Source organism: Podarcis muralis, chromosome 3, assembly GCF_964188315.1.
Source record: "Podarcis muralis chromosome 3, rPodMur119.hap1.1, whole genome shotgun sequence".
Classification (NCBI taxonomy): Eukaryota; Metazoa; Chordata; class Lepidosauria; order Squamata; family Lacertidae; genus Podarcis; species Podarcis muralis.
In genome coordinates this window covers 114,516,403-114,587,811 of record NC_135657.1, presented here as the reverse complement: position 1 = coordinate 114,587,811, position 71,409 = coordinate 114,516,403, and the positions used below count along the sequence as shown (strand labels likewise).

At 46.0% G+C, this 71,409-nt stretch overlaps 2 protein-coding genes and 1 long non-coding RNA gene across 3 annotated transcripts; all 3 read right to left on the bottom strand.

Moving 5' to 3' along the window:
* Positions 1–22,186: 22,186 nt before the first annotated feature.
* C1D (C1D nuclear receptor corepressor) lies at positions 22,187–41,615 on the bottom strand. Its single transcript, XM_028722047.2, has 6 exons — positions 41,456–41,615; positions 38,508–38,690; positions 32,500–32,674; positions 29,838–29,904; positions 29,341–29,396; positions 22,187–22,488 (listed from the first exon to the last, which is right to left on the bottom strand). Exons 3-6 carry the CDS (start codon positions 32,638–32,640, stop codon positions 22,312–22,314), a joined length of 441 nt encoding a protein of 146 aa, XP_028577880.2. The 5' UTR covers positions 32,641–32,674; positions 38,508–38,690; positions 41,456–41,615; the 3' UTR covers positions 22,187–22,311.
* Positions 41,616–45,390: 3,775 nt separating this feature from the next.
* Positions 45,391–49,438, bottom strand: LOC144327329 (uncharacterized). The gene is made up of 2 exons (XR_013392407.1): positions 49,120–49,438; positions 45,391–46,946 (listed from the first exon to the last, which is right to left on the bottom strand). It is a non-coding gene; the product is annotated as an uncharacterized LOC144327329 (long non-coding RNA).
* A 1,716-nt stretch (positions 49,439–51,154) lies between these two features.
* On the bottom strand, positions 51,155–70,136 carry DNAAF10 (dynein axonemal assembly factor 10). The gene is made up of 8 exons (XM_028722049.2): positions 69,839–70,136; positions 63,856–63,956; positions 61,683–61,813; positions 58,577–58,678; positions 57,619–57,734; positions 54,222–54,356; positions 53,147–53,244; positions 51,155–51,848 (listed from the first exon to the last, which is right to left on the bottom strand). The coding sequence occupies exons 1-8, from the start codon at positions 70,031–70,033 to the stop codon at positions 51,641–51,643; spliced, it is 1,086 nt and encodes a 361-aa protein (XP_028577882.1). The 5' UTR covers positions 70,034–70,136; the 3' UTR covers positions 51,155–51,640.
* Positions 70,137–71,409: the final 1,273 nt, after the last annotated feature.

The window sequence follows — 71,409 nt, the reverse complement described above, 5'->3', positions numbered from 1 at the left end:
AGCATCATTAGCAAACTTTATGCAACTCACTTACGTGAAAAGTTTGCGGACTGGCTGGAACAGGAGCACATCCTAAAGGAAGCCCAGGCTGGTTTCAGGGCACATAGATCAACTCTAGACCAAGGACTGGTATTGCAACATCTAGTGGAGAAATACACCTCAAAGAAAGGAGGCTCTCTCTATGTAGCCTTTATAGATTTCAAATCAGCTTTCGATTTGATACCCCGGCACAGACTTTGGGAAAAATTAAATGCCACAAACATCGATAGACGTCTTTTGCTTCTTATCCGTAGACTACATGAAAATACTCGGATCCGTGTTAGATGCGACCGTTATGGGAACCTATCAAAGGAAATCCAAAGTTTCCATGGTGTCAAGCAAGGCTGTGTTCTTGCCCCTATTCTATTTAACTTCTATATAAACTCCTTAGTCGGAAAGATGGAGGAAGCAAGTACTCATTCCCCAAACCTAAATAATATACCAATCCCAGTCCTTTTGTACGCAGATGATGCGGCACTTATTTCCTTCTCTTGTGTGGGTCTAAGAAAACTTTTACGAGCTCTTACAGAGTATTGCGAAGCTGAACACCTAATAATAAATTACACTAAATCAAAAATTATGGTGTTCTCCAAGAGAAAACTCCGACATAAATGGAAAATTAATAACCAACCTATTGAGCAAGTAACATCTTTTAGATATCTTGGAATAATTTTTGATGAGAAGGGATCTTGGTGCCATCAGATTAAGAATTCCATTGTAAATGCGCAAAGATCTTTCAGAGCTATCATAAGATTCTTTTACAGAAAAGGAGGTCAATATGTTCCTGCTGCCTCCCAGGTCTTTGTTGCAAAAATACTTCCACAATTGATGTATGGCACCCAGATATTTAATTGTCAAAAACTCAAGTCCCTGGAATCTATACAAACTAAATTTTACCGCTCCCTACTAGGGTTACCTACCTGTGTCTCCAACACTGCCATTAGGCTGGAGGTAGGTCAACTCCCTATTAATGCCAGGATATGGATCCTGAAGATTCACTTCTGGCTAAAACTCATATTTTTCCCAGTGGGAGTGGCTCCATTGACTCTACTAGACCCGTTCCAGTCTAAATGGAGATTGTCGCTTTATGAAAAATTGAAGGGCCTGGGGCTTTCCCCACAAGAACTTATAGCCTCAGGTTTTGAAAAGGCTAAAATGATGGTGAGCCAGCGAATAGGAGATGTAGAGCTTCAGGACCATATGAGCAAGATAGATAAATATCCAGCTATCCAAGATTATGGAAAAGGGTTTAATCTAACCCCATATTTGCTGGATCTACAAATTGCAAAATATAGGCGGGCGTTTACCCTTACCAGATTTGATGTACTGCCATCTGCCTTACTAAAGGGCAGATACGAGGGCACACCCTATGCTGAACGAGTTTGCCCATGTGGTCTGAAGGAGGTGGAAACGGCTTCACATGTGTTGTTACACTGCGACCTTTACGGGGATATCAGGTCACTGTTTATCTCCCCTATCGTTCAGAAATTTCCAGGTCGATCTGAATCTCAGCGGCTGAAAATCCTACTAGGAGATAAAAACCCAGAAGTAACACTGAAAGTGGCCAAGTTTTCTGCGGCCGCGATCAAGCGGAGGGCATTAGTTGTAAAAAAGTAAAAGATCTGACCCCTGGACAAGCCCCCCCCCCCTTTTTTTTTTTAAGTCTATACATATACTGTAGTGCATATATGAGTATATATGTGTGTGTGTGTGGGTGTGTGTGCATATGTGTATTGTTTTTATGTATAATTTAACAACTTTTAATTGACACCATCATTCCCTCGTAAACTACTGTTGCCTTTTATGTTTTTTTTTTTTTTTTCTTTTCTTCTGGTCTATGACCGTAATAAATTTATTCATTCATTCGACATTGAGGAAGCAGCCTTTGAGTGCTTTAACTGCTGGATTTCCTCTTCTTCCATTGCAGCTTTTTAAGGCTAGGCTTCCAGTAGTGATGTATGGAAGTGAGAGCTGGACCATCAAGAAGGCTGATCGCCGAAGAATTGATGCTTTTGAATTATGGTGCTGGAGGAGACTCCTGAGAGTCCCATGGACTGCAAGAAGATCAAACCTCTCCATTCTGAAGGAAATCAGCCCTGAGTGCTCACTGGAAGGACAGATCCTGAAGCTGAGGCTCCAATACTTTGGCCACCTCATGAGAAGAGGAGACTCCCTGGAAAAGACCCTGATGTTGGGAAAGATGGAGGGCACAAGGAGAAGGCGACGGCAGAGGACGAGATGGTTGGACAGTGATCTCGAAGCTACCAGCATGAGTTTGACCAAACTGCGGGAGGCAGTGGAAGACAGGAGTGCCTGGCGTGCTCTGGTCCAGGGGGTCACGAAGAGGCGGACACGACTAAACAACAAAGGCTAGGCTTGCCCATCAAAACCCCAGCACCTGAATTTCTCCTGTACCTCTAACAATCGTAAGGTTTATTTCTGACCTTATTTATCTTAATCAATTAGTCACTCAATAGGCATAAGATAAGTTGCATTCGAATTCTCACTCTTCTGAGCGGTGCATGGTTTCTGGTGAGAATATTTCTTCCTTTCCTGGCCCTCCTCTTGGGTTTCTTGTTTTCAGTTTCAAGCTGTGGGCATAGCCTCCTCAAAAGGTAAAATAAGTTAAGGGGAGGGGGGAGAACCTTTGGTTTACCTTGTACAGTGGTGCCCCGCAAGACGAATGCCTCGCAAGACGGAAAACCCGCTAGACGAAAGGGTTTTCCGTCGCGGAGGCGCTTCGCAAGACGAAGTTCCCTATGGGCTTGCTTCGCAAGACGAAAACATCTTGCGAGTCTCGCCTTTTTTTTTTCGCTTCCCCCCCCCCCCTTTTCAAAGCGGCTAAGCTGTTAATAGCCTTTTAACAGCTTAGCCGCTAAGCCCGCTAAGCCACTAATAGCGCTAAATCGCTAATAGCGCTAATCCGCTTAGCCGGCAATGGGGTTGCTTCACAAGACGGAAAAACCGCTAGAAGAAAAGAATCGCGGAACAGATTATTTTCGTCTTGCGAGGCACCACTGTATTAAGTCCTTCCCCCAGGAAGGGGGCTGGGAATTCAAGGGCAACACACTGACACAAAAGATGGGAGAAGTGAAAAGCCCCCGTCAGTAGTGGGCACGAAGAGGGTGGTGTAGGTGACACCAGCCATTCTGTCCCCCCACCCCAATCTCAGTGTCTTCTGAGGTGATTGTCATCCAGGTGATCTGTCTGTTGTGCCTCTCGCCACACTGAGTCAGAGGAATCTGGGGCGATTTTTTCAGGGGCGCATCTGTGCTTGTGCTTCTGGTGGGGGCCAGTTTCACCAACCCCTAGGTTCACCCCTGTTCCCAGTAAGCCAACCATCACCATGGGTTGAAACCAGTCTTGATTTCTGTGACCTCCCTAACAAAGGACGTCTTTTGGTTGTTATGGGTGACTACAGCTGTTACCCAGAGGATGAAATAGTCATCACTACTTCAGCAAAGGACAGATCCTGAAGCTGAGGCTCTAATACTTTGGCCACCTCATGAGAAGAGAAGACTCCCTGGAAAAGACCCTGATGCTGGGAAAGATGGAGGGCACAAGGAGAAGGGAACAGAGGATGAGATGGTTGGACAGTGTTCTCGAAGCTACAAACATGAGTTTGACCAAACTGCGGAAGGTAGTGGAAGACAGGAGTACTTGACGTGCTGTGGTCCATGGAGTCATGAACAACAACAACAACACTTCAGCAAATGCTGTTGTCAGGGGCTCAGGAGCAGAGGCACAGGGGAGAGAGGAAATGGAGAGCGAAGGGGAAGAATCTGAGGGCAGCGGAGGGCAGAATGACAGTGACCCGAGAGATTCCATGAGCCTCTCCAGTGAATCAGAAGATTCCCAGAAGGGGGCGCCGATGGCCAGGGCAAGGGGGGTCCCAGGGGGGACACACCAGAAGCAGGGGGCCAGCGGAGACTCCCAAAGCAGTAGCTGGAAATCAGGACCAGCTTCCCCACCAGAGCGTAGTGGGGGGGAAGAGCCCCATAGGTCAGAGTCAGCGTCTCCTCCGGCAAGCAGGGAGGAGGAGTCAGACCCAGCTAGCATCCCCGAAGAGGGAAGCAGCGACAGGAGCAGTATAACGGTCAGGAGGAAGGTGGCAGGCTGGGCGCGCGCGCCAAGTTCAAATGTACAGGCGCGCGGGAGAGCAGAAAACCCGGATTGGGAACCAGGTCCTAAAGCCCGCCGGAGGGAGGGGGAAGACTCAGGGGACTCAGCGTCAGAAGAGTCTAGGAAGGGCAAGACCTCGGCGGACAAGCGGACCCAGAGGAGGAGGGAGCAGAGGAAGAGGTGGAGCAAGGCTAGGGTCTTAAACTGGTGTCTGGGGGGAGGAGACTCAGACGGAGCTTCGGCGGTCTAGAGTTTAAGACGTAGAGCTGCGCGCCGTGGCTGTAAATGAGAAACTGATCTTCAATAAAGACTATTTTATATAACAACGGACTGGCGTTGGTCCTCTGTGAGCTGGGACCTGAGGCAGCTCTGACAGCTGTCATCCCAAGATTGGAGAAGATTCCCCCCCCCCCCAATCTTACGGAATACCTGCTATTGTGAAAAGTGACAATGGGCCACCTTTTGGGGGTGTGCAATTTGCCCAGTTTTCAGACTAAAAGAACATTGAAAAATCACATTTCATTGGCCACAAGCAAATGGAAAAATGGAAAGATTTATGAGGGCACTCAAGAAAGCCTTATAAATTGCTACAGCGGAGGGAGCCGATATAAAACAAGAACTGTTTTGATTTCTCCACAGTTACTGAACCCCTTTTCCTACTGGCATGGCACCAGCTACAATAATGTTTGGCAGACAGGGACAGACAAAATTACCTCAAATGGACTTCCTGCTCAAGGTTGCACCACTGTGGTAACACAAAAATAAGACAAAGCTTACAATGAAAAAGAAAAGAAGTTTTGTTAGACCCCTTTCTTTCCCCAGGGCTACAACAGTTTAACAAGAAGGTACAGCAACTCGGGCTATCAATGGAACTTTTGCGATCAATGTCCCTACGATCAATGAACGCCAAGAACTAACAGTAGCAGCAGAGAAAACATGTTCCCCTCTTTATTTTCAACTTTCTTGGGCACATGAAACTAATCTGTATCCAGGGCAGCTGTTTACCAGCTCCATCTGGTACGTAGGCTGAGACCCTATCTGCCCGCAGACTGTCTCGCCAGAGTGGTACATGCTCTGGTTATCTCCCGCTTGGACTACTGCAATGCGCTCTACGTGGGGCTACCTTTGAAGGTGACCCGGAAACTACAACTAATCCAGAATGCGGCAGCTAGACTGGTGACTGGGAGCGGCCGCCGAGACCATATAACACCGGTCTTGAAAGACCTACATTGGCTCCCAGTACGTTTCCGAGCACAATTCAAAGTGTTGGTGCTGACCTTGAAAGCCCTAAACGGCCTCAGTCCAGTATATCTGAAGGAGCGTCTCCTCCCCCATCATTCTGCCCGGACACTGAGGTCCAGCTCCGAGGGCCTTCTGGCGGTTCCCTCACTGCGAGAGGCCAAGTTACAGGGAACAAGGCAGAGGGCCTTCTCGGTAGTGGCGCCCGCCATGTGGAACGCCCTCCCATCAGATGTCAAAGCGATAAACATCTACCTGACATTCAGAAGACATCTGAAGGCAGCCCTGTTCAGGGAAGTTTTTAATATGTGAAATTTTAGTGTATCTTTCATCTTTGTTGGAAGCCGCCAAGAGTGGCTGGGGAAGCCCAGCCAGATGGGCGGGGTACAAATAATAAATTATTATTATTATTATTATAACCACAATTACCTTGAATTTCTGTGTAACCCTCAAGAAAGAAGGGCATTTTCGCTGGCCAAGTTTAATTCAAATCCATCCAACCTCCTTTGGGGAAGGTTCTCAGGCAGGGAGGAAGGAGAAAGAACTTGCCCATGTGAAGACCACCTGGTGGAAACCCTTACACAAATGGTTTTCAATTGAATTGTAAACTATATGCTGATCTCCGCCAGCAATTTCTAGATCAACTCTGTATCCCCAAATGAAAACCAGAGTTGGAGGTCACACATTTTCTATTACTGGGGAATGATCAGGAGCTCACCAAGTTAGTGACTAAATATCTCTATTTGGTTTTTTGTCATCAAAATACATTGCAGACGTCTCCCTGGAGACCAAGAGATGTGACGATAGACTGCTCTGCCTCCTTTCTTTTAGCAAATGTTTTGTGGCACTGGGGAAGTGGTAATTCTGTATCGATTTGTTTTGGATGTTTGGATGTGATGCCAATAAAAGGTTTGATGATGATGAAAAAGATCTACATCGTGGGATGTTGCATGTGAACATCCCTTCTGTGTCTCTGTCAGAGACTTGTTTTCACAACCACTATATAAGCTCACAGGGACGCGGGTGGTGCTGTGGGTAAAAGCCTCAGCACCTAGGGCTTGCCGATCGAAAGGTCGGCGGTTCAAATCCCCGCGGCGGGGTGCGCTCCAGTTGCTCGGTCCCAGCGCCTGCCAACCTAGCAGTTCGAAAGCACCCCCGGGTGCAAGTAGATAAATAGGGACCGCTTACCAGCGGGAAGGTAAACGGCGTTTCCGTGTGCGGCTCTGGCTCGCCAGAGCAGCGATGTCATGCTGGCCACGTGACCCGGAAGTGTCTCCGGACAGCGCTGGCCCCCGGCCTCTTGAGTGAGATGGGCGCACAACCCTAGAGTCTGTCAAGACTGGCCCGTACGGGCAGGGGTACCTTTACCTTTTACCTTTATATAAGCTCACGGCAGCAGCCATAGTTTTTAATCCTTACTGCCAAAGACAGTAGGGTTGCCATATTTCAAAAGTAAAAATCTGGACACAAAAGTTGTTGTGCTTTTTTGGGGGGGTGTTGTCTTAGCCACCCTTCACCATTAGGCCCTGTAGTAGATTACTCCACTTTATATATTGTTATAAGTTGTTGAGCCATCAGGGCATTCAGTGGGGTCCCTCCCCCAGAAGTGTTAATGGGACCAAAAGGCTTTAGGATTTCAGTTTGGGGATGATGAATGCCAGGGAGAAACCCTCAGCCTGTTAGCAACAACAAGGAAGATGGAGGCAAAGAGTGAGTTGACTGTGACAGGGAGCATGGCAGGTTTCTCTGTTCTGAGACCCAAGCCTGCTGTGCCTGTGGGAGAAGCAAGGAACCCCCTTGGAATGTGAATGGTCTAGGGAGTGATATAAATAGAAAGGAATGTAAGCTCTTTTTATATGCAATAACAGCAGCAAGAATATTATTGGCCCAAAAATGGAAGCAAGAAGAGTTACCGTCGATTGAAGAATGGAGGATGAAGTTAATGGACTATGCAGAATTAGATAAACTAACAGGAAGGATTCGAAACCGGCAAGACCAGAAATTCACGGAAGACTGGAGTAAATTTACGGACTATTTGAAAAGTAATTGTGAAGAACAGACGACGTTTGTAGGGTTGCAAGAAGTTTTGTGATGAGTATTACTAGAAGTATTGTAAAAATGGACAAGGGGGAGGATGATTTGTTAAGAGATGTAAAGGCAATATAAAGTTAAGAAATGCATAAGAAGTGGTTAAAACTGTGGATCATCAGAGGTGCTGATGGAAGTCCAAAAAGATTGTATAAGTGATAAGTTTTGTGGTACATTTTATAATTTATATGTTAAAATTAATAAAAAATATTATAAAAAAGGAATGTGAATGATCTAAACTTTATCTATCTAGACTCAGGTTGTATATTTGCGTAAATAAACCATGTATCATAAAGACTGTCTCTGTTGTGCCTCATTTCCAAAGGAAACATGGACCCTGGGTAAGGCATGCCTAACTCTAAGCCAGGGGTCAGCAGGGGGCCGGTCCACTGTCCCTCAGACCTTGTGGGGGGCTGGACTATACTTTGGGGGGGGTGAACAAATTCCTATGCCCCACAAATAACCCAGAGATGCATTTTAAATAAAAGGACACATTCTACTCATGTAAAAAAAAAGCTGATTCCTGGACCACCCGCAGGCCGGATTTAGAAGACGATTGGGCCGGATCCGGCCCCCAAGGCCTTAGTTTGCCTACCCATGCTCTAAACCCTGGAATCTCACGCTGCTGTGGAAATTCAGGCGACATGTAGTGATATATCAGGCAGTAAAGAGCCTTCAGCATGCAACAGAAAGTGTAATGAAGATACTGGAGTCCAGCTGTGGGGAGGGAATTGCACAACCTGGGGGGGTGCCCCAAATAATGCACTTTCCTAGGCCACACACCAAACTTCTGATGAAACGGAACCAGCAAGAGGGTCCCCTGTTGAGGGGCTGCAGGAAAGGTGGTGATATTTGGGGCCTATGTCATGACTGATGCCACCTGCCGTGCATCGGTTCGGCCCAGATTGGCTTGACAAGTCCCACTAGATTTCCATGGCTCAAAGTGATGTGAAGAGCCAACTGAGGTACAGCTGGTCAGCGTGGGGCAGGCAGACGGTAGATGGCAGCAGTTGTACAGCAGGCTAATTCTGAAGCAGGTTAAGAAATGCTGACTAGAACAGTGTGCCTGTCAGGGAGTCAAACGATGGTGCGATTTAGCCCTGGTATGTTGAGAAGAAGGTGTGGCGTTGGAAACTTGCAGCTTGAGTTTTTGGAGATGCGTGCTTGGGGAGTTGACACAAAGGAGGCCTGTTCAGCCTAACCTGAGAATGCTTGGATATCCTTGCGTATCTCTAGCCGCAGGAACAAGTCTCAGCTGAGTTAAGTTTTCCATTGTAGACATCTAGGGAAAACCTACTGACAGTAAACTTTGGCAGGCTTCAACAAGCCACTGCCGTTCCATTGCTGAAAACTCATGAGCTGTGACCAAGGCTAATGTTTACTGAGCTGCGTTTGGCGTTATGCCTCAAACAATTTCCATCGTACGAGAGAAAGAGCAGAAATGCCACCTAAAGCAAGTTCCACAGCAGCCACGCCCTTGCCATCCGCTCATTGACCCAACCCCATTGTTGCATCCCTGATGCCCCACGTGCATTTTGGGGGTGCGGAAAGATCCGAAGCTGAGTGTCTACTCTACCCATCTGGGCACCCCAGACAATGTAGAGCCCTGCCCAACCAGCGGTCAAAGTCAGGTGGGGGTGACATCACAATGAGAATGAAATTCCGCTGTTCCTCCGACCTCTTTCCCCAGTGGTGGCACCAAATTGGGTCAGAAGGCTGGTGGGTGAGGGCTTGGTGGGCAGCATCAGGCCTGCAGGATGCAAGTTTGCTAGCCCTAGGCTATGGAAAGTGACTCATCTGCCTACAAAACGTGCTTGTTTTAATGAAGTTTATTTGGTATCCCTGTGGCCCAGCACAGGACCTAATTAGAGGGATAAAGAGCTGAGATTCCATGCACAGCATCTGGCTCCCCTAATTTATCTGGTCCCGGTGACCCCACCAAGTTTGACGGTGCCGTTACTGGTTTTGCCCCCAAGTTTCATTTGTGGGGGGGGAATGATAGATTTCAACAGTTGTATGTACAAATGAGAGGGACGCGGGTGGTGCTGTGGGTTAAACCACAGAGCCTAGGACTTGCCGATCAGAAGGTCAGCGGTTCGGATCCCCGCGACGGGGTGAGCTCCCGTTGCTTGGTCCCTGCTCCTGCCAACCTAGCAGTTTGAAAGCACATCAAAGTGCAAGTAGATAAATAGGTACCGCTCCGGCGGGAAGGTAAACGGTGTTTCTGTGCACTGCTCTGGTTCGCCAGAAGCGGCTTCGTCATGCTGGCCACATGACCCGGAAGCTGTACGCCGGCTCCCTCGGCCAGTAAAGCGAGATGAGCGCCGCAACCCCAGAATCGGTCACGACTGGACCTAATGGTCAGGGGTCCCTTTACCTTTACCCTATGTACAAAAGAGAGTCAATTTCTGTTGCCTATTTCTTTTGGTTTAATGAAGGAAGACACAGGCATGAATTTGGAACCAGAAAGCAGCAATTTGTCTTTATGAAGACTGTCCTTTTCCAAGAAGGATGATCTTCCCCAGATCCAAGGGTCTTTGTGTGCTCCCTAAAGAAAGCATGTATTCTGGAATATACAGTGGTACCTCGGGTTAAGAACTTAATTCTTTCTGAAGGTCTGTTCTTAACCTGAAACTGTTCTTAACCTGAAGCACCACTTTAGCTAATGGGGCTTCCTGCTGTCGCTGCGCCTCCAGAGCGCGAGTTCTGTTCTCATCCTGAAGCAAAGTTCTTAACCTGAGGTACTATTTCTGGGTTAGCAGAGTCTGTAACCTGAAGCGTATGTAACCTGAAGCGTCTGTAGCCCAAGGTACCACCGTACTTGGAAAGAGTGTTCTTGCATATACCTGTTTTGGAATCTACAACCCCCTGACTAGAGCAGGAATGCAAACTCTGATTCGCCAGATGTTTTTGGACCACAATGCCCAGAACCTCTGACCACGCTGGCTGGAGCTGATAGGGTTTGTGTCCAACATCTGGACCATCTCAGGGCCCCCACTCTAGGTCTAAAAAATAGCTTGACCCCCAGAAGGTACAGAAGCTGGCAGTTATGTGGGAATGTTTGAAGTAAGGAGAATACCATCTCAGAAGAGGAAAAACAAGCGAGACGCTTGAAATGATCTAAGGCTCTTGCTGAGATTCAGAAAACTGGCTGGGATAAGTGGAGCATTTTAAACAAATGTAAAACAGACCCTATAATGGAAACAAAGCTATAGATGATAGATAGATTTTTACATCAGCCACCACCATTACAAAGTACAAATATATATAAAGACAGCAAAGCAGATAAAATTGCCTTCAAAGTTAAAATTGAGGGTGGTGTCCCAGCTAAATAACTGTGTGAGCACAAGGGTTACTGCTAGCATAAGGCGGCTCCCCCACCCTGCCTCTCCCCCGCTGCCAACACACCCCAAAATCTGCTCCAGAGTTGGGAGAAAACCCAGAAAATATTTAGGAGGTGCACCAAGGGGAGAACATTCTGTTGGGCGAGTGGCTTAGTGCTGCATGGAATGCAATCCTAAAAACTATACAGATTAAAACTCAGGTTGTGTACTGACCTTTTCGTAACACAAAAATGTAGGCTTTGATGATCCCCAACGCACTGCTCTCAGTCTAGATTGATTTTGGACCCTGCTGTCCACAAAGGTGGTTGTGCTTACTGGATACACATTTGAACCCCTCCCTCTTGATTAGAATATCCATGCCTTTTCCTCCTCGCACGTGCCCCAAATGAATGAAGAAATGGCCATTAGGATCTTGGCACATGCCCACCCACAGTGGCACTGGCCAGGTATAGATACAAGTCACCCCCTCCCTCCACAATGCCAGGACTAACATCCGGTTTTCAAATGGACACACCACAGGGCAACGCAGAATCATTCCGCAATGAACTTTTATTTTCCAGAATGAAACCAGTTTCTCAAGAAGCCCTTTTGAGGGGCTAAAAATAGGCAGCTGGACTAGATTGTGTGTGGACTGCATAGAAGAAGCCTTCATGGATTCTAATATTTTTAGAAGGTTGTGTGGATACATCTTCAGAGGGCCTCATTGTGGCCCTTATCTTAATGGCAGTCATTAGGAGTTTTGGGGTCTTTTAATATTGATTCATAAGGAGAAAAGTCACATTATAATCAGTTGGCCTCTCTGCATGAGATTATTATTAGTAGTATTATTTATTAGTAAATACTTATTTATTTATTAATTATTAACTATTAGTAATTATGGTGGTGGTGGTTAATAATAGGGTGATATCCTTAGTGGATGCGGGTGGCGCTGTGGGTTAAACCACAGAGCCTAGGGCTTGCCGATCAGAAGGTCAGCGGTTCGAATCCCCGCGACAGGGTGAGCTCCCGTTGATTGGTCCCTGCTCCTGCCAACCTAGCAGTTTGAAAGCATGTCAAGTGCAAGTAGATAAATAGGTACCGCTCTGGCAGGAAGGTAAACGGCATTTCCGTGTGCTGCTCTGGTTCGCCAGAAGCGGCTTAGTCATGCTGGCCACATGGCCTGGAAGCTGTCTGCGGACAAACGCCGGCTCCCTCGGCCAATAAAGCGAGATGAGCGCCACAACCCCAGAGTCGGCCATGATTGGACCTAGTGGTCAGGGGTCCTTTTACCTTTTTATCCTTAGTGGGGAATGTTAAATTGTCATAACAACCTCACGCGACAAAGTTATTCCCTGCCTCCTCCTGTAAAACTAAATGAAGTAATTTTAACACAAAGTAGTAAAAATAAATCAGGCCTTGAATACAGACAGGGTATAAGAACCCCTCAAAGTAGGTCATAAATACAAACACAATGTTCAGCCCACAGTGAAGGAGTTCACTGTGAGAGCCAAACAGACTGGGATGTTAAGATGCTTGATGAAAACAACTCTCCATGGAAACACCACATGTTCGTTCCTTCTCTCTTGGGGAGGAGATTTCATCAGCCCAAGGCAACAAATTAAAAAGACTGTTTATATCCTACCTGACAACGTTCACCAGCAAGGCGCCTGCGTCTTGCAGCTTATAAAAAGAGATAACCATGTGATTTTGAACAATGGCCAATTCTTTCTCAATGAAACAAAACTTATTAGCGAGTAACGAAGTCGTATTTTCAGGTGGGATGGGAAAGTGGTGAGCAGCAGAGTAAGGGCAAGTTCCACAAGGGTCACCCAGGTTCTTTATCCTCTCTGGATTAAATTCAAACTAAAACTGAGCAGTCGGCATGCATGAACATTACATGAGGAGCCAACTTCTGTAACTAGAGTTCCATGCTCATTATAATCTAAGCTTAAGTCCTCGTGAGTCTAATAAAGAAACAGGAGAACTTGTAAACAGTGACTTAACTGCTAAAGACAAAACAACTCTGTGTTCTGCTCCACAAATGCTGATACCATCCTCACTCTTACAATCTCCCCCTCCCCTTCTACTGCACCTACATTTGCTCTCCTTTCCAGAGCCCTAACCGGGGGCTCATTCTCTGCTATTACAAAAAATAAGGCCCTTTTTTTTTACAACAGGCAATTAAGTGTTAAGATACGGGTGTGATAGGACTACATATTTGCTCAAATTGTTCAAGAGACCTCTGCAGTAATTTGGAAAATCCTTGATTAATCAGTCCGTGGTATTTGTAATATACAATATATCTGATTGGCAATGCGTCACTTGAGATTTATATTTTGGCTTTAATGTCCAATTCAAAATTAAGCTGAATAGAAAGTATACCAGTTAAGCTGCTATTTAATGCAAGATTCCGTTCTTGAAACCCAGGGCGGAAAGGGGGGCGGCTCTTTTAAAAAGATGAACCATTTTGAATTCAACAGCCGTTCCATGAAGTAGCCAAAGCCGTTCTTCTTCCTATTATACAGACATGGAACAGAGCCTACGCAGATCTGCATGCTGGCGTTTCCAAATAGCATTATGCCTTATATTTTTCAATTCATAAAAAGGTAAAATAACATGCAGTAGTACATTGAGATGTTCTGCATTTGTAAACAATACATTTCTCCCTCTCTTTACAGTTTTTTGTAATACCAACCATAAAGCAACTGCGGTGATAGGCTTAAGATCCTGGTTTTGGATTCTACAGTTTTGCTCCGATCCATCAAGGGAGGTAAGCACCTTCTTGTGACTGGGGTTCCTGTGCTGGTTTGAGAACTCTTTGCAGTTATTGGATCCAGGTGTGCACTTTCACTGTGATGCGAGTCCTCTGCTTGCAGTTGCACTACACAGCATGGCTGGGGGTGTACATTTCCATCTATACTGCAACACGAACGGCAATGCCTTTGCCTAGGTGCATATCGCCATCTGCAGCTGTGTCTGGTTCAGGGCACTTACAATTTGTATTTTAATATAATAAAAACATACGAAGCAAGTAGGACCTTGCCACTGCCCCCCACCCCCAATATTTCACCTTATTTTTTGCTCTATAAGACGCACTTTTCCCCTCGTAAAAAGTAAGGGGAAATGTGTGTGCATCTTATGGAGCGAATGCAGGCGGGAGGCTCTGCTCAGCGCTCCCTTTAAAGAGCCGAGTGGAGTGTGTGTGTGGCTCTTGGGGGCTTTTCCCAGAGGAGGGAGAAGGGCTGCCCTTCTCCCTCCTAGGGGAAAAGCCCCCAAGAGCCGCACACACGCTCCGCAAGCTCTTTAAAGGGAGCGCGGCTCTTGGGGGAGCCTTCCTCCCGCTGGCTTCTGGCTTAGCCACACGCAGCCTCTCCCGGGCAGTGGGAGCCTTCATTCCTGTGCTGGTCCCCTGTGCGGCGTGGTCCAAGTCCAGTCCAAGGTCAAGGGTGTGGTATAGAGGCTGTCCATCAAGGCTGAAGCAGGGTCCAAGACAGGTTACCAACAATGTTGCTCCTGCAACCTGGGACTGGGCTGGCTGGCTTTTATGTGCCCCGAGACACAGGGCGGCCCCGGTCCACAGGTGACTTGCCTCTCCCGGCCTGGAGGTGAGCACTGCTCCTGCAGGAACTTAGTTCCCTCCGCCTCTCTGTCCTGAGCCTCTGCAGCACAGGAGAGGCTGGAGGATTACCGGACCCAGAGGCAATCTCCTCTTCCCCTGACGGGGCTGAGAGTGGAGCACCTGCAGGCAATGGGTCCTCCATCACCTCAGGAGCCAGAGCAGACGCAGCTGATGTCTGCTCCTGAGGATCCAGCACAGGTGAGGACCCTTCAGGTTCAAGCCCCAGCCCTGGCTCAGCTGCTCCTGGAGGCAGGGACTCCTGTGCAGGCTGGGATTCCTCAGGTTCAGCCTCTGAATCCGATTCCCAGGCCATCACAATTCCGCTACCCGGGAGAGGCTGCGCGCGGCTATCCCATAAGCCAGGACAGCAAGAGGCTATCCCAGAAGCCAGATCCCTCTTGCTGTTCTGGTTTCTGGGATTCAGAATATTTTTTTTCTTGTTTTCCTCCTCCAAAAACTAGATGCGTCTTATGGTCTGGAAAAATACGGTATTCATTCAGAGGTCTTGAATGATTCCAGCCAAGAGCTACTTATTTCATCTGCTTGGATGGGACCCAGGGAAGTTGTAGTGCAGTTGAGTCATGTGGTTGGCCACCTCTCAAATGTCTTTCGAACAGCAACAGCAGCAGAAACTAGATCGAGGCTGCCTGCATTCATGCTGGGTATTAGCGCAAGAATTTGTGGATCACATCTTTAGGAAATAAGGAGGGCCTGCCCTCCCCTTAATGAAATTTTGAACACTGTCCAAAACACTGGAGGCCTTTTGGTGAAGCCAAAAGATGGTGAATGCATTGAAGTGTTCAAAAGAACAAAGCAGAAAGGCATTTGATCCAGGCAACGAAAAGGCCTGGGGAACTGCTTAATCTTTTGTTAACCAAAGGCCATCACTTGACAACCTTGGCAAGGAGGCTGGAAGGCTGGTACGATATGACAGAGGCAGAGGTTAAGTTTGCAAACTTTGCTGGCATCTCTGTATCAGCAACAGCCATTCCCTTTAATTGTTGTTGTTGTTGTTGTTGTTGTTGTTGTTGTTGTTGTTGTTGTTGTTGTTTAGTCATGTCCGACTCTTCATGACCCCCTGGACCAGAGCATGCCAGGCACTCCTGACTTCCACTGCCTCCCGCAGTTTGGTCAAACTCATGCTGGTAGCTTCGAGAACACTGTCCAACCATCTCATCCTCTGTCGTCCCCTTCTCCTTGTGCCCTCCATCTTTCCCAACATCAGGGTCTTTTCCAGGGAGTCTTCTCTTCTCGTGAGGTGGCCAAAGTATTGGAGCCTCAGCTTCACGACCTGTCCTTCCGGTGAGCACTGAGGGCTGATTTCCTTAAGAATGGATAGGTTTGATCTTCTTGCAGTCCATGGGACTCTCAAGAGTCTCCTCCAGCACCATAATTCAAAAGCATCAATTCTTCGATGATCCAGCTCTCACTTCCATACATCACTACTGGGAAAACCATGGCTTTAATTATATGGACCTTTGTTGGCAAGGTGATGTCTTTGCTTTTTAAGATGCTGTCTAGGTTTGCCATTGTTTTTCTCCCAGGAAGCAGACGTCTTTTAATTTCATGACTGCTGTCACCATCTGATCCCCTTTAATAGCCTTTCTCAAAACCCACGTCTAGAAAGACTTGGCTATTATCATTCAAGTTTTCCCGGTTGTATCCTGCCCTTCCTCAAAGAGCTCAAGGCTCCTGGGGCCTTCCCATTTTTAAACAAGCACACAAGGTCAGGTTAAGAGATAGCAATTGGCCCTACAAGACTCGGACAACAATTTCAATTGTTTCTGCTACCTGCAACCCTCCCCAGCTGTTAGATGCCATTTCAAACAAGGGATTTCCAGTGCATCTTCCTGTCACTTTCCTTATTACAAGAAATGTGATCTTTTGGGGAAGCGTGTTTGTTTCACAGGAGCTCCACATCAGCTTTAATTGCATAGCGTGCATTTGCCAGGATGTGACCAAATCCCACGTGGAAACAGCAACAGACGAGAAATGCCGTTATCATTTGCCCTGCGCCTTGAGCCTTCTTTCTTTTCCACCAAACACATCCATCTACATTCATGTTTAACTTAGCAATCACATGAATTAGTCATTCCCTAGCCATCTCATGAGGGGCGCAGGTGGCGCTGTGGGTTAAACCACAGAGCCTAGGACTTGCCGATCGGAAGGTCGGCGGTTCGAATCCCAGTGACGGGGTGAGCTCCCTGCTCCTGCCAACCTAGCAGTTCAAAAGCACCTCAAAGTGCAAGTAGATAAATAGGTCCCGCTCCGGTGGGAAGGTGAACGGCGTTTCCGTGCGCTGCTCTGGTTCGCCAGAAGCAGCTTAGTCATGCTGGCCACATGACCCGGAAGCTGTACGCCGGCTCCCTCAGGCAATAAAGCGAGATGAGCGCCGCAACCCCAGAGTCGGCCACGACTGGGCCTAACAGTCAGGGGTCCCTTTACCTTTAGCCATCTCTCAGTTCCAGGTTTAAGAGACTTCCAGAATATCTGCCCAACGGCCAATGACAATATTCTTCAGTCAGTAATTAACCATCAATGAAAATAAAATCATGGTTTTTTCTCTCTCATAAGAAGAACCTCAAGGAAATAGGACTGTCTCCAAACTTATTTTTCAGCACATATCTCTCCCACAATCTCTCCCACAATCATCCCAGTTTGGGGGTAGGGGGTGATTTGCGCAGCTACATAGTGTGCTGTAATTATTTCTGCATCCAAACACAATGCTATTTGAGTTCCCTTGGTTGGCTGGCTGAACCAAGCCAACGAGGCGGTTTACTGAAGCAAAATCCACCTCGGCAGCCTGCTACCTTTGCAACACTTGGCAGTTCAAAACTCCTTGGCTGATTCCTGTCTAAACAGCTATCCGTGTGCTCAGTGTACCTAAATAATGTTTTGATTAAATGTCTGTGACGACTCACTGAAAATCAAAAGCAGTCCCAATCAACAGCGTTCAAAGATAGATCGTGCTGCTGTACTTGTACTTAGCTGCAACTGTGTACAGATAGCACTTTCTATCTGTGAAGAGAGGGGTGGTTGAAAGGAAGGCCGTATGTTGACAGTTTTCAAATATTTTAAAAGGAGAGGCTGACTGGCGGGTTCTGAAGCTGCAAGACATTTATGCAGGTGTTACTCCTCCAGCTAGGGAAGAGGAACTGCATGAGTGCTACAGATGAGGCCTAATCCTGCCTCATGTTTACTTTTAAAAAAAAAAAAATTATTGATACAGCAAGAAAAAAGAAAAAAACACAAATACCAAATTACACACAGGAATAACCATAGACACATAATTTTCTTAGCAAACAATAAAACATATATTGGTCTTAACACTGAAGACCCAACCTCCTGTCTATTCCATATTTCAATTTCATATTACTTATTGCCAATACACACTTTTATCATAATTAAACTTTCTCTTAATATATCTAATTTCTTATATCTACCTTGCAACTATTACTGAAGTTCCTCGACTGCTGCAACAGAATTTAAACTACTATATTTATTTTTCAGATATTCTTTGAAAACCTCCCATTTTGAAAAAAAATTCCTGTTTTGATTTTATTCTTTATTTTTTCTGATAGACCATTTAATTTGGCATATTGTGTCAGCTTTTGGATCCAATCTTGTATAGAGGGGATTTCATTACTCTTCCATTTTGCCGCGATCAGAATTCCAGAACTCTTGCCGCTGTCGCATATAAAAAGATACCCTTCCTCTTTTGCGGAATATCCAAATCTGTTATCCCCAGGAGGTAGGCCTCATGTTTACTTGAAAGTACCACACGGGGGCCTAAATTTTAGCCAACATGATTGAAAACTCCTTTAATCTGTTTGCTGCTTTACATTGATGCCGCAGCTAAGGAGTAACCTTTTGGACAGGTTTCTTTATTCGCACCTTCAGAAGACTTCAAGTTATAAGAAGAGACCTTAAGTCGATTGCTGCGATCCCACAGGAACTAACAAATATCAGCACAGTTCCCAAAATATGATCCTTGTATACCTCTAATCTCTTTTTAAAAATTCCTTATTATTTCATGTGTAAACACAGAATTTGAGTCATTACCAAATAAATCATTCCCTCTCCCCACCAAAAAAATATGACTAAACTATATTCTATGATTAAAGGTAAAGGTACCCCTGCCCATACGGGCCAGTCTTGACAGACTCTAGGGTTGTGCGTCCATCTCACTCAAGAGGCCGGGGGCCAGCGCTGTCCGCAGACACTTCCGGGTCACGTGGCCAGCGTGACAAAGCTGCATCTGGTGAGCCAGCGCAGCACACGGAAACGCCGTTTACCTTCCCGCTAGTAAGCGGTCCCTATTTATCTACTTGCACCCGGGGGTGCTTTAGAACTGCTAGGTTGGCAGGCGCTGGGACTGAACGACGGGAGCGCACCCCGCCGCGGGGATTCGAACCGCCGACCTGACGATCGGCAAGTCCTAGGCGCTGAGGCTTTTACCCACAGCGCCACCCGTGTCCCATTCTATGATTAGGGTATTCTATATTCCATTTGATTCTGTGATTAGGAAAATGCTTTTGCAAACCGATGAGGGTTAAAGAAACAGCTTAGCAGAAACAAGCAGTGGGGACAGCATCTCAAACTAATCAAACAGCTTAGACGAAATGTAGTCACATTATGAAGTAAATATGGAGAACAGCGATGAGAATGATGGCTCTCGACCAAGTGGAACGGAGGAAATCTAACATGTCCCAATTTTAAATCAACATTCAGAGAGAATTGTGCTTAAAACAAGAGTCCCAGAGTAAATTGAGTGTGAACTGAATGTTCACTGCAATAGCAAACAGACACCTTAATTCAAATCTGCTAGGCCAGAGCTTTCTAAACTGTGTGTCGTGACATGTTAAGTGTGTTGGCTGCAGTGTGTAGGTGTGTTGAATGTACACTCCCCGTGCGCCTCCCAGGGCTGGAAAGGGTTTCGTTTAACCTCCAGTTTGCTAGTAAAACCAAATTTAAAGGTAAAGGGACCGCTGACCATTAGGTACAGTAGTGACCGACTCTGGGGTTGCAGCACTCATCTTGCTTTATTGGCCAAGGGAGCCAGCGTACAGCTTCCAGATCATGTGGCCAGCATGACTAAGCCGCTGCTGGCGAACCAGAGCAGCGCACGGAAACGCCGTTTACCTTCCCACCAGAGCGGTATCTATTTATCTACTTGCACTTTGACGTGCTTTCAAACTGCTAGATTGGCAGGAGCAGGGAAAGAGCAACGGGAGCTCACCCTGTTGCGGGAATTCGAACCGCCGACCTTCTGATCAGCAAGTCCTAGGCTCTGTGGTTTAACCCACAGCACCACAAATTCATGCATGTCTAAAAAGTGTCACCAACATGAAGTGTTTGGAAAGCACTGTGCTGGGCCCTTGGTGGTTCCACTTTCACTGGGTATAGGATGCAAGTTAGTACAAATGGGCTTTTCCCTTTTTGACTAACAGACTTCTCCGCAGAGTCAGTCCGCAACCAACAGGGCAAATGCTTGAGGGGGCTCATTTGTTTGTTTGAAAGTTTCTAACCCCTATGACTACTTGAAAATTTTCAAACCCAGCCTGGTGAAATTTCATGAGTAGGAGAGAGGATGGAGCACAGAATCACAGAACTGTAGGGGGTAGAAGGGATTCCAAGGGACATCTAGTCCAACCCCAAGAGTCTCTGATCACGGCTTCTATTAACCAGGGTTTCCATAGTGCTAGTCATTTCCACTGTTTGCAGTAAGGATATGTATGCATATTTGCTTATTTTACATTGTAAATTTGACCTTAAAGGTAAAGGTACCCCTGACCATTAGGTCCAGTCATGGCCGACTCTGGGGTTGCGGCGCTCATCTCGCTTTATTGGCCAAGGGAGCCGGCGTACAGCTTCCGGGTCATGTGGCCAGCATGACTAAGCTGCTTCTGGCAAACCAGAGCAGCGCACGGAAACGCCGTTTACCTTCCCACCGGAGTGGTACCTATTTATCTACTTGCACTCTGACGTGCTTTCGAACTGCTAGGTTGGCAGGAGCTGGGACTGAGCAACGGGAGCTCACCCCGTTGCAGGGATTCGAACCACCGACCTTCTGATCGGCATGTCCTAGGCTCTGTGGTTTAACCCACAGCGCCACCCGCGTCCCATAAATTTGACCTTAGGTTACTGCGATTTATAATGCTGATTTTTGTAATACAAAATATACATTGCTGCCTGTAGATACTGAAAGTAGTTATGGGGAGCTTAACTGACATGAAGAGAAATTCACAAGTGGCGCCCACCAAGAAGTCTCCCTTTCCCCTTTCACATCCTAAAATGCATTCAGACTATGGAATTAGCAGGTGAAGTTCACATTCTAAGGAACTGTCAAGGATAACCTGGTTTGTTCTGATTGTGGGTGGTTTAGCTGACACATATATTAATGGATGCCTTGTAGGACATCTTTGGGAGATGAAAAGGCTTAGGAGTTAACAAATGTGGAGTGAAGTCCCCAAGATGGTTGGATAGTGTCTTATACGCCTCCTTCTGGCAACTCCTGCAGCCAAGCTGGTACCAACCGTATTCCTCTGTTTTCCTTTGGACCACATCATTCTGAGCAGGGAGGTCTTGTCTTCTGGGCAGCCCTGGACCTCCATATACACTTTGCTCAGGTCTGTGCCCAGGAGAGGTCATTTCAGTGTTGCTAATGCATCATAAAACAACATGGAAGGCAGCAGTAAGGAGTTATAGTCTCTGCAGCCACAGCAGGCGCTGTGATTCTCCAGCGGTCTGATTGCGACTCCAGAAGAGCACTCCATTGTCTCTTGAGAAAGATAGATGCCAACAGCAACATGAATGGAACTGAAGGGTGGGTGGGGGAGGCACGCCAGCAAGAACACCAACTAAAACATTAACCAGTTGAGCTAGAGCAGGGATGAAGAACCTGCGTCCCTTCAGATCATGTTGGTCTACCAACTTCCATACACTAAAGCCAGTACGGCCATTGGGCAGAGATGCTGGTGAGAGCTGTACAGTGGTGCCTCGCAAGACGAAATTAATTCGTTCCGCGAGTTTTTTCGTCTTGCGATTTTTTCGTCTTGTGAAGCACGGTTTCGGGAAAGTTTTGGAAAAGCTTCAAAAATCACCAAAGTCTTCAAAAACCTCAAAAAAGGCTACCACACCGCGTGCTATGAGTTGCTCCTCGAAGTCAAGTCGCAACTGTATTAACGGTGTTAAGAAAAAGGAAACAAACTTGCAAGACGTTTCCGTCTTGCGAAGCAAGCCCATAGGGAAAATCGTCTTGCGAAGCATCTCGAAAAACGGAAAACCCTTTCGTCTTGCGAGTTTCCCGTCTTGCGAGGCATTCGTCTTGCGAGGTACCACTGTACAGAAGTGCAGCCACTGCTGGAGGCTCCGTCATTCCTGAACTAGAGCACCAGCAGAACTAGAACGGAAGGAAATAATTCTTATTAACAGCAGATTTATTCAAGAGGATACTTGATAAACCGTGGCGGCGGCAGCAGCTAAGCTGGTTTAGCATGAAAGAACTGCACACAAGTGTCAGATGCAGACAAGCAGATACATTTGAACACGGACGGTGCAATCTGCAAACTATCTGTTCTGCAGTAGTTGCTCTTAAGCTGCCTAGCATATGGATACCTTGTCCTGTTTCCCAGATCAAAAGACAAATCAGCTATAAGTTCTACTTTGTAAAAAGTAGGTGGGTTGGAAGAACCTAATTAGTTAATTTCAGCTTCTCTATCAAAAGTCAAAATAAACAACAGGATCTGAGGCAGGGTTACAAATCTCAAATGGTTTTTTGTTATAAATTTATTTCACCAAAACGTATTTTTACTGCATATGAAACATGACACATTCAATTAAAATATTCATTCCGCCTATACCAATGAAAACAGGGAAATCCTAGTGTGTTTTCTTCTTTTTGGCTGGAACGGGAGTTCTCTTTGCAGACTTGTTCTGAGGTTTGGGTTCATAGAGGGCACTCCGCAGAAATCTCGAAGCAGCTCCTTTATCAAGCCTGGCAGCTTTTTTCTTGTCCGTTATCTCTTTGACTCTGTTCATGTAGGTTCTTATTCTCTCCTGGAAGACATGGAAAGATCACACTTCCTATCAAAAAGGTGTAGGGGTTGTTAAGTAAAATGGTAAACAAAAGACCCACCCCACACTATTATTTCCTTGCCCATTCCAGAATTCAACTTCGCCGAAAACTAACTCCTCCAAGACGAAAATCTAATTCTCAAGGGCTAAATGCAAAATTCATGTCTGAGATCCTTTTGTTAGTGTTGCTAGCTTAGCTCAGGGATGGAGAAGCTGCTCCTTCCAGACTCCTCAAGGACTCCAGCTCCCATCAGCCCCAACCAGCAGGACCAATGATCAAGGATGATGGGGCTTGTAATTCAGCAATATCTGGGGGGCCACAGCTAAGGCAGCCCTGCACTGAAAAGGGCCATGGAGCAACGGCTAAGCAAGGGAGCGCATAAACCTGGACCAATTGCCCTGACAACAAGACATGCACCCCTCAGCCTCACTGATGTGGTCCAAAGGAAAGCAGAGCGATAAGTTTGGCACTGATGTGCATTAAGAATGCATAATTGTCCATTATTTACAGTAGTGGGGAAGGCAAGACAGGATTGTGGGTTGCCTCAATTGCATCTCAAAAAGCCAGCCAGCAGAGCTATTCCAAGTGGTGCAAAGTTTATTTATATCGAAGTGAACAAAGTACTGGAGCCCTCGAAAGCCTGCTGGGACATGTCTCTAGGGACCTAGTGGATAAAATACTTTGCCACCATGACAAGTTGGGACACCGTGGTTGTAACAGGTCCAGAAGGAACCACCTAGTCCTTTTTGATGGGATCCATTGAAGCTCTGGAGGCCTGAAATTGTCTGGCTGACCATGACCATCAGTCGCCATGGGCAAGGGTCTTGAGCCAACTGCGTGCTGTGGGTCGGTGTGGTCTGACTGGGTAGCTGAGTAGAGGGATGTACCATAAGCACATGACACCACTTCTAGAAGAATTGCACTGGCTATCTGACTTTATACTATGCTACTGACCTACAAAGCCCTGAACACTGTTTTTAAACATAACTCTTAGAGGGAAAGGGGGACCTATTATCTTCTTTTCATTCCCCATTACGGAACTGAAATAGCCTCTCCCAAAAAACCCACGCCCCATAAGCACCTTTAACTTGCTTGCAGATTATCCAGCCTATTTAAACCTGCAGTTCTACTTGCACAACTCTTAGTAGAACACACTATCAGATTCTTCTGAATCACCTGGAAGGGTAGTTGTGTAAATTCCAAAGCATCCACTCAGCACAGTTGTTTCATTTAGATAAAATGTCATTTCAGATAGCAGTGGTTCGAAATCATAGAATTGTGAAGTTGGAAGGGACCCTGAGGATCATCTAGTCCAACCCCCTGCAATGCAGGAAGGAATATGCAGCTGTCCCATATGGGGATCGAACCTGCAACCTTTCCATTATCAGCACCATGCTCTGAGCTACCCAGGTTCAAGGAAGAAAAGGATTCTACGTAGATGGGGTGTATAATATAAATTATGTGGCCTCTTCACCTCATGGTGTCACCATAGAAAAGGCAGGAACTGGTGCCAATGATCCAGAAAATGCTGGCCCTGGTAGGGGTTCTGATGGTGTGGCTGCCATTTTGTCTCTGCTTCAGGCAGCATAATGTCCTGGGCTGGCACCGACCTTTTGATTAAGATTTCCAAAATTACGACTATACGGAGTTCCCTTTAATCCCATTACAAGAAACGTTTGATTAGATAGTGACCTTGTTTTCTCAAGACCATCGTAACATGTTGTGTGATGGCCTCAGGAGCGCTCCAACAAGCCATAAGAATAAATGGCAAGCCTATATGTCAACGTAGGTGTCAGGGAACTGCCATCGGATCTAGAGGCGGAGGGAAGGCTCCAGAGGGATGCTGGAGAGGGTCCTAGTAGGGAGAGAGGCAGCCCATCTACGGGGGAAGAAAATCAGCGTAACACCAGTGGAGAAGGGGGGCATATGGGGGAATCAGAGGGGAGGCTCCAGGACTCCTCACCGGAGACCAGCGGAGAGAGTACGGGTACTCCGCTGCCCACACCCTCCCTGCGCAGGAGACATCCGCGCAGGGAGAGTAGGAGGAGACTTGGCGTCAAACAGCTTTTATGCTGGAAAAGGTTCAAGAAACGCCCACTGACAGATTCTGCCAGCGACTGAGACAGCCACGAAACTTGAGGCTGTCCAGACAGAAAGGGTTCAACCAGGTAACCTAGCCAGGAGTGGCGGCAACTTACGCACAAGCAACCCCTAGAACCATTACAGTAGGTAAAAGGAGCTGATGAAGAGATTTACATTCAATGACACACGTAATGGATTCTCACAACCTGATTGAAAAGTTCCACTGAACCGATCATGTATGTTCCCTTTGGTCCTAAGTACTAGACACACGGCAAGAGAGCAGTGACTAGAAGAGGAAGAAGAAGAGTTTGGATTTGATATCCCGCTTTATCACTACCCTAAGGAGTCTCAAAGCGGCTAACATTCTCCTTTCCCTTCCTCCCTCACAACAAACACTCTGTGAGGTGAGTGGGGCTGAGAGACATCAGAGAGAAGTGTGACTGGCCCAAGGTCACCCAGCAGCTGCATGTGGAGGAGCGGGGAATCGAACCCGGTTCACCAGATTACGAGTCTACCGCTCTTAACCACTACACCACACTGGCTTGACTACTGATTGAGCATCCATATGCAAGTCATCCTTCAGAAGGAAATACCATCCACCTCTCTCTCCTTCCCCCCACCCCCACTTCATTATACAATGTTTACAAGGAACTAGAAGAATTGGAAAATAATCCCTTTCCTCTCAGGGAGTTCAAGCTTTCAGCAAAACGAACAATTCACACATCGCTTGAGATTTTCAACACTAAATATATTTTGTGTGGGCTATACTGACATAGCTTTTGGGAAGGGGTAAGAAAAATTGAATGGCAATTTGGTTCAGATAAGATCTTGGAACAAATGCAAATCTTCTTTCTAAAAGAATGCGCCGCAAATCTAGCCACACGTTATGTATGGGCATGAAGCTATAGTTCTCTACGCAAGAGTAACTTTTATTCTGCAATTAGTTCTGCCAACCATCTGTTTTTATGGTTACGCGCTGTTCATTGTTTTAGCAACGATGTGTGTGTGTATACAGAATAATACAATGTATATGTCACAACTATTCTGATAGATCTGATCTGCAGGTTTTCTATTCTTCAAGCTAAATCATTTGATTTGATTCTTGAAATCAGCAGAATTTCCAAGGTATCCAGCCTGATATACTGTACTCATGCATCTAAATGGAATATAAAGACAAACCGAAAAGATTTATTGTAGGCAGTAAATATGTCACTAATGTAGAATTACTGGACAGTATACATACAACTGGTGCCAAAAAAGCTTTTAGCTTTGTTGCCGAACTGGATTCTTTACTGCTGAGAAAATGAATTAATGGAGGGATTGGAAAAGGGGAGGGAGAATCTTTTCCCGTTTTTGCTAGTAAATCAACCACATGATACTTTTAAAGTCATACAGGAGTAAGGAAAGGTAGCCTCAGAGATTAACACAAGTCCAAGTATTTATAGGAAAACACACTGTACTGGAAGTTATAAATAATTATTAGATGTGCAACATTTTTTCCATTCCGCAAGTGAAAAGGTGGCTGGCACAAAATTCGACTCTCAGTAGGGAGAGGAATCAGAAAGGATTGTCTGACTTTTAACTCGTAGCCCTTTTGGAATTTCACTGAGACTGAAACTTCTGCTTGCAGAGACAGACAAGACTGTTTCAAAGAAAGGCTCGCCTCCTGGGAATTCCTTCCTAGCCTAGGAAGGTGAGCAAATCATATGAACAATTGGTCGTACTCAATGGTGGCTTTGCTTCAGCAAATTTTCACTGGAGGCAGTACGCCAACGCATGGAGGCAAAAGCTTTGCATTTGAAGCAAGTGTGGAAAAGTGGTTAGCATAGGCTCTCTCAGATGTACCGGTGGTATTTGACTCCAGTAAGGCTCGCTAAGATGTATAAAAATTCTTCTAATTTATGCTGGAAATGCAAGGAGAAAGAAGGTACAGTTTTTCATATGTGGTGGACGTGTAAAAAAAGTAAAGGAAGATGACCAGATTCTGTGTACAAATCTGTAGGCGCAGACCATCGCCCAACTCAAAATAGTCTGGCATGAAAATCCCCAAACTCGGTTCTATGGGTGACTCTGAGTCAACTCCCTGGGATAGTTCATTGTTGTACATTGTTTCTAAATTTATTGTTGTACATTGTTTTAATTGTCTGTTCTAAGCATATCTGCACATCAGTTTCTAATGTTGTGCGTGTCCTCCATTTCAGAGGCTTCTACTCTGCAACCTCTTACAGTTGTTTTAACTGTGTGTTTTTATTTGTTTTTAGTTCTTATCTGTTTTAATTATCAGTTTTTATCCATCCATTATCCGTGTTTAATCTTGTATTTTATTCAGATGTTTTATCCTATGCTTGTTTCTTTGTCCTTATTTGCTCTAACAATTACCGGTTAAAAAAATAAATCCTAACTGCTATTTTGTTTATATGTTGTTGTTGTTTTTATCCTGGTCTGTGACCGTAATAAAGTTCATTCATCATCTGCAAGTAAAGGGCTTCTGGGAAATAGTATACAATGAAATTTCAAAAATGTTTAAGAATACGCTTGTTAAAAAACAGGTTTTTTTACTAGGAGTAATAAGTGAAGGGGGACGCGGGTGGCGCTGTGGGTAAAAGCCTCAGCGCCTAGGGCTTGCCGATCGAAAGGTCGGCGGTTCGAATCCCCGCGGCGGGGTGCGCTCCCGTTGTTCGGTCCCAGCGCCTGCCAACCTAGCAATTCGAAAGCACCCCCGGGTGCAAGTAGATAAATAGGGACCGCTTACTAGCGGGAAGGTAAACGGCGTTTCCGTGTGCGGCTCTGGCTCGCCAGAGCAGCGATGTCATGCTGGCCACGTGACCCGGAAGTGTCTCCGGACAGCGCTGGCCCCCGGCCTCTTGAGTGAGATGGGCGCACAACCCTAGAGTCTGTCAAGACTGGCCCGTACAGGCAGGGGTACCTTTACCTTTAATAAGTGAAGAAGTGCAAAGAAACAAAAGAGACTGTTTATGTATGTGACTACAGCAGCTAGAATGTTACTTGCCCAGAACTGGAAAGAAGAGAGTGTCCCAAGAATGGATGACTAAGATGATAGACTATGCCGAAATGGCTAAACCTACCGTGAAGATCAGACACCAAGATGAGGAAAAACTCAATCAAGAATGGGAAGATTTTACAGATTACTTTAAAGTATACTGTAAAAATGTTAAAACATTGGCAGGTTTGATGAAAAATTTGTGAACTAATAATAGAATTAGGAGGAAAAAAGAAGTTATAATTAATTGGAGAGATATAATTATATGCAAGGAGAATTAAAGGGGGGAAATGGAAACCAGAGGGGTGGATGGGGGAGTCATTTAATGCAAATTTGGATTGGATATGTACATACAAAAGAAAAAATGCAGTTATTTTGAAAATTGAAAAATAAAGTATTTTTTAAAGGGGGGGAACATAGGCTCTCTCAACCTTGGTCCCTAGATGTCTGGACTACAACTCCCATCATTCCTAGCCAGCATGGCCAGTGATCAGGGGAGTTGTTGTTCAAGAACACCTGGAGATCCAAGGTTGAGGAAGGCTGGGTTAGCATTGGAAGAGGACTTGGGAGATCAAGGTGCAAACAGCCATGAAGGTCTAGGTCGGGCATCCCCAATCTTTGGCCCTCCTGATGTTTTGGCCTACAACTCCCATGATCCCTAGTTAACAAGACCAGTGGAGGGATGATGGGAATTGCAGTCCAAAACATCTGGAGGGCCAAAGGCTGGGGGTGCCTGGTCTAGGTGACCTTGGGCCAGTCAGTGACTCTCAGCCTTAATCAACCTCACAGGGTTGTTGTGAGGTTAAACTGGGGTAGAGAAGGAACCAGGAACATCACCCTGACATGCTTGGAATAAAAATAAACCCAGATGCCAACTTTGCTGCCACATACACCCGGACAACACCATTACTGGCCCCAACAACATCACACATACCATCTCGGGACTATTTAATTGCTCATCGTCTAACATTGTGTATGCCATCAAATGCCAACAGTGCCCTTCAGCTCTCTATATTGGACAAACAGGCCAAACCTTACGCCAAAGAATAAACGGACATAAATCTGACATCAAGAATCACAAGACAGAGAAACCAGTAGGAGAAACACTTCAATCTCCCAGGACATTCTATACAAGATCTCAAAGTAGCTGTTTTACTACAAAGGAATTTCAGAAATAGACTGGAAAGAGAAGCTGCTGAGTTGCAACTCATTACCAAACTTAAAACCATGGAGACACCTGGTCTGAACAAAGACATTGGATTCTTATCTCATTATACATGACAAAGCCATTTTTCACCTTCTCACCCCTTGCTTTTTCCTGTAAGACCTGTTGCAGTCGTTAAGAGTCGTCAACAGGCTCATCACAGCTATCTGCCAATCACCCATTCCCACCACCCTTCTGAGTAATACCCCTCCCCACCTTCTCACTATATAGAAGGATCTGGCAACTTCTGTTTCAGTGTATCTGAAGAAGTGTGCATGCACACGAAAGCTCATACCAAGAACTAACTTAGTTGGTCTTTAAGGTGCTACTGGAAGGAATTTTGTTTGTTTTTAATATAAAATAAGGTTATAATTGAGGATCCATCCATGAACACACACACACACACACACACACACACACAGAGAGAGAGAGAGAGAGAGAGAGAGAGAGAGGATTGAACATTGTGCAAGCATTTATCCCAGGAATTTTGCACTGTATTTTAAATAAGAATCTGATTTTGCACTGCATTTTAAATAAGAATCTTACCAGCTCCTGTTTCACTGGGTGCTCCTTTGGATTAATTCCTTGTGTGGCAAGATATACTGTAAAATGAATTTTATTAATCAATATTATTATTGTTGTGAGAGACTTTAGCAATAGAATCCTTACTACACATCTAAATTGCAAAAGCACACATCAATTGCAAGACTGTAAAGCTGCTTTGCTAAACTGAACTCAGTGGTATTCGTCATAATATAAAACGCCTAACAGCTGGGTGAAATGGCATCAAAGGCTCCGCGGAGAATCGGAAAGGTTGCTAGAGGAACCAAAGAACAAGAAAAGGGAATTGATCAGCTATTACAAAAATGGCGAAGGCTTAAATAATTAAGCTTTTCTTTAAGTGTCACTTATAAAAGTATAGCGGCTGTAAAATCATCATTAGAAATAGGATGGATACTTAGCTGCCGAGTTGCATATTTAAATATGCCGTTACATGCTAAAGTGCCTAAATTACCACCATAAATTTCATACTCCGCACTCACCCCAAAACATCGAATTCAATGTGTAAGCAGAGACCAAATCTAATTTTGCTTGTTCAAGAGGATCCAGCTAAAACACAAAAGATACAAACGTCATCGTGTGCATTTCATTATCTAACGGAGACATCAAAAAAGGCTTCCAGCTACAGGAACCAATTACTATCACAGTATAGCGTCAATGCCACACTCCCCCCAATCAGGAATCTAACAGTACTTCGCAGAATTCAAAGTTCATTAAAAAAAAAAATCAAATTGTTGGGGGAATCCTACCCAATAATTTCAAGTAAACAAATTTCTAACGAATAGAAAGTAATATTTATGTAGGCATGATCTGCATTTGGGGGCTTGACTTTCAGATACCTAATAAAACTGTCCCATTAAAGTTTTACCTATTACCTACCCAACCCAACGAAATGTCAGGAAATCCACAAAGTACAGTCATGCCTCAGGTTACAGACGCTTCAGGTTGCGCGTTTTCGGGTTGCACACCACACTGAACCCGGAAGCACTGGAATGGGTTACTTCTGGGTTTCGGCGGTTGCACATGCGCAGAAGCGCAAAATCGCGCTTTGCACATGTGCAGAAGCGCCAAATCGCAACCCGTGCGCAGACACGGCACTGCGGGTTGCGGACGTGTCTCCCGCACGGATTATGTTCGCAACCTGAGCGTCCACTGTATGCTGAAATAAGCTAATAACACAACTCAGCATCCATGTATCCGTTCTGAACATTTAAAAGGATTCACATTTTTGTACGTGCTTCACATAATTTGCAGGAATATTTACAATACCTCTGTAAGGTAGGATAGTATTATTGTCCTTGAATTGCAGGTGGAGGGGCAGCTTCCCAAAAGCCAACTGATCCAATTCTAACAGGACTTGACAGTTTGCAATTTGGGGAGCTTGCGTATACTCCCAGGAAAATAGGAGTGGATATTTCAGATCTTTCCGTGGGTGAAAAAGAGAAGCCCACAAAAGAGAAGCATCACTGTTCCACAGGAGGTGAAACCATCCATGTCAAAGGACAACACAAGGCATTCCAGGGTCCTAAGCGTCCTTGTTCCCCCAATACTCCCCAAACTGACCCCAAAACTGTGCCAGCCTGGGAGCGGGCCTATTTTATCCTCCTCAATCTGCTGCGGTCAATGGGAAGGAAATATATATATTTTTTTTTTCATGACTGTCTTAGGAAATAGTAACACCACCCCAGCCCCCAGCAAGCTGTCTGGGCTTCAGAAGTAGCAGTCTCCTCCACCATCACCACCACCAAAGGAAGCTCTATGAGCCATTATGCTACACCACTGCTACACCACTGCTCCCATGTATTATCTACTGTCTTTTTCGCTCTATAGGACGCACTTTTTCCCCTCCAAAAATGAAGGGGAATAGTGTGTGCGTCCTATGGAGCGTCCTATGGTGCACACCGACCCCTCTCGCTCTCCAGGCTTCAGGCAGCTATCCGCAAGCCTTTGGAGCACTCCGAATGCTTGCGGATAGAAGCCTGAAGCCTGGGGAGTGCAGCGCCAACTGCCGCTGCGCTCCCCGGGCTTCAGGCAGCTATCCACAAGCCTTCTGAGTGCGGCGGGAGTTCCCGCTGGGCTCCAAAGGCTTGCGGATAGGAGCCTGTTCTGGGGGCTGGGGCCGGGGGAAGCTCGGGCTTCCCCTGCCCCAGCCCCGCCCATCGGCTAAAAACGAAGCCACGCGCAATCTCTCCCAGCTGGAGAGGTTGCGCGCGGCTAAAGAGGAAGCCAAGACAGCCAGTGGGATGGATCCCGCTCGCTGTCTTGGCTTCTTTGCTCTTTGGGGCTTGGGGGGGGAATAATGTTTTTTCTTTATTTCCCCCCCTAAAAACTAGGTGCGCCCTATAGTCCAGTGTGCCCTATGGAGCGAAAAATACGGTACTTGTCATTCCTGGCAGTGACCAAACGAGGTAACCTCTGGACCTTCCTCACAGCCAACTACGAAAGCCCCAGGTGCTTGCAGAGTTGCTTCTCTTTACAAGCAAGGAAGGAGTCCTACGGCACTGGGGACTATGGATCGCTGCCACCTGTGCTTAAGTGTACAATGCATGCAGGGATATTGCAGCTGTACACCAAAAGGTAGAAACGTTGTTTTTTTTGGCTGTCAAACCCAATCTATCATTTCGTTCCTACAGGATTTCCAGGAAACTCAGGTTACGTGAGTGTGCAGCTTACAAGATTGAACATGGATGCTGTCAAAGAGCTGAGTTGTCAGGACCGTTGTGTTTATAATTTATTCATGTTTGGAAAGCTTCGGGGGTGAAATTCCCTGATGGACGAGTTTTTATTTTGCCCCAAAGAAATTACAAATTGGATTTTAAATGTTAAGGTACATCGATACATGTACCAAGGCCTCAGGCAGTGCCTTGTGCTGTTTCTGGGTGTTGAAAGTGAGAAAGAAAAGATACTTCATATATTCTTTTAGAGCTGTTCTTCCTACAGCTGGAATGGGTACGGTAGCAGTTTAACACCTAGATTTTACATTCTAGGGCGAGTTTATTCTAAACTCCACTTCCAGAAATAAGGCAAACAGAGAACGTACTTTGGTTTCTGGGTGAAGTACAAGCCACCCTAATATGAAAGACCGCTGGGGACCCTCCCTTCCACCAGCACCGATTAGTTAAAAGACAAACACCTGCATCTTACCTTCTGGAGAAGCTCACTTCTCGACACAGACATCATAGTCTTCAACATTTCATCCACAAAACCAAGAGACTTATCAAAGGCCGAAAGGTAATCATGGATCTCTGCTGGGTACTCTTCTCCAGCAAGATCACTCTCCGACATTATGCTCTACACACAAGAACCAGGACAGGTTTACCTATAGTACGGGTAGATAAACACAGAAACATTAGGCTCATGAAATGGTCCGCGAGCTCTTAAAAGAAATCACTTACGTCAACCTATGGGTTGACAGTCCTGGATAACCAAGGGAAGTCTCCAAGGTTGGCAACTTTTTTCATTTTGAACAGGTTTTCAAATATTATCATGACAGCATAGGTACCACTTTCATGCACCTCATGAAAGTGTTAGAATTCCTGCTCCATGATTGCAGTCATGGGATTGTTGTCTTTCACATGACAGTGTATGTTTTGACTCCACAGAGTGGGAAGTGACAGAGACAGGATGTTTGTGTTACTGTGTTCCGTGAAGTTGGACTATTGTCCTTTGTCCTTTCCTCTTTGCTGTCTGATGCTAGAGAGAAGGGGAGCCATGTTGCAGTGCTCCATGTGTGTTTATATGTAAATAAAGTAGATCAGCCAAAATGCTGAGTTGCTGAGGCCTGTTACGCAAGCTGCCCAAACTCTGCGGATCCCTAAGTGTGCCGATGTCTGTTGGCATCGGTCGCTGTGATGTTCGAGCAGAAGAAAGCTTTTGAAGCTCCTGAACGATCAACCAGGAGGGAGGGAAAATGCCAGTTGCGCATGTGTCTCTGCCAGGGTCCTACTCGAGAGTAGGATGAGCTCCTGACAGAAAGCCACCATCAACTTGGGTTCCATGACAGAAGAAAGGAAAGATATAAATGTAGTAAAATTAATAAATGTGCAGCACCTAGATGGGTCAGCAAACTTTTTCAGCAGGGGGCCGGTCCACTGTCCCTCAGACCTTGTGGGGGGCCGGACTATATTTTGAAAAAAAATATAAAATGAACGAATTCCTATGCCCCACAAATAACCCAGAGATGCATTTAAATAAAAGCACACATTCTACTCATGTAAAAACATCACGCAGGTGTATAACTCAGAGATGCATTTTAAATAAAAGGATACATTCTACTCATGTAAAAACTGATTCCCGTACCGTCCGGGGGCCGGACTAAGAAGGCGATTGGGCCAGATCTGGCCCCCCGGGACTTAGTTTGCCTACCCATGACCTAGATCATACTGGTATTATTTAAAGCAGATGGCCCTCCAGGTGTTGTTGGGTTCCAGTTCCTACCAACCCCAACCAGCATGGCCCATCGTCTGGGATGATAAGAGATGGAGATGATGAACATCTGGAGAGCCATAGATTCCCCGCCCATTTTAAAGATTTAGATGTGGGTTAAGACTACTTCTCATGCTGCTCGCTGCTCACCACTGGAACCAGAATGCTGATGTTGGCATGAAAATACCCGGCGTAATATATAATTTGATATTCTACTGATAACAATGTGGGAACCAGACAATGGAGTTCAGGAACCACATTGAAAAGACATCATCTGAATAGCGCTTTTTTTTTTCAAAAGAGAAGGGGCGTGGGCCAGGAACATGGATTTCTGCAAGGTGGACAACTTTCTTCATTTCCATCACATGGACTCAGCCAGAAAGCACATTCATAAAACAAATGAGTGGCCCATTAGCTCTCATTGAGAAATTGTGCACCTCCACTGATTCGGAGGGTGGGGAGAATACAGTGGTACCTCGCAAGACGAAATTAATTCGTTCCGCGAGTTTTTTCTTCTTGCGGGTTTTTTGTCTTGCGAAGCACGGTTTCCCATAGGAATGCATTGAAAATCAATCCTATGGAAACCGCCTTCAGACCAGGTCCGGGGACAGTCTGTCCCCCGACCTCTTCTGAAGGCTGGGGGCGGGGGGAGGGCTTTTCTTCCCACCACCAGCCTTCAGAAGGCTGTTCTGAAGGCTGGCAGTGGGAAGAAAAGCCCTTCTCCCCACCTCCCGCCCCGCAAGCTCCGGGGACAGGAGGGCTTCGCTGCCGACCGCCAGCATTTTAAGATCGCCCGGGACAGCGGAGAAGTCTCCCCCCCCCCTCCCGCCTGCCTTCAAAAGCCGTCGTGATAGCGGAGAAATGCGCTGCACTTCTCCGCTATCCCGGGAAGGCAGGCGGTCGGGAGCAAAGACTTTTGCCCCCCGCCGGCCTTCAGACGAGGTCCAGGACCTCTTCTGAAGGCCAGCGGTGGGTGAAAGTCTTTGCTCCCGACCGCCAGCATTTTAAAAGAGGTCCCCGGAGATTTCCCTATGGGCTTTCTTCTTGCAAAGCAAGCCCATAGGGAAATTCGTTTGGCGAAGCACCTTGAAAAACGGAAAACCCTTTCGTCTTGTGAGTTTTCCGTCTTGCGAGGCATTCGTCTTGCGAGGTACCACTGTACTACTTTTTATTACCTCAAAAAAGACACACACAAAACTGAGCTAGCAGAGGCCAGAGTATGCCCTCACACTTTGACAACCATGACCACAGAGAATGTGCTGCTGCTGTGGCAGAGTTTAAAAGTTGTTTGGACAACTGATTGGTCCACTTAACTTAAAAAGTTTGGATCATTTAAAGAGGTGTCCCCAAATTGACCACAGGTCCGTGGCACAGCTTTTGTGTGAGAGAGAAAGAGAGAGAGAGAGGGAAATCAGATCCCTTTTTAAGATGGCGGCTTAAAACTTGTGTTTTAATCACTTAGTTCAGAAATCGGTTGCAACTCATAGTAATGACTAAGATTCCAGGCAACACCCCTAGTTTTAAGCAGTTGTGTTCAAGCTTTAATCTTCAATAAGTAAGACCATTGCCTGCTTCAACAAAACAGCTGGTTGCCAAAATCAACACAAACTGCTATGGAACAGAAGTTGCTAAGGGGGAAATAAAGAAATGTGGATGATTCCATATATCTACAGGCAATCCTGGACTCCTTGTTTATTTCCCTTACTTAATCTGCAAAACAATTACTTCAAACTATACAAAAAAGGTACTTCCTACATACAACAAGCAGAAACTCGATCAGTTTCTGGCCTGCCTTTCCGCCCCATGCCTTGTGCCAAAACCGAACGACGGTTCTACATAACAGCAACAAAAATTTCCTTCCAAATAATCCCAGTTCTGAGAGAAGGCCAGAAAGGTTTTTAAAAAGTGGGGGCGGAATAGAACATTCTGCAGAGCCACTAAGCAAGGAATGTATAAAAGGGAAGCTATTCTGTGGGTAAGCACACTACTTGAATCAAATGTATATATTGGCCAGTTCCTGCAAAATGCAGGCACGACTGAATGATGCTGCAGGAATGATTTTAAAAGGGCGACCCTTATATTTCTGCCCAGAAGTACTGCTTACAGGCAACCGACAGGAATAGCAAATCTCATGGCCAGCAAATCTCTCCCCTCCAATCCACTTTGAAATTGGTAAAGGTCTTCAGCTGTTGTAGCTATTGCACTTTGCTGTGCTAAATGGTAAAGGTAAAGGTACCCCTGCCCGTACGGGCCAGTCTTGACAGACTCTAGGGTTGTGCGCTCATCTCACTCTAGAGGCCGGGAGCTAGCGCTGTCCGCAGACACTTCCGGGTCACGTGGCCAGCGTGACAAAGCTGCATCTGGCGAGCCAGCGCAGCACACGGAAACGCCGTTTACCTTCCCGCTAGTAAACAGTCCCTATTTATCTACTTGCACCCGAGGGTGCTTTCGAACTGCTAGGTTGGCAGGCGCTGGGACCGAGCGACGGGAGCGCACCCCGCCGCGGGGATTCGAACCGCCGACCATATGATCGGCAAGTCCTAGGCGCTGAGGTTTTACCCACAGCGCCACCTGATTTTTAATTGTATTTTTGCTGTGGGTCACCGGGATGAAGCTTGTGAACTCTGGGAACCTCTAACCTAGACTCTTCCATTCCGATTGGAGAAAAGGTTACACACAGGAGTGCTGTCCCACATTTTGGGGCAAGGAGGGAGAGAGGCTTCAGAAATAAATACACCCCTCCTTGTTTTTTTCCTTCACCTCATGCCACACTAGAAGATAAAGTACCATTTCTGGACACTTGGAAATATATTTATGGTTTTGAAAAAATACCGTGAACTTTATTGTGGCGATATTCCAAGTGTGGTGTTGTAGAGAGTTGGTGGGAAGAGTTTGATTACTATTTACAAAGCTGTAGCCTTAAACTATTACAGAGATATGAATAGATGTAAGGACAAAATGACCATGAAAGCATTCTATAGCGGGCTAATAATTCCAGGACATCAAACCTGTACCTCATTTTTAACATATATATCCAAAATTTGAAAGAGCTCGCTTTCTACTTGCTTGTTTTTTAAAATAACAGCTTGTGCCTGCAGGTATTTAGAAGTCTATGTAGTACCACCACTTCAAATTTTATCCGTAGGCTTTTACCCAGTAAAGAAAGTCGTCCTCCAAACATGCTTCCCCTCAGAAACTGCTAACCCTGAATATCATTACAGGCAGGCATTCAGCTTTCTCCCCGCTTCTTTCCCTTACAATAGCCATTGTACTGGGGGTTTAACATACATAAAGCACCATATCTGATTTGAATCCGCTTAAGAACCTAAGGGGACGCGGGTGGCCCTGTGGGTAAAACCTCAGCGACTAGGACTTGCCGATCGCATGGTCGGCGGTTCGAATCCCCACGACGGGGTGAGCTCCCGTTGCTCGGTCCCAGCGCCTGCCAACCTAGCAGTTCGAAAGCACGTCAAAGTGCAAGTAGATAAATAGGGACCACTTACTAGCGGGAAGGTAAACGGCGTTTCCGTGTGCTGCGCTGGCTTGCCAGAGCAGATTCGTCACGCTGGCCACGAGACCCGGAAGTGTCTGTGGACAGCGCTGGCCCCCAGCCTCTTGAGTGAGATGGGCGCACAACCCTAGAGTCTGTCAAGACTGGCCCGTACGGGCAGGGGTACCTTTACCTTTACCTTAAGAACATAAGGAGAGACATCACCTTGCCAACAAAGGTCCATATAGTTAAAGCTATGGTTTTCCCAGTAGTGATGTATGGAAGTGAGAGCTGGACCATCAAGAAGGCTGACTGCCGAAGAATTGATGCTTTTGAATTATGGTGCTGGAGGAGACACTTGAGAGTCCCATGGACTGCAAGAAGAGCAAACCTATCCATTCTGAAGGAAATCAGCCCTGAGTGCTCACTGGAAGGACAGATCCTGAAGCTAAGGCTCCAATACTTTGGCCACCTCATGAGAAGAGAAGACTCCCTGGAAAAGACCCTGATGTTGGGAAAGATGGAGGGCACAAGGAGAAGGGGACGACAGAGGACGAGATGGTGGGACACTGTTCTCGAAGCTACAAACATGAGTTTGACCAAACTGCGGGAGGCAGTGGAAGACAGGAGTCCCTGGCGTGCTCTGGTCCATGGGGTCACAAAGAGTCGGACACAACTAAGTGACTAAACAACAACAAAGAACATAAGGAGAGCCTACTGGACTAAGCCAATGGCCCATCTAGCCTCTGCTCTCACAGTGGTCAAACTGAGGCCTGTGGGATCCCTGCAAGCAAGACCTGAGCTCTAAAGCACCCTCCCTTCTTCCAGCAACTAGTATGCAGAAGCATAAAGATCCGATAGCGGAGGCCATTTCTGGACCTCTTCCTGGTCTCCTTTACCATGTAAATCAGGAGGAAGGAACCTTTATCAGCTGGGCTGGGTTACAATTCTCTTGTGGCAAACCTTCTCAGGAGTACGTGCCAGCAGCGGAGCGGCAGTACCCAAAGCATTCTGGATTAAGTAATCTGGAATAAAGACCGCCCTGTTTCAATGAATCCTCTCTCTCGTCTGTTGCGCACAGTCCACACGTTGCAGTCACAGCTGCCGAAACGCTTGCACCTCAGCACAATGCAAAGGGTGCAAGCATTCAGAAAAGAGTTTGAGAACTCCCAAAAACAGTATGTGGACAGAGCACGGATGATTTAAGAAGTAGGGTTAAGTGTGCAGAAAACAGTACCTTGCTTAAAATAATCCGGAATCAGATGCACTTTCACCTATAGCTGTTGGAGGACGGTTTCCCTTGAGTGATGAAATTGAAAAGCCTTCATCCACTCATTTGCTGTTTTTTGCAGAACTCAGTTTAGGCAGGTGTTTTATTTGTCGATACCTCCTCACCCCTTTCTGGGTAGTCTTTCTCAAGCTGGCAAACATCAAAAACATAAAATATATTTAAAACTTATATAAGACATTATAAGCAAGCACCGATATTTCACGGTGTAATTCAAGCAACAGAACTGCCATGGCCAATAAAATCCCATCAGTTAAAAGCCGCTTTCAATGCTGAAGAGGCCATTCACTGAGCCTCCCATAGAATAGGGTCCTTTTATAACACAGGCCTTCCTTAGTGGCTGCCAGTCTAACTTATCATAAAGGCAGGCTAACAAGGAGGCCTCTCTGATGCTTATCGCAAAGGATGGTGAACTCTACAGGCTCTGTACACATTAGAGGCCTGAAACATAGTTCGATCACATCCCCACCCCAGGCTGAGCTGCAAGCTGCTTTCTTGGTCGATGTTCACACCACACAGGTGGCAGGGCTATAGATTCATCCCAGGCCCGTTACCAAACTCCAATTCACTTAAGCTGCCATCTGTGCCAGTGCAAGGGCTGTCTGAGCCTTTGTCAAGAAGCTACAAGGTACTGTGGCTAATGCCACGTGCACTCAGCTACAAACCAGTGTTCAAAACTCCCATTGTTCTAGGCGCATTGTGCAACAGGGAATTTTTGAGCTCAGGGCGCAGTACTGTGCCTAAGATTTCAGATTAAAACTGCAGAGTGGAGGGAAAGGACTTTTTTCTGCCTCCCCACTTGTAGCTGCTCTCTGAAGACTTGAGAAGAGACCCTCTTAAGAATATTAGGGGGGTGGGCAGGGGAAGGACTAACAGGTAAAGGGACCCCTGACCGTTAGGTCCAGTCGTGACCGACTCTGGGGTTGCGGCGCTCATCTCGCTTTATTGGCCGAGGGAGCCGGCGTACAGCTTCTGGGTCATGTGGCCAGCGTGACGAAGCCGCTTCTGGCGAACCAGAGCAGCGCATGGAAACGCCGTTTACTTTCCCGCCAGAGCTGTACCTATTTATCTACTTGCACTTTGACGTGCTTTCGAACTGCTAGGTTGGCAGGAGCAGTTGGGAGCTCACCCCGGTGCGGGGATTCGAACCACTGACCCTCTGATCAGCAAGTCCTAGGCTCTGTGGTTTAACCCTAGGGGAAGGACTAGACCAGGGGTCTGCAACCCGCGGCTCCGGAGCCGCATGTGGCTATTTTACACCTTTGCCGCGGCTCCGGGGCAGATACTAGTGAGGGGAGGAGGCGCATTGTGCGCCCCGACACTCCCCACTGTGGCGGGCGCTGTACTGGCTGTGACGTCGCATGGGGGCGGTGCATGCGTTAGTCACGCACCATCCCGACGTCACCTTCCCGGTTTTGCGGCTCCCAGCATTTTTTTCTTCGGAAACAGGTCCAAGTGGCTCTTTTTGTCTTAAAGGTTGCAGACCCCTGGACTAGACCATGTGAAAAATTAACTTAATATTTTAGCTTTAGTTCATTCATTTTCAGTTTGTATTCCTGTTATTAAAAAGCGCACCTAGGCATTCCATTCTTGCACCCATAACCTAGGTTTTAAGAAGTCATTCAGCTCCTAGCTTTCATATCTCAGTTTCTAATACAGTGGTCCTCAGGTTAAGTACTTAATTCGTTCCAGAGGTCCGTTCTTAACCTGAAACTGTTCTTAACCTGAAGCACCACTTTAGCTAATGGGGCCTCCTGCTGCTGCCGCGCCGCCGGAGCACGATTTCTGTTCTCTTCCTGAAGCAAAGTTCTTAACCTGAAGCACTATTTCTGGGTTAGCGGAGTCTGTAACCTGAAGCGTATGTAACCTGAGGTACCACTGTACTGCTTCAAACACATGTAGTGGGAGCAGACTGGAGTCAAAGTAGGCCGAAATGTGCCCACAGCCAGTGTCCTTCAACTAATCCGGCCCCAAACACGAAGTGTTGTACAAAAAGGTGGCACGCTATTTTCACTGACTCCACCCCCCACCCCTGGGTGGAAATGGAGGCAGCAGCAGCAGCAAAGGTTGGTGCTTCTTGACAAAAACCTGGCAGCCTGCCTTACACAAGAACAAACTCTTTCTGCTCCTGCAAACCCAGCAGATGCAACTCAAAGGAAAAAGTGCTTCGTTAACTACAATAGCCAAATGAGTTGCCCAGGTCCGCATGCACACCATGCATTTACAGCACATTCAAACACACACACACCCCGCAATCTGAAGCGCATGGCTCCTCCCTCTCCCCCCAGAAAAGAATTCTGGGAACCGTAGCCTCTCTGGGATGGAAACTACAATTCCCAGGATTCTTTGGCAGCAGGGGGAAGTCATGTGCATTAAACATGTGCTGCACATGTTTTAACAAATGCTTAGTGTGGATCCACCCCTCCCAGAAACACATTTTTAACACAAACGTGTTTGTGGAAGGGGGTGGGGAGGAGGGGGCTACTGATTTGTTTTGCTCCTGTTCTTGTTTTTAGTATGGATTTTGTGATTTTAATGCTGTGATCCGCCCTGGGATCTAGGGATCTAGGAATAAGTAAATGAGAACTGCGGAGAGCTTTTCCTTTCTTTCCTTTTTTTGGGGGGGTGTTGGGGGCACTTTCCAGAAGAGGCCCCTGGGCGATCCCCTGGGTCAGGGGATCCCTCGCGGCCGGATCCAGCAGATCTCCCCCCTCCCCGGAAAGGCGCAACCAGCTCTGGGCCGAGGGACCCCCGAGGCCACCCGCTTTGGCGCTGCGGGTCCTGCGGAGAATGCAGTCCCTCCACCGCCACCGGGCTAAACGGAAGGCCAGCGCCCGCCTGCCTGCTTCCTCGCGAGCCGGGGGCCCCGCTCCTCGCCCAGCGGCGCTTCTTCCTACCTGCGGCGTGGAGACGGCGGGCCTCCGCTTGCGCGCAGCGCTCTGACGCAGAAGCCGGGGAGGCGCCCCCGGAGTCCCGCCCGCCCGCCTGCTCGGCCGGCCGGGCTTGGGCGAGGCGGAGCCGCGCGGAGCCTGGCCGCCGACCGCGCGCCTTCGCTCGGAGACGCGGAGGCCGGGCCTGCGCAGCTCGACCCCTCCGAGCCAAGGGGGTCCCGAAGGGTCTCCGGCCGGGCTGCGCGCGGGGGGAAAGGCTGCGCTTTACGCACAGCCGTCCCCGAGACGAAGGGAAGGCAAGCCGTGGCCAAGGCAGCTTGGAAAGAGGGCCTTCCTGAGGGGCTGCTTGGGGACCCAGGGGGCGGCTGCAGAGCGCACTGCTAGCTTACGGCGCCCGAGTCTGGGACGTTGCTGGCGGGGCCCGCGGATTTATTTCCGATTTTTGTCCGGCGGAACTCCCCGCAGCTCAGTTCCGGCCCCTCTCAGGAGGGCGCCTTTGCCATTCTAAAAAGGAGGAGGGAGGCGTTCTTGGTGAGCTCTGGAACCTCTTTTTTTCTAGAAAAATAGCAGTGATGGACATGCAATAATAATAATAATAGCAACAACAATAACAACAACCACCACCTATATTATATCATCAACAACAACAACAACCTATTATTTATACCCCGCCCATCTGGCTGGGCTTCCCCAGCCACTCTGGGCGGCTTCCAAGCCAATATTAAAATACATCAAACATTAAAAGCTTCCCTAAACAGAGCTGGACGATAAAGAAGGCTGATCCCCAAAGAATTGATGCTTTTGAATTATGGTGCTGGAGGAGATTCTTGAGCGTCCCATGGACTGCAAGAAGATCAAACCTCTCCATTCTTAAGGAAATCAGCCCTGAATGAGAAGAGAAGCCTCCTTGGGAAAGACCCTGGTGTTGGGAAAGTCCTCCGCTGTCCCGGGCGATTTTAAAATGCCGCCCGCCAGCATTTTAAGATCGCCCCGGACAGCGGAGACGTCCTCCGCTGTCCCGGGGTTTTTTAAAATGCTGGGGGTGGGAAGAAAGGCCCTTGCCCCCCCCCCCCCAGCCTTCAGAAGAGGTCGGGGGACAGTCTGTCCCCGGACCTGGTCTGAAGGCGGTTTCCCTAGGAACGCATTAATTGATTTTCAATGCATTCCTATGGGAAACCGTGCATCGCAAGACGAAAAACTCGCAAGACGAAGAGACTTGCGGAACGAATTAATTTCGTCTTGCGAGGCACCACTGTACGGGTTAAGATTAGGGTAATTGGCAGGTACCACAAAGAGTCTCCTGGACATGAGCTAGATTAAATGACAGGATGTGTTTGGGCAACATTTTGCGTGACCAGAGCTGGTTTGTTATATGTTGTAAGTCGGAGGCAAATCTCTTACAGGATTTTGTAAGTCAGAGACAAATGAAACAAATCAGAAGCAAATTAAAAATGGTTATGCTTTGAGAGGCAGAGCAGTACTCTGTCTCTCTTTTTTGGTGACATCCTTTGCTGGCATCCTAAATGCATGTTTAGGGTGCCTATTGGGTAATCCAACACTGTTTGCAGCACAGTCTTAGGCATTTGATGGGCTTTAATCCTACCCAAATAAGTGTGTACAGTATGATCCGATTTTGCACAATTTCAACCTTACGTAGTTGAAAGCCAAATTAATTGCACACAAGGCGGAGAGCTTACAAGCTCCTTTTGCATGGAAAGAGCTTTTAAACTCTCAGGCCTACTTAGCAGGCTCTGGGATGCTCTCACAAGATCTCGCAGGAACTCAGACAGTCCCGTGGGATCTTGTGAGAGCATCTCAGAGCCAGGTAAGCAAGTCTGAGAGCCTAAAAGCTCTCTGCCTTGCTTGGAAGATAAAGATGGTCAAACGGGGGCAGTTCCAAGGAGGTGGTTCGGTATATAAAGGGACCACTGACCATTAGGTCCAGTCGTGACCGACTCTGGGGTTGCGGCGCTCATCTCGCTTTATTGGCCGAGGGAGCCGGCGTTTGTCTGCAGACAGCTGCCAGGTCATGTGGCCAGCATGACTAAGCTGCTTCTGGCGAACCAGAGCAGCACACGGAAACACCGTTTACCTTCCCGCCGGAGCGGTACCTATTTATCTACTTGCACTTTGACGTGCTTTCGAACTGCTAGGTTGGCAGAAGCTGGGACCGGACAACGGGAGCTCACCCCGTCGCAGGGATTCGAACCACGAACCTTCTGATCAGCAAGTCCTAGGCTCTGTGGTTTAACCCACAGCGTATGCACCCCCTCCTGCACAAGATGTGATTGTACTGTGCAGAATTGCAGCCTCAATAAACTCAGGACGCTATTGATGTTCTAATAGATGTGGTATATTCGGTGTTGATTATGCTTTTTTTCATTGGCAATAAATTTCAGTGTTGGACTCCCCAATCCCTTGTGGTCTAATGCAGCCAAGTGTAGTCAATGTAAAGTCTACATTGACTTGAGTTTTCATCATGTATTCTAATATGAAGTATTCCCAAACTTGGAATCGTACTGGAATACGGAAATACCAGCAGGAGGAAACTGGGAGATGAAAGGCTGCAATCTTAACCCCACTTAACCCTCCAGTAACAGGTTATTGTTGGTTTGTGGCAGGCTCTAAAGGGCACCGACAGACAGAACAAAAGGCCCCAAATTTCTCTAGCACATTTTCCATATACAGTGGTACCTCGGGATGCGAATGGGATCCGTTCCAGAGCCCCGTTCGCATCCTGAATGGAATGTAAGACGCAACGGTTCACGGCTTGCATTTTGCTGCTTCTGCGCATGCGCATGACATCATTTTGAGTGCATGCGCAAGTGGCGAAACCCAGAAGTAACGCGCTCCGTTTTCCAGGTTGCCGCAGAGCGCAACCCGAAAGCGCTCAACCTGAAGCACATTCAACCCGAGGTATGACTACAAAATTTGATTACATGGGCAATATCCCTTGCATACTGATACAGCTCCCTAGCATCTTGGACATTTTTCTCCTGTTTTGACATCTGACTTAGGCCAGGATAGTCAGGTGAGCACCACCTGTACTATATGAGCATCTGAGTTTTAATCAATTGCGGCACAATCCTAACCATGCCTATGAAGAAGCAAGTCTCTTAAATTCAATGGGACTTACTCCCAGGTATAATGAGGCTAGGATCTATCAAATAAATTTGCATGGGGGCAAAGAACAACATTTCTGAAGCAAGAAGTGTTTTTTTAGAATATCACACATGTAGTGAACGTCCCAAAAGAATGCATCTTTTAAACTGATGCTTATCACCTGCAATTTTTATAAGTACTTTTAAAAAATTAGTAATTTAAACCAATATCTGCAGCTGGATTGGTAATTTAGCTAATTAAAAGTTTATCCAATTTCATTTAATTGCTGCAGCTCTATTTAATATCAAATACAGTGTTTGATAAGGTGACATAAACCCAGCTCAGTTTGACAAAAAGAACTGGCACCTTTGCTCTATTAATGGCAAAATTAGACTGACTAGATGAGTGTCAAGGGGAAAATCTCCCCGTTTTCTCTCTGTTTTATACAACCTAGAATTTGGAGCAGGCCTTTTCAGGTGATCAAAAGGTGATTTATGTGATTTCAGTACCATAAAGCATCCAATTCATTTGGCAGTCCATAGATTGGGAACAAATTATGCTTGAACCTAGAGAGCACTTGAGAGCTCCGCTTTAGGTGGATATGGGTGGATTAAGAGCTACAGTAGCTCGATTTAGGAACTGCAGTCACAATAATTCAAAATTCATTTTTAAGATAGGTCCCACCTGTCAGATTGTCAATGAGGACTTCTTTCAATTAGACAACTTTATTGTAATGAAGAATGCCAACGGCATGATTTAGTAGCTGTTCGGCTATAAATTACACTCACCAGTAGCCACACAATCCATATTTGCTCCTGAGCAAATTGAATGGCCATAACTTAGAGCAGGCGAAAAGAGCTTTATTGGCAAGCATATCAAAGTACTGTACCATGTAGTCACAAGTGTTTTTCTGGACAATCTATAGGACCCAGCATGCACGCTTCATGCAGTTACAATCTGAGATACTGCATGTGATGATCTGTGGGTTGCAGGTACCAATCTATTCTAATGCTGCCATTGCAGAAAAGAACAAGGTATCTTGGGCCCCATCCTAAACCCTACTCAAGGAACTCTCTTTATAACCAAAGCATCTCTCTCATTTTTCCAGAAGGTGTTGGGACACTCAGTCTGTTGTGTGTAAAAGAGAATATTCAGTGTGGGTGAGCCAAAGCATTCTATCAGTCCGTAACCTCACACATCTCAGTTGAAGGCTGAAGGCTGCTATTGAAGCTTCCTGGTCTTCCGTAACACCTCAGCAGTGCCACAGGCTGATAGCATCCATGCCACGCTACACTGAGACAGTAATTGATGCAAAAGGGGCCCAAACCAAGTACTGAGTACATATGCATGCTTCTACTTCTCAGAGGTCCAGTATTGCTCTATTTGCAGTCCTTGTTTTGCTGATTTCATTTAATATTCTAATTTTCTGAGATTGTTAATTTGGGGTTTTCATCAGCTGTACACCATAAACATCACAATTATAACAAATAAAGGCTTGACATATCTCGCTTTGCATGTCATGAGTCTATCTCATATATTAAAGGTACCCCTGCCCATACGGGCCAGTCTTGACAGACTCTAGGGTTGTGCGCCCATCTCACTTAAGAGGCCGGGGACCAGCACTGTCCGCAGACACTTCCGGGTCACGTGGCCAGCGTGACAAAGCTGCATCTGGCGAGCCAGCGCAGCACACGGAAACGGCGTTTACCTTCCCGCCAGTAAGCGGTCCCTATTTATCTACTTGCACCCGGGGGTGCTTTCGAACTGCTAGGTTGGCAGGCGCTGGGACCGAGCAACGGGAGCGCACCGCGCCGCGGGGATTTGAACCGCCGACCTTTCGATCGGCAAGCCCTAGGCACTGAGGCTTTTACCCACAGCGCCATCTCATATATTAGTTTCACCTTTTAAGTTGAATTACTGAAATAAATGAACTTTTCCACAATATTCTAATTTTCCGAGTTTCACCTGTGTACACACCAAAACACACACACAGGGTAGTGGCACAGGAACCTGTCATCTGGAACATTTTGCTGCCTTCAGGCATGGCATAGCTCCCAGAGAAAAGTTCAGGTTTTAGAAGCACTGATTTCCAATGAAACAGACTTGTCTGATGCACACACACACACAAAAAAAAAATATTAAATGAAAAGACAATTAAGTGTAGTGCATTAGTTTGACAATCCCTCCTCCTTTTGTTTAGCACTTAAACCACTTACGCAATGGAGAGGAGGAGCTGGATTCCAAAATCTTTGAAGCCGCCTTCTGTTTGCCCAGATATATGCAACCCTTACATGCCTGTAGGAATCTACTGTGTGCTGTAGAACTCAGTCTTAAAATGAAATCGTGTAAGTCACGGCGACAAGGTCTCCTTGATTGTTCAGGTTCCTCAAAAGGCCTGGAAATCATAATACATTTGAATCAGTTCGGATTTGTACCTTTCCTATATACTGTACTGAATAACTTTTATTTACCGTAGTTCTTCTCTTGCTTGGAAAACACGGCTTCACCTTCTGCAATGTTGACATTTCCCCACTAGAGGACAGGGTCAGAATACCTTCCACTGTTTCGTAAGATAGACGGGGCTTTTTACGGCATGGTCCATTTTGGAAATCCTGCACCTACTCTGAAATAAAATGCTTAAGTTGCAGGCACATAATCTCAAATCAAATATATTGATAAGGCCATTGGTCTAAATTTACGGTAGCTTAAGCAAGAAGTATTCACAGTTTCCTTAATCCAGAGCTATTCTCGTTGTTTCGTATCAAATGATTAAGCCTTTTTTAAAAAAAAGATGTGACAATACAACTCAGCACTGAAATTGCTTAACAATGCTAATATTAGTCTGGTTTTATTCACTCTTGGATCTAGATTAATTTTTTGATTCATATGAAACACAAAAAAGCAATGCATTGCAGCTATTGGAATTCCCAGGGGGAGTGAAATACCCATTTTATCTTAGAGAGGGGCGTTCAAGATCTAGACTTGCCTCCACACTAGGCTGCTTAATAGTTTGTGCAGCCCGTCCCAGACTCATATTCACTTACATTTTCGGACACATATCTATTCTGTTTACTATGAGACATACTGCTGGAATTTGTATGGCACATGTAATTTAACTCTTATCAGGCCATTTGGCCAAACTGGGTTGGCATTTTGTCATTTCATGGACTACTGCAATGCGTTCTATGTGGGGCTACCTTTGAAGGTGACCCGGAAACTACAACTAATCCAGAATGCGGCAGCTAGATTGGTGACTAGGAGTGGCCGCCGAGACCACATAACACCGGTCTTGAAAGACTGACATTGGCTCCCAGTACATTTCTGAGCACAATTCAAAGTGTTGGTGCTGACCTTTAAACCCCTAAATGGCCTCAGTTCATTATACCTGAAGGAGCGTCTCCACCCCCATCATTCTGCCCGGACACTGAGGTCCAGCGCCAAGAGCCTTCTGGCGGTTCCCTCACTGCGAGAAGCCAAGTTACAGGGAACCAGGCAGAGGGCCTTCTCGGTGGTGGCACCCGCCCTGTGGAATACCCTTCAGATGTCAAAGACAACAACAACTACCAGACTTTTAGAAGACATGTGAAGGCAGCCCTGTTTAGGGAAGCTTTTAATGTTTGATGGATTACTGTATTTTAATATTTTGTTGGAAGCCTCCCATCTGGCTGGGCGGGGGTATAAATAATAAATTATTATTATTATTATTATTACAAGCTTGCATAACATTGGGATGGACATATTATGTACAGCTAATTTTCTGTAAGCTCGGTTTATAGACATTTTAACATTGCAGCCCTCACGTCCTGATCTTTGTTGAAGGGGGATGAGGACATGCTGGAAGTGCCCCTTCAGCAATGGGGGTGGACTTCTGCCACTGCAAAGTCTCCCACTGTGTTTAGCTGCATAGGAAACTACTGCTGGCATTTTTCTCCAGAAAGCCCTGAAACAAAATGATATAGACTTCTTGATGGACCTAATCCTTGGGCCCATCAGCACAGGCAGCTCAGAGATGGTACAGTGAAAACACGAGAAACCCGTCCCCACATTCCACCCTGAACGGAGGCCTGCTGTTCCCCAGTTGGTTTCAGGATTTCTAGCTGCAAAATTGGCAGTCCTCCATATATTTTGGATGCGGGTGGCGCTGTGGGTTAAACCACAGAGCCTAGGGCTTGCCGATCAGGTTGGCAGTTCGAATCCCTGCAACGGGATGAGCTCCCGTTGCTCAGTCCCAGCTCCTGCCAACCTACCAGTTCAAAAGCACATCAAGGTGCAAGTAGATAAATAGATACCGCTCCGGCGGGAAGGTAAACCGCGTTTCCGTGTGCTGCTCTGGTTCGCCAGAAGCGGCTTAGTTATGCTGGCCACATGACCCGGAAGCTGTACGCTGGCTCCCTCGGCCAATAAAGTGAGATGAGCGCCGCAACCCCAGAGTCAGCCACGACTGGACCTAATGGTCAGGGGTCCCTTTACCTTTACCATATATTTTAGGGTTCAGTTACTGAAGCTATCAGCTCTACAGTGTTAAGATTAAAACGAAAGGGCTTGATGCGCTTTAAAAGTTGACATACCTTTGTCTCGGGAGACGGTGGAAGTGTGCGCCTTTGGGGCTGAAGTCAAACCGTTGGGAGTGTTTCGGTGCCTGGTTGTGCTGCAGCAGATGCAACATGTTTCTTTCTTTCTATGCTCCTCCCAGCGGTCATTCCTTGTCTGGAACGTCTTATGCCTGCATGCCTATGCCCATTTAACTGGGAGTACTTCCTCTTGAGTTCAGTGGAATTTATTTCTGAGTAGACATGCATAGGCTGACACTACGCAGCTACAGTTCTGGGTACAATTTACTTGTAAGACCCTTTTAACTCCAGGGGCTTACTTCCAAAACAAGCAAAATCCATGCTGCACAACAGAAGAATAATCTGGCCTATATTAAGAAATTTAGTGCTTGGTACGCTTATCTGCCCCCCTCCCACTTTGATTTTCGGGCACCTTATTCGTCTACCTTAACCATTCCAAAACTCAAGCGGGCCTTTACACTGGCCAGACTAAATATGTTACCCTCAGCTGTTCTTGAAGGTAGATATCAAAAAATTTCATTCGAGAACCAGCTCTGCCCCTGTGGAGCTGGATATGTGGAGACTGTGTCACACGTTCTCTTGTCTTGCTCCCTATATAAAGATCTCAGGGACGAGACCATCACGCCACTCCTATCTGCCATCCCGGGCCGCTCTTGTGAAGCCAAATTGTTCTCACTCCTAGCCGACCAGAGCAGCTCAACAACAGAGAAGGTTGCCAAATTTATCGAGAGAGCAATGAGACTGAGAGCTGCTATCTGAATGACATCAGTGTCGTCACCCGGATTCCTCGCCTAGGATCTTATTATTATTATCATTATGTTTTATTATTATCATCTTATTACCTCTGCCAAGTTTTAAGTACTGAGATTATTAATTTATCTGCATCTGGTTATTATTATCTTTCTCCCTGTCCTGACCATCCCCCCGAGGTTATATTTATATTTATAATCTTTCAATTTGGCTGGTCTATTTATTTAACCAACCTGGAACAATCTACCAGAGAAAAGGGCGCCGCCCATGGGACAGAGGGTCATTGATGAATGATAATCCAGCTTCTACCTAGGGTTTTAATAGGTCATAAGATTTTATGGTAATTATATTTGTAATGTATTTTTGTCGGTGTTTGTCCTTTGATGCTATGGCCTGTCGGCTACGCAAATAAAGTCTATTAGTTAGTCATGCTGCACAACACAGAAATCAAGATGTTTGACACAAAGTCATCAAGTAGATCGTTCTATTGGCCTGAAATATGATGCAGTAATAATGTGGTCTTTTGAGAAGTTCTGGAAATCATAGTTTTACAGATCTTTTGTTTTATCTGAAACTTTGCAATACGTTTCTACTGCACAATTTATTTACTTTTAATTAACATCTTCAAGACTGCAAACTATTTCACAGGACTGCTCACACATATCACTTCTATGACAAAATACTTTTTATTTGTTTTTATTTATTTTAAAACTGTCCACAGCTTCACACAAGGCAAGCATCCAGGTCTGGCATGTGTGGATTTTTCCAGCCTTGTGGAAAATCATGTTCAAAGTGATCCTCAGCGCATTGTATGTGCATACTTTGGAAGCTTAGATGTTTCTCACTTAATCAAAATAAAATTTGACTTGGGATCTCTTCAGTGATTCAGATGTAGTGCTTCTTCTGTGCTTTTAAGACCTGTCTGACATTTTATATTATTTTCTGTTCATCTGTTAAACCTTTCAACTTATTTTATTATGCTTTTATTGTTTATAGATTTAGATTACATTGATCTTAAAAAACACCAAATTGATGTGGGGAATTAAATTTGATTAATATTCAACTGCTTTCTAAGCACAAGCACAAAATTAGTTTAAGCAAATTTGATCTTAAAGGTAAAAGGTTTGCAAATTGAGCAAAGTTGGTTTTAATATCAAAATAGGTGTGGTCAAGCAGAAAGCCATCTTTCTGGCTGGAGTATAGCAAACTACACTCAAATTATAATATTATTCCATTCGTGTTAATTTATCATATTTTAAATAAGCAGCCAATAACTGAAAAATATCGCTACAAACATTAACCTTTATTACATTAAAACACAGCTGTTCAAATTTTAAATGCAGAAAATAAGTGCAATCCAAGCCATTTTGGTGAACATAATAACAAATGCAGTACTTTAAGGGACAAACACTTGCTGGTTCTGGAAGTTGGTTTCTAAGATATGGTTTAGTTTTGTGCGCAACAGACACAAAATAATTAAAAATGATTTAAACAAATGTCAACAAATTTTTACTGCTGTGCAAAAAAAGGGCCACAACCATAAGAAACTTTGAACTTAAGTGTGTCACATACAAACAGGTCTTAATGTGCTAAAACTGAAGGCACAAGTTGTAGAAATGTATGCTACACTTCAAAATGGTGAAAAGTACCCCAGACAAAATGTTTCACATTTTGTTCTGTAGCATGAGGTCATACAGAGATTCCATTACATTTCTAAAAGGTTCTTGCTCTGGAACTCATACATTTTTTCCTCCTTAGAAGTCATTTGTCAAATCCTGTTCAGTTTAGTGACGATGAGTACTCTCAGAGTCTGATCAAAGGCACTACAGACACAGAGACCCATTTTGTCAGGGCTCCAGTCAAGGCTTGAAATAGGTTGCGTTGACAACGTCACATTCTGTAAAAGGCTAACCGAACCTGCTACTCCCATCTCATTTCCCTCTGAATCTTGCTTAGACCGCTGCGCAGGATACTCACTGGAAAATAGATCAAAAAAGGTATGTGAAAAGCCTGTTATAAGCACACACCGCATGCTATTTTTTTATATCAATATTTCCACCAAAGAGTTCAGGGTCACTTACAATGGGTATCTTATGTTACCCTCACAACAATCCTGTAAGTTGGTTTAGGCTAAGATCATGGCTTGCCCAACGTCACTCCATGCATCTCACAAGTGATTCCTCAACCTGGTTTCTTCACAATCAAATCCAACCCCCAGAAACTATATCCTACTGACATTGCGGGAGATGGGAGATATCACAAAGGAAATGCAGAAGATTCCAGAATTTTAATAATGCTAAGTTACAGTACATTCCTACGCACGTCTGCTCAGAAGTCCTACTGAATTCAATGGGGTGTAATCCCAGGAAAGTGAATACTGCAGCCTTAGGCAAACCAAAGCTCAGAAGGACGTTAAACATCAAGGCCAGGCATAGGCAAACGTGGCCCTCTAGATGTTTTGGGACTACAACTCCCATGATCCCTAGCTAACAGGACCAGTGGTCAGGGATGATGGGAATTGTAGTCCCAAAACATCTAGAGGGCCGAGTTTGCCTATGCCTGATCAAGGCTGTGTCAATAAGCTTTCTGTTGTATAAAGCTCCTTGGTAAAATGTTAAAATACATAAATATGTATGCTGAAATTTATTTATCAAGATGTGTATGCTACTTACAAAAAAACCTCTAGCTGGAGTAATTTTAAAAACAACGATAAATACAGACATTAAAAACAGAAGATGTATGCTATTCCTGAATTTTATTATATTTAGCATGTGCTTAATATAGTCATTTAAAAGAGCTAAAGCCTCTTCTCTTGTCTGCCCCACCCAAGAGCAGAAGGAGTTTGTGGTTCTGAGCAGCGCACGGAAACGCTGTTTACCTTCCCGCCGGAGCAGTACCTATTTATCTACTTGCACTTTGACGTGCTTTCAAACTACTAGGTTGGCAGGAGCTGGGACTGAGCAACGGGAGCTCACCCCATCATGGGGATTCGAACCACCGACCTTCCAATCGGCAAGCCCTAGGCTCTGTGGTTTAGACCACAGTGCCACTCACGCCCCCCTGCAACGTATATCCACTGCCAAAAAAAAAAAAGTTAGGTTGCAGATGCAAAGCTAAGCCACTTCTAATAATTCGGTCTTAACAGCAAGCTCTCCTACGACATGAAAAGCTACCATCACCATAACCCGTAACTAAATGTACAGAATTAGGGCTACTCAGACAAACCTGGTCCTACTCCTCTGCCCCCCTCCCCAGATGAACAGTAAATACTTACTATTTCCAAAGGTGAAGGTTTCCGGCTCCTCCGCTAGTCACAAATATATCTCTGTTCTGTGGAAGATGCCGAACTTGCCACATGGTTGATTTGTGGGCCTAACAACAAAGTTATACAAAAATTGTACATACATTAGTCTAATCCAGTGATTTTCAACCCGTGTGCCATGGCACCCTGGTGTGGCTGGAATGTTGGTCAGGGGTGCCAGGGGCAACACTGGCCTCTGTCCCTCTTTCCTTCCTTCCCTCCTCTGATGCCCTCTGGCATCTCTGCCTCCCAAAGGCTTGTGTGACTGCTAGCTGCAGCAGCCCTAGCAAATGGTGCCTCTGGGGCTGGCCAGGGGGTGTTTCCCAGGCCCCTGTGGGGCAGTGTGAGGAGGCACCTCCTTTGGGGCGGGATGGGGCAGCTCAGACATTTGGCACCAGCTTGGCTGGAGGAGCTGCTGGAAGGAGACGTACAAGGCACCATCCAACCGCACTCCAAACTTAGCCTTTTCTTCGCTCAAAGATAATAATAATAATATAGTAATTTATTATTTATACCCCGCCCATCTGGCTGGGTTTCCCCAGCCACTCTGGGCGGCTTCCAACAAAACACTAAAATACAGTAACCTATTAAACATTAAAAGCTTCCCTAAACAGGGCTGCCTTTAGATGTCTTCTAAAAGTTTGGTAGTTATTTTTCTCTTTGACATCTGGTGGGAGGGTGTTCCACAGGGCGGGTGCCGCTACCGAGAAGGCCCTCTGCCTGGTTCCCTGTAACTTGGCTTCTCGCAGCGAGGGAACCGCCTGAAGGCCCTCGTTCCACAATTTATTTCACAACATTTATATACGACTGGGGGGGGGGGAGAACCTCTTCATAGAAGTTTACCAAAAAAATCCCCACTGCAAAAAGTTAGTTGACTACTGCCCCATGAGAGTGTTCAGGGGGGAAAGTCTTCCAGAGGTTTAAGGCCCCAGTCATAGTACGCTTATGTGAATCTGTTCGACCTAAACTTTTTGCTTTGCCTCTTCCCCATGGCAAGAGTAGCGTATTTTCTGTCAGAACAATGAACAGCCTGTGTTTTATACTGTACCTTCTCTGAAACTGAAGCAAAACCTTTAGTTGGATGCTGAGTCCTCATGTCAAAAACATGAAACTTTCCTTCAAGTGATGTTGCTACCAATTTGTTCATATTTATATCCTTCCTGTCAAATTCAAGACTGCAAACCTAGAAGCATAAAGCAAGCAAGCATTAAGACTTCAGCAGAATTTCGGTGCAATCCTAACTGTGTTTATTTAGAAGCAATTCCAACTGAGAAAGAGCTCAAGATGGAAAGGCATGCAGGCCATTCCTATGTACATTTAGGTATGCCTAGAATCAAAGTGATGCTTCTGGGGTATGGTTATATATGCATATTATTCATTCATTCATTCATTCATTCATTCATTCATTTATATATTGCCTTTCTGCCAAGGCACCAAAGGCAGCTTAAAATTTTAAAGGACTAAAATAAATGATATAAAATGTAAAGTTGACCGGCGTGGGAAGACAGTCCAGCTGGAACAGGTCCTGAGTTTGTGGCTGCCCTCTCACCCTCTTCCTCCTTCTCAACGGGGATTCACAAATTTTGGCTGGCGCTGTGGGTTAAACCACAGAGCCTAGGACTTGCTGATCAGAAGGTCGGCGATTTGAATCCCCGCGATGGGATGAGCTCCCGTTGCTCGGTCCCTGCTCCTGCCAACCTAGCAGTTCGCAAGCACATCAAAGTGCAAGTAGATAAATAGGTACCACTCTGGCGGGAAGGTAAACGGCGTTTCCGTGCGCTGCTCTGATTCGCCAGAAGCGGCTTAGTCATGCTGGCCACATGACCCGGAAGCTGTACGCCGGCTCCCTCAGCCAATAAAGCGAGATGAGCGCCACAACCCCAGAGTCGGTCACGAATGGACCTAATGGTCAGGGGTCCCTTTACCTTTAGCAGCCAACCCAAACTACACAGTCTGTGGGATCCTGACCCATTTCCAAGGGTCCTTCCCCAATTGCCACAATACAATCCAGGGTTATGGGCAATCACCTGCTACCCTCCCTTACTCTGAAGTTGGGAATAGGGGGAGAATCGTAGGGCAATTTAAGAAGCAGCCTCATAAGCCAGCACAATGCTAGGATGATGCCTGCCCCACGCCTTGAATTCCAACTGGAGACCAGGCTGGCGCTTATTTTCTTCTTTACCTTCTCAGGTGATTGGAGCACCACAGAAGAGTAGAAGCAAGCATAACAAGTCTTCAGCTCAAAATGAAAAGAGTGGGCCTTGCTGGTTTTTAGGTGTGCTTCTGGGCCTTCCTTTCCTGCCATGGAGCTGGGGAAGGGATTTTCACTGCGGTTGCACTGCACTCTGGTGGCGTTCTGAGCACCTCCAAAATACCATGCAACAGTAAAGAGAACCTCAGGCTGTTTCTCTAGCTACACAATTGGGGATTTTCTGACAGGGGGCAGCAAATACACTTGCCAAGGGAAGTGTGATTAGGGACCTTGGGAGCAAACCAAAAGCTAGATTAGAATGACTAGATTAGAATGAAGATATGGTTTTATTTGTAGATGTGTGCTTTTTCTTTTCTTTTTTGTTTCCTTTTTTGTGTTCTGTTTTTCTTTCCTGTTTGTATAGTATTACCTTGGATTCAATGTTTGTAATTTTTGTTATAATTTTGCATTGAAAATAATAATAAAAAATTTTAAAAAGAGTTTCAGAAGTGGTTTGACATGTAGCAAGGGGGCTTGCCATTCCAGAACACAGGCCCAAGACCTACTGCGTGGTTTTTAGGGGAAAGGAGGGAATCCCAGCCAAGAGAATTGGGTATCCTGAACTCTGTATAGAAGTGCACTTTTCATTGAGTGAAGTACCGTACTTTTCTGTCTATAAGATGCCCCCATGTATAAGAAACCCGCCCCCCCATTTTTGAGACTCAGTTTTAAGAAAATGAGGGGAGATGACCCAAAGTTGTTTAGCTTCTCCCCCCACGCAGCTGCAGGCAGGAAAAACTCCCTAGATTGTTTCGCACTCGCTGCAGCATCAGGGGAAGTTGCGCTCCCACCAACCGGCTGACTGGCAGACGTGTTGCTTCTCTACCCCCTCCCCCTTGCCACTACCCATGTATTGGACAACCCCAGTTTTTTGACATGAATTTTTAGTCAAAAAACCTCATCTAATACACAGAAAAATAAGGTATATTTCTCATTCTCACTGCGTAGATTTTATTCCTCTACAGCAGTGTTTCCCAAACGTTTTTGGGCAACGGCACACCTGTTTACCGGAAAAAAATCTCGCGGCACACCACCATTAAAGCCCCGCCCCGTGACGTCAGCGCGCAGCGTCACGCCGGGAGGGACGCACAAAAGTGAAAGTTTTTTCCCTCCCCCTTGCCGGGGTGGGAGGAGGCAGCAGAGCGAGGGACTGAGGGACGGCGGCAGCTGAGGCGGCCACCCCTCGACGCCGTCCCAAAAGCCGCCAAAAAGCCCTAAAAAAAGAGGAGCAGCACAAAAAACACACCACACACGGGGGGCGTGTTCTAATTTGCTTCTAACTCCGGGTTAGAGCGCAGCACGTGGAGGATGGGTGGGGAAAGAGAGAGGAGGCGCACTGATAGAACGCCAGGCACGGGGGCCGCCAGGGAGAGCCAGCGCGCGCCCCACCCCGGACGCTCGCGGCCACCGCCATCCCTCCCTCCCAGGGAAGGCGGGATTAGAGCAAGCGCCCGGGCAGCAAGAAGCGCGCGCGCGCCGGCCCTGCCCTGGATCCCTCAGAACCGCCAGTCTCTGGGAAAGTGGGCTTGGCTTCAGAACTCTCAGGCAGCAGCACCCGCCGCCCGGCAAGGCTTCCCATTGGGAGGCGCGAATGCTTTAGTGGGCGGGGATTGGTGCAAATATAGGCAGGGCGGGCTGAGAGGAGGAGCCGCCGCCGAGGAGCAGCGACACCAGCAGCGTTTCCTCTCCCCCCTCCCCTCCCGTGTCAACAAGCGGGGCGCCTGCGCCGGGGGTTTGCGCGTCAGGCAGGCAGCCAGGCAGGCAGACGGCGAGAGCCCCGCGCTGGGCAGCCGCTGCTCGCCGCCGCCGCCCCGCGTCTCGCCGCCCGACTCGCCCGCCTCCCTCCCACGGCACACCAGCCGATGTCTCACGGCACAGTAGTGTGCCGCGGAACACCGGTTGGGAAACACTGCTCTACAGATCCGTGCCTTGTAACAAAGACATCCTTCAATGTCATTTCAAAAGCCTGAACTACAAAGTATTGAGGGCAAATGCAAACTTAAGCAACTTGTGCTGACTACTGTCATACAAAGAGTAATATTTTTTTGCCATATCACAAAAAAGTGCACAGAAAAAAATAACTGCAGATTAATTTTAATCACACTAAGCATAATTCCCAGACTAGAAGTATCTGAATTGCAAAAAGTAATTTTTTTTAAAATGGACATTTAGACATACATTTGTGAAACATTACCCCATTCTTGATGTTGGTCTCCCACCGTAGTGTCATGTTCCTAAGGTCAAACAACTTGACATCCCCATTGTCATAGCCGGCACATACAACACGCTCCTCTTGATTATAAGCATTACCTAGTTAAGAAAAAAAGAGGCACTGCTTAAAAAATCATATGACCAACAATTTTTATAACAAGGCGCATTTGTGTACCTATTCTGTTATAAAAGCATAATGCATTTCTGGTAGAAAACCAGTCCTGGAATGACAGGTTATTACTATTCAAGAAGAAAAGGCATTTAACAAAGGACAAGGGCAACAGCTGGAAAAATTTAGTGCAAGCTACTGTCTTTCTGTAGGGACGCGGGTGGCGCTGTGGGTTAAACCACAGAGCCTAGGACTTGCTGGTCAGAGGGTCGGCAGTTCGAATCCCCGCAACGGAGTGAGCTCCCGTTGCTCGGTCCCTGCTCCTGCCAACCTAGCAGTTCAAAAGCATGTCAAAGGGCAAGTAGATAAATAGGTACCACTCCGGAGGGGAGGTAAACAGCATTTCCCTGCGCTGCTTAGTCATGCTGGCCACATGACCCGGAAGCTGTATGTCGGCTCCCTTGGCCAATAAAGCGAGATGAGTGCCGCAACCCCAGAGTCGGTCATGACTGGACCTAATGGTCAGGGGTCCCTTTACCTTTTACTGTCTTTCTGAATTACTTATTTTATTTAAAATGTCAAAACTGCATTCTTGGAGACAGAAGCAATTGAAGTGGTGCTTCTGCAACAGAAAGCTAGAACCTGGAGAAGATCAAAGAGAAAAGGAAGCAGCTGGAAGATATATTTCCAAAAAGAAGCACTCTACAGACTCCATTTCGTATAGAGTCATTTAAACTCCATGTTATGGTACAAAAGCGATGGGAGCAAAGACAAGTTCCATGATATATGCGTGTATGCCATCAAAAATCAACCAGCTCAAGAGAGACCTTACCAAACGCAACTGTCCAGCAGTCTCTCTTGCTCTCTCCTTGGGCTGGTTCCATATTGGCAACTGGAGTGTCTTTTTGTCTTGGGTCCCACACCTTCACGGTCCCTGCAAAAGTGGATAATGGATTATTATTTTACTGATAAAACACCTGGTGGCATTTATTATATCACTTCGGCCCCAGTAACTTGCTTAATAAAACACTATTAATGTCCCCCTTACTCCTATTCATTTTTCATGTACTTCAAAAAAATAATAATAATAGAAGTTTGTTTAAATGCTTTTACAATTTGATGGATGAGCTGTTTCATCCTATGAGCAGGCTAATAAATTAAAGAAGATGCAACTCAGCTAAAATATTAGCTTCCGTTTCCTGGAAGCTGTAATCTCCATTAAGAAGACAGGCCTACTAATACCACACATTTTTATATGTAAATTATACAGATCTTTCTGCAATTGTCTTGCTTTATGTTCTTCCTTTTGTATCCTCATATATGCAGATATCAGTTTGCTACAGCCCTCTAATGACTTATGTGAAAACCCTGTTCTATGTGGGACTCAAAATAGAACATACAGCATATGTAGATCTGATTGCAGTACCCTTGTAACCATATCATATGGCAGCTGAGGAGGAACCTAGAATGGAAAAAGGCTGGCCAAGACTGCTGTTACCAAGTATATACTAGCTGGGCAGGGGGCGGGGAGGACAACTATGGATAAGCAATGATAGACTGGACTAATCAGTAGGTGTAGTCTTATTAATTAGAGCTGTAAGAGCGTCCTCTTAAAAATCTGACAGATTTTTGTTTTTAGATTGCTGCTCTGCTTTTTTTATATCCTGCTCATCCCACCCCGCAAAAAGGCCTGGTCTTCATCTGACATCCCTTTGAAACAGAATAATAGAAAAAGCTTCTTTATAGTATAGGCTTATAATTCAATAAGTTTCAATGAAAGCTCAACATGATTTAAGGGTGGGAAAATCAGAAAAAGACCCTTCTTATTTTCATTCTTTTTTACTCTCCTATTATACCTAAATAAACTTGATTTGCTCTGACATCTGGTGGCAATCTATTAAAAACAAGAGATATTGTGCCACTAACTTCAACAGGGCCTGTAATGTACACAAGAAATGGACTTATTTAAAACTATCAGTTACTAGTTTATAGAATAGCTAATGTGCCCAAACAAGGAGAAGGGGGCGACAGAGGACGAGATGGTTGGATAGCGTTTTTGAGGTTACCAGCATGAGTTTGACCAAACTGCGGGAGGTAGTGGAGGACAGAGGTGCCTGGCGTGCTCTGGTCCATGGGGTCACGAAGAGTCGGACACAACTAAACGACTAAACAACAACAACAACAATGTGCCCAAGCATGCGCAAACACTGTAAGACAGCCACAAATGCTCAGTACAGATTAATCCTCAGGGGACCTCTTAGTTGTAGCAATGCCCATGCTGATTTGCATCTCTGTAGACCCCGTGGCATTTCTGCTTGCCCAATGAGATACAGCCATGCAGTGTTGCTCCAGCTGTTCTTTTTTTAAAAAAAACAACACACTACAACGCCAATGACCTATCTTAAGCTAATGTACTGCACCCTCTGGAGCACCTGATATCAGACAGGATGGTCTGCGATTGCTGCCACTCACCTCCCTGGTCTGTCCCTGCTAGAGCAATATAACCGTCCACCTTTTTTGCTGCACATAGGCACAGCTCAAAACATCATCATCCGGTGTTACTTTAGAACTGCTGCAATTAACAGCTATTCACTAGTTCCCCATCCTACAAGCTGCTATGCTTGTAAAGTGATTCATAGGAGCTTGTAACTGAACTCATAGAAAGCAAAAGGCCACATTAAAATAAAACAAGTCAAGTGAAGACCCATCAGAAAATGAACTGCTAGAAAGGTGGGGGCAGAGAGGAAATAGATGTTCATTCCTTTGTCCCCCCTCCACAAATTCAGGCACATTCATGTTCTTTCACGTTTAGAGTGACAAACCAGTCTCCACTTGCATCTCACTCTCCCCTCCCCTTTCCAGTAAATGATAGAAGCATTGGCCTCCCCAACTTTCTCCACTGAGCGGCTCTGGATCCGTCAGGCAGGAGGACGCAAGTCCATGATGCTACCCTTAATGTCAGACATCAGGTGAGCGCTCAGCCAAGTCCAGTTCCCAGAAAAATACTGGGACCTTGAGTTAGCAAGGCAGGGACAATGCCCTTCTCAGCTGCTGGAGCTTAGAATCCAGTGGCCTCAAGAAAGTGCACATGTACAACCCTTGACCATGCGGTGCTTGGGAGATGCAAGATATTTTGATCTAGTAGTTTTTTAAGCAAGAGTAGACCATCGCCCGAGGGGACGCAGGTGGCGCTGTGGGTTAAACCACAGAGCCTAGGACTTGCCGATCAGAAGGTCGGTGGTTCCAATCCCCGCGACGGGGTGAGCTCCCATTGCTCGGTCCATGCTCCTGCCAACCTAGCAGTTCGAAAGCACATCAAAGCGCAAGTAGATAAATAGCTATCGCTCCAGTAGGAAGGTAAACAGCGTTTCCATGCGCTGCTCTGGTTCGCCAGAAGTGGCTTAGTCATGCTGGCCACATGACCCGGAAGCTGTACGCCGGCTCCCTCGGCCAATAAAGCGAGATGAGCGCTGCAACCCCAGACTCGGTCACGACTGGACCTAATGGTCAGGGGTCCCTTTACCTTTACCTTAGACCCCATGCTTCTCAATCCTCTCACTTTCCCATTCTCTATATCCCTACATAGTTGTCCTAGTTTGAAAAGACAATGCTTTAGAATTGCTTAGGTCTCAGAAACTATCTTATGGTAAAGACAGGTGACGGAATCCTGGGCACGTTTACTTGTAAGTTCCACTGTGTTTATCAGGCTTACTCACAGGAAAGCATGCCAATCTCCACTGGGAGTAAGCCCCATTCAGCTGAACAGTACTTACTTCTGAGTAGATGGAAACACCCTTTAAATTTAGATAACAGGACTAAATTGGTTCATAACATATGAAGACAGAAGAATGGTAATCATTGGAAGCTATTAGCTGGATTTATCCTAACCCACTTTGCTTTTCCTTCTAACCAGTGACACTGCAGTAGATCTAACTCACCATCCCGACTTCCCGTCACAATTTCTGGTGCTCCTTCTCCGATTCCTAAGCCACCAACGCCATCAATACTATTGATTATTTCTTTATGTCCCTTCACAGAGTACACTGGGATTTCTGGAACTTCCAAATTCCTAAACACCAGAAAGGAACAATTATTTTTTTACGATTTCCAAAGATGAAGCTAAGAGTCTTACGGCAACTTACAGACGAATACAACTACCGTGTCATAAGCTGGTGCACCTGAGGAACTGGACTTTAAATCCATGAGAGCTTATGGCATAATTAGTTTTGTGTTCTTTAATGGTTCTCAGTAAATTGAATTAGGGATATTTTATACCACAATGGTTAAAACAAACTATTCTCAATTCAGTTTCAAATAGCAGTGATTATTAAAATGATATGCAAAAATTTGTGAAATTTCTGATGCAAAAACCAAAAGTGGTTTTAAGAGTAACGACCCATTAATCAAAATCTGAACCTGCTCAAGCCTTAAGAAGCAACATTTTTATCATTGGTATTTGTTACAATGACAAATTTGATGCAAACATTTTTTTTAACTGTGTTCTTTCCTTTCCCACCAAAAACTGAAGGAATTCCAAAGGTTCAAGAAACACCTTCACAATCCAAACTACAAAAATTCAAGGCTACAATTCAACTTTTTGATTGGTACGCTGAGCCTGCAAAGGCCCAGTTCACATGCAGTGCTAAGCCAAATCATAGCTTAGTGCAAACACGCAAATTTGCAGGTTCCTGGAGAATTCCCCCCACGCCAGTCCTGCTGCTGCTGTGCTATCTGGTACTAAATCATGTTTTCACTTAGTACTACATGAGAACCGGTTCAAATAGTAAGAGCTAGTAAAAATGTAAAAGATAGATAGAAAGAAAAAGAAATGGGAGAATGGAGGTTGAAATACAGTGGTGCATCGCAAGACGAAATTAATTTGTTCCGCGAGTTTTGTCGTCTTGCGGTTTTTTTCGTCTTGCGAAGCACGGTGTCGGGAAAGTTTTGGAAAAGCTTCAAAAACCTCAAAAAGCTTTAAAAACCTCAAAAAAGCCTACCACACCGCGTGCTATGAGTTGCTCCTCGAAGTCAAGTCGCAACTGTATTAACGGTGTTAAGAAAAAGGAAACAAACTTGCAAGACGTTTCCGTCTTGCGAAGCAAGCCCATAGGGAAAATCATCTTGCGAAGCAGCTCAAAAAACAAAAAACCCTTTCGTCTAGCGAGTTTTTTGTCTTGCGAGGCATTCGTCTTGCAAGGTACCACTGTATGTCCCTTTAACTTTTTTATAGCTTTATCATAAGGTTGGGTGAAATCCTAAGGGGGGGGGATTCAAAAGTAAATAACTTTTGCCTGAGTATTAGCTGCTGACATCTAGAAACATCTGAAGTTTTCTAAATCATTCAAGAAAGGGACATCAAGAACCAGAAGGTTGCAAAATGTGCCACTTGGGTTGTGAGTTCAATAGTAATATTCCCATATAGGCAAATCCTGTTCTTTTTAGGGTTTTTCTTTTTCCCTTAAGATCTACTTTTTCTTTTACCATCTGGACACAGTGCTTCTTTCTAGCTAGTCAATGCTACTATCATTCAACAACCCGCATACACCCTCTGCTTATCAGGGCAAATGAAGAAAATGCAAAATACTCTTATTTAATGTAGTTAATACATAGGAGAACTGGTGCAGGAAACAAAAGCAAGTTGTTAACAAGGTATACAGATTCATGGATTTCTCTGTCTGGTGAAACCATGATTAATAAGGGTCAAAAGGTAAGCATGCAGAAAGCTCCCCACTCCCAAAAAAGACAACAACAACAACCAAGTGCCATTATCTTTGGCAGTTTTTCACCTGTGAAGGGAACACTTCAAAAAGACTATGAAATTTATAAAACAACAGTATCTAAAAACACTACCTAAATATGTTCACTGATATTTAAAAATTAAAATAGTAGTCTATGATTGCATATCACAAATTGCTTTGGAAAGTCACAAAACCATGCAGAGGTGGCATAATTAACTAATTTTTCTATATAACTGAATTAGGTTACAACTGCCTAAAACCTTTGTGATCCTAAACTAAGACGACTTAAATAAAGTGACAAATTTGAATTAGCTGAGAACAAAAGAATAGGTGAAGTGTGAAATGGAGTATTAACCAGCAAAAATGTTCTTACCATATGTTTAAATTTCCACCAAAATCTCCTGTAGCTAGGTATCTTTGTTGCAGAGAAGAAGCACCAAAGGTTCCACATTTAACAGGCTTCGATTTTTCAATCTGGAAAGGAAAAAAAAACTTGGAGGAAGGCTTAATAATTTTACATTTATTATCTTGTCCAATCGAACAGACTGGTTCTGTTAGTATTAAGTGCTGATAAAAAAGTAAACGTCAAAAGCCAGTTTCTCTTGTTTGAAGAGTTACTGCTGGTAGGTTTTAGCAAAATTCAAATATGCACCATGAATATTGATATTAACAGACAAGTCACACATTTTAGTCTGATTTTTGGTTATGAAATTTCATTTGTCTATGGGAGAGATTTGTCATTAATAAGTCTATTTTAAGTCACTGTGGCTGCAATCCCATACACATTTGCCTAGGAGTAAATTCCACTTGAATTCAGTTGGACTCATTCTTGGATCTGCATCCATAGACTGAGCTGTCATTCTTCTTTCCAATTTATTTCAGAGATGTCCATAGTTAGTAAACCTAGCAACTGCTGATAGTTTGCAAACATAAAAGTAGATTGCAACTTGCCTATTATTTTCTCCCTCCCCTTTTCATATTTTTAAAATTGGCAAATATCAGAACTAGTATTATTTACCATATATTTCTCCCTATAGGACGCACCGTCCCATAAGGCGCACCTAGTGTTTTTGGGGGGAAATAAAGGGGAAAAAATTATTTTAATTTTAGTGTGGTGTAGTGGTTAAGAGTGGTAGTCTGCTAATCTGGGGAACCGGGTCCACGTCTCCGCTCCTCCACTTGCAGCTGCTGGGTGACCTTGGGCCAGTCACGCTTCCTTGAAGTCTCTCAGCCCCACTCACCTCACAGAGTGTTTGTTGTGGGGGAGGAAGGGAAAGGAGAATGTTAGCCGCTTTGAGACTCCTTAAAGGGAGTGAAAGGCCGGATATCAAATCCAAACTCTTCTTCTTCTTCTTCTTTTACCCCCAGGCGCGGGGCTGGGGCGGGGGAAGCACGAGCTTCCCCCGACCCCAGCCCCCAAACAGGCAGCTCTCTGCAAGCCGTGGAAGCCCAGCGCTGGCTCCCGCTGCTTGCGGAGAGGTCCGCGAAGCCTGGACGCGCTGAACTCGGCGCATGCAGGCTTCAGCATGCAGGCAACTCTCCGCAAGCAGCGGGAGCGCTCCCGCTGCTTGCGGAGAGGTCCGCGAAGCCTGGAGAGCAGAGGGGTCGGTGCGCACCGACCCCTCTCGCTCTCCAGGCTTCAGCGAAAGCCTGCATTCGCCCCATAGGACGCACACACATTTTCCCTTCATTTTTGGAGGGGGAAAAGTGCGTCCTATAGGGCGAAAAATACGGTATATACTACGTTTTGGGGATAGGATTGCATAACTAAAATCAGATTATAAAAAAATTATGAGCTGCATCCACTTATGTCATCCTTCCAGCACAAAGAGTTCTGCCTGCGCAATGGGATTCCTCTCTGCCTCCTTTCTCCATGCAGCCCCACTCCCACCCCACCTGTTTCAGAGGAGTGGGGATAACAATAGATGTGGGCTGCAGGGAAGGAGAAAGAGAGATTAAATTGTTCAGGTGGAAATCCTTGCACAAACAGGAAAAAATTGCTGGATGCAATCCTATGTTTAAACAAGTGTTGTAAATAGACTGCTAGTCACTGAGAACAATGCTAAAATAAAACAACTTCATTCTCTGAATGGTAGAAAGCAGTAAGAGTAGTAGTTGTTCACAGAGAAGACCTCATGATTGATTTCACGTAACTGGCCAGCCAATCTATCGGGTGAAAAGACTCTCACTCCTCAATACTTTATCCACAATCTACTCCTCAATGCATAAGGCGGCCAACGTTGTGTTCTCCTACACTGCTATAGCTACAGCAACCAAAGCTGTGTGGGAAGCAAAGGGCTGTGTAGACAAGCAAAGCTAATGGTTATCACCATGGTGATCAGCATGGTTTTCCTCATCATTATTGGTTTCTAAACAGTGCTTGATTATGAACGTTAGTTTGCCAAATGCTGAGTAAAACAAACATTACATTGCTTCGTTTTATCCATGCCAATCCATACATGATTCTCTTATTATTGGATCCTGTTTTGGGATATGCTTACAGTTCACTATCAATCTTCCTAATTAAAAGTTGAAACTGAAATTAGTTATCATCGTGAAGCTATTTTTAATATTTACACTTCTTCACCCATCTCTAAATGTGTCTGTCAGAGCTGGCTCCAGGTCCCAGCTCACAGAGGACCAACACTAGCCGGTAGTAATGTACAAAAGTCTTTATTGAAGTACAGTTTCCATTTTCAAGCCGCAGCGCCCCAGCTCTACGTCTTAGAGGCTAGACCGGCGAAGCTCCATCTGAGTCCCCACCCCCTGTACACCAGCTTAAGACTCTAACCTTACTCCACCTCTTCCGTCTCTCCTTTCTCCTCTGGGTCCTTCTGCCCCCCGGGGTCTCCTCCTTTCTGGACTCTTCTGACGCTGACGCTGACCCCCCTGACTCCTCCCCCTCCTTTCGGCGGGCTTTGGGACCTGGCTCCCTATCCGGGCTGCCAACTGCGCCGCCCTCCTGTACATTTGAACTTGGCGCGCGCACCCAGCCTTCCACCTTCCTCTTGACCGTTTCCTCGCTCTCCGATGGAGGCGTGGCCAATCCTGACTCCTCTCCTCCCGCTGGCGGTGAGCCTCCTGGTCCCGATACCTGGGACTCCTCCCCCCTACTGCGCTCTGGTGGGGAAGCTGGTCCTGATTTCCAACTGCTGCTCTCTGAGTCCCCTCTGGCCCCTTCTTCCTGGGGTGTCCCCCTAGGCACCCCCCTTGCTCTGACCATGGGAGCCCCTTTCTGTGAATCTTCCGATTCGCTGGAAAGACTCAGAGACCTTGGACCGCTGTCATCGCTAACATTTCCTTCAGATTCCTCCCCCTCGCTCTCTATTTCCTCCCTTTCCTGTGCCTCTGCTCCTGAGCCCCTGACATTATTATTATTATTATTAATCCTGTCTTTTTGCCCAACCAGGGACTCAAGGCAGCTTTACCTAAGAATGTGAGCTATGAGCCCAATTCAAATATCATCTTAGTCACAAACTTACTTAGCTGACCTAAGGCACCTCACTCACTGAATACAATTAGATTACTACTTACAATGGCCAGAACGTGATACATGGGAGTGAACAATGGTAACCAAATATATTAGCTATATAAAGCAGGGGTCAGCAAACTTTTTCAGCAGGGGGCCGGTCCACTGTCTCTCAGACCTTGTGGGGGACCGCACTATATTTTGAAAAAAATGAAGAAATTCCTATGCCCCACAAATAACCCAGAGATGCATTTTCAATAAAAGCACACATTCTGCTCATGTAAAAACATGCTGACCATCTGCAGGCCGGATTTAGAAGGTGATTGGGCCAGATCCAGACCCCAGGCCTTAGTCTCATGCTCTACTGGCTGACAGGCTTTACTTCTGAATAAACACCAGCAAGACTGGCTACCTTGTGACTCCCTCCCCCTTTTCCCCTTTCCTTTTTAAATGGGGCTGAGGAGGGGTGTGTCTTTGGAAAGGGAACCATAACTTATGAAAGCAGTTCCAGATATTGACTCCCGTTTCCCAGGTAACAAACTCAGAATTGGCATGCTTCAGTTCAGGATGAATTGCAATTCACAAATGCTTAGTTCCTAACATTGTCTGCCTTTTCCTTGTTGCTTAAAAGCATGAATCCACACTATTGTCAACTCTTCATATAATCCTGGCATGAGAAGGCAAATTGGACTTCTGCAAGGGTGGGGGATCTGTGGCTCTCCAGGTGTTTCTGGTGCACAACTCCCATCCCCCACTCTGACCATTGGTCATGATGATGGGGGTCTGGCAACGGGTTCCCAACTCCTTTGGCATCCAGCACTTGCTAGTTGCTGAGATTCTTACAATGCTTTACTAGGTGGATTTTGCACTCCTTACATTTCTAAGCAAAATTTAGGAGGGTCGGAGGGTGGCAACACAGAAACAGGCCTATTCTGCAATGGCACCCTCCTTGTGGAATGCCCCCTGGTGCCTTCATTACATAGTCATACCTCGGGATAAATACGCTTCAGGATAAGTCTTTTCGGGTTGCGCTCCGCGGCGACCCAGAAGTAATGGAGCGCATTACTTCCGGGTTTCGCCACTCGCACATGCGCAGTCAAAATGACGTCACATGCACGTGTGGCGAAACGCGACCCGCGCACGTGCAGTCGCACCTTACGTTCTGTTCAGGATGCGAACGGGGCTCCAGAACGGATCCCGTTCGCATCCCGAGGTACCACTGTATCTTTAAGCACCAGGTAAAAACTTTCCTCTATTAGCAGTCCTTCCGTGAATTATCACCCTATATACCAGAGGTCAGCAACCTTTTTCATGCATGGGCCTGTCCACCATCCCTCAGACCATGTGGTGGGCCGGACTATATTTTGAAGGGGGGGGGAATGAACGAATTCCTATGCCCCACGAATAACCCAGAGATGCATTTGAAATACAAGGACACATGCTACTCATGTAAAAACATGCTGATTCGCAGACCGTCCACGGGCCGGATTAGAAGGCGAACGGACCGCATCTGGTCCCTGGGCCTTAGGTTGCCTACCCCTGCTATATACCCTTTTAATTGGGTTGTGGGATGGGGGGGGGGAATTATCAGTTTGTTTTCTTATTTTTATTACGTATTTTGTGTTTATATACATACATATATATATATATACATACAGTGGTGCCCCGCAAGACGAATGCCTCGCAAGACGGAAAACCCGCTAGACGAAAGGGTTTTCCGTTTTGGAGGTGCTTCGCAAAACAAATTCCCTATGGGCTTGCTTCGCAAGACGAAAATGTCTTGCGAGTTCCTGCAGGTTTTTTTTCCTCCCCCCCCCCCTTTTCCCAAACCGCTAAGCCGCTTATCAGCTGATCCGCTAAGCCGCTTAACAGCTGATCGCTAAGCCGCTTATCAGCTGATCTGCTAAGCCACTTATCAGCTGATCCGCTAAGCCCGCTAATGGGCTTGCTTCGCAAGACGAAAAAACCGCAAGACAAAGAGAATCGCGGAACGGATTCTTTTCGTCTTGCGAGGCACCACTGTATATATATAGTATATGTATGTTGTGAACTGCCCTGTGAACTACAAATGAGGGTGTAAAAATTTAATAAATCCAGTCATACCTCGGGTTGAATGTGCTTCGAGATGAGCGCGTTCGAGTTGCACTCCACGGCAACCTGGAAGTAACAGAGCGCGTTACTTCCGGGTTTCGCCTCTTCGCATGCGCAGACGCTCAAAATGACATCAAGCGCATGCAAAGTAGCGGCAAAAGGCGACACACGCGCATGCGCAGACGTGCCATCGCTAACTATGTTTGCTTCTAGATGCCCGCCCTGTGGAACGCCCTCCCATCAGATGTCAAAGCGATAAACATCTACCTGACATTCAGAAGACATCTGAAGGCAGCCCTGTTCAGGGAAGTTTTTAATATGTGACATTTTAGTGTATCTTTCATTTTTGTTGGAAGCCGCCCAGAGTGGCTGGGGAAACCCAACCAGATGGGTGGGGTACAAATAATATATTATTATTATTATTATTATTATTATTATTATTATTATTATTACTACTACTACTACTAACAGGGCTCCAGAACGGATCCCGTTCGCATCTAGAGGTACCACAGTAATTATTGTGAATACTAATAATTTATTAAATTTGTACACCTTCAGCTGTAGTTCTCACAACATGGGAGACGAGCACGATCAGAGTTGAATTTATTATTGTTGTTGTTGTTATTGTTATTATTATTATTAAGGCAGCCCATTCAACTCTGACCGCGCTCCCTTCTTCGTTCCCTTTCCCTCCCCTGAAGAAACACCAGGCGGGCCAAATTCCTCAGCAGCGGCCGGCGAAAGGCAGCGGGAGCCCGCGCTCCGCCCGCCCGCCCGCCCGCCGTCCCTCACTCACTTCGCGGAGCAGGTGGAGGCGGCCGCCTTGCAGCTCGTAGAGCTGGACGACGCCGCTGCCCCGCGGGAAGCTGCCCAGGCAGACGAGGCGGGCGCTGCTCGGCACCCACTTGCACTCGAAGGCCGTGTAGTTCAGGCTCTGCTGCGCGTGCGCGATGATCTGCGGCTTCTCCAGGGGGCCTCCCGGAGACGACATGGCGCCCCAACGGCTCCCCGTTCAAAGCCGACGCGTCTTCGGCTGCCCCAACAACGGCAACATCCGGGCCACCGGGAGGAAGCGGGCTCCGCGCGGAAGCACGCAGCGGGCGCAAGCGCTGGACTCGCCGCCGCTCCTCATTGGCCAATAAGGGTTCCGTCGGCGGCAGGGGGACTCCAACTCCCGTCGGCCCCCGGGGCAGCGCGGCCTGTTCTCCTGAAGGGCCGCAGCTGCCCCCCCCCCCCCGTGGGGCTGGGTGGGGTTTGTGTGTGTTGCCAGGTGCTTTCAAGCTCAATTCGTGCAAGGCGCGTTTTCTGAGTGGGAAGGGCAAAGCACGCGCGACAGAATCACAGCATCATAGGAAGTTAAAGGGAAAGCTGCATGTGTTAGAATCATACATTTGTAGAGTCATCAATGCAGGAATCTCAACCAAAGCATCCTTGACAGGTGGCCCTCGAATCCCTGCTTTAAAAACCTCCAAGAAAGAGAATCCACCATTTTCTTCCCATTTTTTAAAATTAATTTTCACAACATTATAAACAAACACATAAAACAAGCAAACATAAATCATAACCTTATTAAAAATTAACATTATTAAGTGACTTCCTCGCTTCCCCTTGGTTGAATTTCATTGCATGTCCTTTTAACGGTTTTCCAAATCATAGTTCTTAAAATATTTAACTTAAACATTAACATCCTTACATCTTCACATTATGAAATTAAACCTATTAATTCATCACTTAACTTGAATAAAATCCTAAGCCAATTAAGTATCTGCAAGCTGTTTTCAGTTAGTTTAACTTAACATGTTTAACTAAGTAATCATTAAATTTGATCCAATCTTCCTGATACTCCTCCTCCTTCTGGTCGCGGACTCTTCCGGTTAGGTCGGCTAGCGCTGAGAAATCCATCATCTTCATCTGCCATTCTATCGTTGGTAATTCTTGGGTTTTCCACTTTTTAGTTAACAAAATATGAGCCGCAGTTGTGGCATACAAAAATAATTTTACATCTTTCTTGGGCAATTCCAAACCTGTTATTCCAAGAAGAAAGGCCTCTGGTTTCTTTATAAATGTATATTTCAACATTTTTTTTCAATTCTTTATATATCTTTTCCCAGAAGACTTTCACCTTGGGGCAGGTCCACCACATATGCTAAAATGTTCCTTCCTTTTCGTTACATTTCCAACATAGATTATCGCAGTTACGATATATCTTTGCTAATTTTACAAGAGTCAAATACCATCTGTACATCATTTTCATTATATTTTCCTTTAACACAGTACATGCGGTGAACCTGACCCTTTTCGAGAATCCACCATCTTCTGAGGCATTTCCATTGCACTGTCAAACGGCTCTTGCTGTCAGAATGTTCT

Excerpts from the sequence above, each read along its gene's own strand:
- DNAAF10 (XM_028722049.2), bottom strand. The coding sequence starts at position 70,033 with ATGTCGTCTCCGGGAGGCCCCCTGGAGAAGCCGCAGATCATCGCGCAC. Across the intron at positions 54,357-57,618 it reads AGACCAACATCAAGAATGGG|GTTTGCAGTCTTGAATTTGA; the intron begins GTAATGTTTCAC and ends TTATGCTTCTAG. Across the intron at positions 53,245-54,221 it reads TTGCTTCAGTTTCAGAGAAG|GCCCACAAATCAACCATGTG; the intron begins GTACAGTATAAA and ends CTTTGTTGTTAG.
- C1D (XM_028722047.2), bottom strand. The coding sequence starts at position 32,640 with ATGTCGGAGAGTGATCTTGCTGGAGAAGAGTACCCAGCAGAGATCCAT. Across the intron at positions 29,905-32,499 it reads GAAGTGAGCTTCTCCAGAAG|CTGGATCCTCTTGAACAAGC; the intron begins GTAAGATGCAGG and ends TTTGTGTTTTAG. Across the intron at positions 29,397-29,837 it reads ATTGAATTCGATGTTTTGGG|TATATCTTGCCACACAAGGA; the intron begins GTGAGTGCGGAG and ends TTCATTTTACAG.